At 43.4% G+C, this 72,089-nt stretch overlaps 1 protein-coding gene and 1 pseudogene across 3 annotated transcripts; one reads left to right on the top strand and one right to left on the bottom strand.

Moving 5' to 3' along the window:
• The first annotated feature begins 5,791 nt into the window (after window positions 1-5,791).
• cp (ceruloplasmin) lies at window positions 5,792-29,691 on the top strand. Of its 3 annotated transcripts, XM_086046781.1 has the most exons (24): window positions 5,792-6,001; window positions 7,235-7,479; window positions 7,559-7,771; window positions 7,892-8,065; window positions 8,142-8,233; window positions 9,290-9,452; window positions 13,136-13,274; window positions 13,371-13,510; window positions 13,881-14,021; window positions 14,120-14,164; window positions 14,259-14,473; window positions 15,814-15,964; window positions 16,164-16,376; window positions 19,194-19,398; window positions 25,782-25,921; window positions 26,076-26,204; window positions 27,465-27,571; window positions 27,638-27,693; window positions 28,333-28,404; window positions 28,738-28,829; window positions 28,968-29,107; window positions 29,194-29,250; window positions 29,424-29,529; window positions 29,596-29,691. In XM_086046781.1, exons 1-24 carry the CDS (start codon window positions 5,844-5,846, stop codon window positions 29,619-29,621), a joined length of 3,219 nt encoding a protein of 1,072 aa, XP_085902907.1. In that variant the 5' UTR covers window positions 5,792-5,843; the 3' UTR covers window positions 29,622-29,691. The 3 variants fall into 3 exon arrangements, with proteins under 3 accessions (XP_085902907.1, XP_085902906.1, XP_085902908.1); XM_086046780.1 differs by having other exon boundaries at window positions 13,136-13,510; XM_086046782.1 differs by lacking the exons at window positions 27,465-27,571; window positions 27,638-27,693; window positions 28,333-28,404; ... (3 more) ...; window positions 29,424-29,529; window positions 29,596-29,691 and adding an exon at window positions 27,137-27,405.
• A 20,969-nt stretch (window positions 29,692-50,660) lies between these two features.
• LOC147138046 (uncharacterized) lies at window positions 50,661-52,414 on the bottom strand (annotated as a pseudogene).
• Window positions 52,415-72,089: the final 19,675 nt, after the last annotated feature.

Genomic DNA, 72,089 nt, shown 5'->3' with positions numbered 1-72,089 from the left:
TCAAAACTAACCACAACACTTGACTAAAATTGAACTACTAGAATTACCAAACGTGAGCCTGGACTCGTAGGCCAAATCTGCGTTTGCATATTCATTGACCATTTAACCACCGAATCCCAAATTCGTTTGTATGGCTTATTAATTGTACTTTTGCTGAAAAACACATAATAATAGTCCAAAATTGTCCAAATGACCGAAGTCCAATGTGTAGAGGTGGGCATTTTACCAAATTTTGCTGGTCCATCATTCGTTATCTGTCAGCGGCCAAGACATCCGTCCGTCAGTCGTCAGTCTGTCATTTTTCGCGACAAACTGAATTGTGATCATCAGTCAGTACATTATTTAAGTCCGTCAGAAGTCTGTTGGTCCGTCAGTTGGTACCCCCAAAAAGATCAGAAAAAGGGGCGTTGGTCAGTGATGGACTGACGGACGCGGTTAGGCAAGCCAAGGCAAGTTTATTTTTATAGCATATTTCATGCACAAGACAATTCAAAGTGCTTTACATAAAACATCAAAAGCATTAGAGAAAGAGAACGGTTAGTGACGCTTACACTGACAGATGAAAACCCACTTATGTCATTTGTCATTCTGTCATTTTTATTTTCATTCGTCAACCGTCAGCAAAATGTGGGTCGGACTGACGACTGGTCATGCCCACCGCTACCAATTTGATCATATTGATAAACGGCGTTCCCAAACTGGCAGACATTATTGCAATCATGTAGTCCTGCACCTGATCTTATATTGTGCAATACTCAACATTCCCCACTACTGTATTATTATTTTTATCCAATGCTGTTCCTTATATTTCACTGCAGCACTGTCACTTACAGTATTTTTTCCTCTGTACTATGTACAGGCTAAAATGAGTGTTTCTTCATACTTTATATGTAGATGTATGTTGGTGTGTATATACACATGATTACTGCGTATATTTACATAGGTTTGATTCTGAATGTTTGCTCTTAATGTTATACATTAACGGCTACATTATGCTGCCGTCTCTGTGTGACCGATATCTTTGCTGCTGTAACGCTGAAAATTTCCCCACTGTGGGATCAATAAAGGCCTTCTTCGACGAGGCGCAGCCTCATCAACCTATGGAAAGGGTTTCCTTTTAAATAACTTAAAATACCTTACTTTAACCTCCAGATTCCGTTGCCGTACACTGGCCAACAGCAGAACCCAGTTTTTTTTCTGCTTTTGGTTAAGTTTTAAATCCATCTGTGTTCTGCTGTACCAGCTAGGTAGCGCTAAGCTAAGCTAACCGTTTATCCCGTCCAACATCCAACTTTGCAAACTTCCTTTGTGCTAGCAGGGCATGAGAGGCCCACAGAGAAGTGACGACAAAGGCCTTGATACATTGCCTAAATAGGCTTTTTTTGACTGATTGCTTTACGAATTCATATAATGCTCATTAGCCGACTAAACATTCCCATTCACGCAGTGCTTTTAATGTGGAAAAACTTAGTGCTGCTACTGCCCTTATTCGACTGTTGCCAGGTAAGATAGGCGGTGGATAACACCAGATCATCCATTCATCCATCCAGCCATTATCCAATCCGCGTATCCTCACAAGGGTTGCGGGCGTGCTGGAGCCTATCCCAGCTGACTTCGGGCAGTTGGCGGGGTCACCAGATCATTAAATTAATTAATTAATTAATTGATGAATATATAATACATTCATAATAAATAAATAGTATTAATTAATAATTGTTTAGATTTGTTTTTTGTTTTCCCTTTTTCATCAATATCAAATTTAGAATGTATTTAATAAAAAATATTGATTTAAATATAATTAAAATTGAAATATCAAAATTTGTATCAACCTCACGAAAAAAATCTAATATATGTGTACTGAAGGGTCTGCAATTTATGTGGGATTTTATGATAATTTCCCATATTTCATATTGTGTTCATATAAATAGGTTCTGGTTTGTTACGCCTGTTTGTATACTAGGTTCTAGTTTGTTCTGCGCATGGTTAAGTGATTATGTTTAAGTGTTACGTCATACGACTGTACTGTACAGTATTCGTACTGTAAAAGGTTGGACATTTTTCCCCACCGTACGGAGCACCACGAGAAGCCGAGTGAGTCGAAGGAAACTAACAGTCAGCGAGGTTACTAGCTGCCAAGTGCCTCCACCTTTAGCTAAAAAACTTGAGGAGTTGTTCACCACAGCGGAGAGAACGCATTCGCTGTTAAATTTGTTTGTCATTAATAATCACTTGTTAATAAATTCTAATTGTTGATTTGGTTCCCTCTCGCTCTCTCTTCACCTCATTTGAATTTAGTACAAGTAATTAAGTAGTTAAGGCATCCGCCAAACCCCTAAAGCGAAATTCCTCTAAGCTCCAGCACAATATGGTTATTTATTTAGTTATCAATAATACTTAACATAATTACTTAACATATAGCACAGTGGTATTTCAGGAGGGAGTAATTTCATAAACTTTGCTTCTGCCATGTCATTTTTAACCTACCGTATAGACATTTTTTGTTGGTTTGTATTGTTGTCTGTATTCTTACATCTTGTGGTGTATGATGGATGAAATAGAGTTCACATTGAAATAATAAATTAATTAATACCTAATTTGGTCGTTTGACCAGCAGTCCAAGATTAACGTGTAGTCCTATGTGTTATCATCACCCATTTCATGACCAGTGTGGGTTCTCTTTTGTCCCTTTTGGAGCCACGGCAACATTATGGGTTAAACTGTTTTCAACCAATAACTTGTTCCAAAGTTTCAACTCGCTCTACTATGGGCGCAATCAGAAATACTCGCCACTGGTTAACTGCTGATTGGGAAACTCAGAGCGAAACTCAAATTTGCCTTTCGTTTTCGATAATGGATCGATTATTCGTCACTTAATTGCACAAAAAGTTGTTTGGGAAGACATTTTTCACCTCTGCTGAAATTGGAGGTAGGCTTGCGAAGTGTAGTCCCTCTGTGGCACCGTAGTGTGTGTGCGTGCTTCAAATTGCACATGCTTCGAGCTTAGGCCGTTGCATCCTTTTAGTTCACCACCAGATGGCACTAAATTCTACACACTCTACCTTTAAAGCACTACATACATGCGCAAACACTTTTAGGTTTGGGGTTTCGAAGAGTGCGCATCACACGATGCTGTGCACGCCCCACATACATACTTCGTCAGACGCGCGTTGCCATCCAAACATTCCTGTACATTCCATACGATTCATTCTCACTCGAATCCGAAAATTCAGATTCAGCTTTTCAGCTTATGGTTTTAACGCCCAATTCACATCTCAGTACTAGTCACAACCAGGGGCGGAGCCATGAGTGGGCACAGGCCCACCCAGATTGACAGACTGCCCATCCAGTGAGATTCATGAAAAAAATAAAAATTGTAAATGATTATTAATTTTTTTATTTTAATTTGCATTTTGTGGTGTTTTTTTAATTTTTATTTTATTGAATAATAAGAAGGTCACTGATTGTGTAATGGTACACACGCCTGAGTTGTGTACGGGCAGCGTGGGATCGGTTCCCGCTCAGTGACGGTGTCTGTGTGTGTGCCCTGCGTCTGGCTGGCGACCAGTTCAGGGTATAGTCCGCCTTTCGCCCATCGTCAGCTGGGATAGACCCCAGCACCTCCCCGCGACCCTGTACAGGATGAGTGGTTTGGAAGAAGATGAATAATAAGAATGGCATAATTGTGGTTGTCTAAGGAAGATCTGAACTTCATATTATGCAGTTACTAATTTTATTTGAATATACGATGTGTCAGGACAGGAGGAATGTGCTCAGTGAGCGAAATATTCAGGCCCACCTTGATTTTTCCAGGCCCACCCATTAGTCACGTTCTGGCTTCGCCACTGGTCACCACCATTTCATGCACAGCCCTAGTAACCACAGACTCCCAATCGTAATATGGTTATCTGTGGCGTACTTGGTTTTCAATGTCCTTGTAAATCAGTTAAAGGAGTGTCGAAATATTGGCAGAGACTAATGTCAATATTGCCATTATTTGCCAGTGACCTGCTGTTCCATGCGAAGTAGTTGTTGTACTGTTTCTGTAGAAGTTGAAGGATTTGGTGTCAGGCATATGATGTTTCCATGGTGGACATAAGAGTGGATCCAAATTCAGGGGTGCAGCAAAGGAAATATATAATTTTTTTTTTTTTTTTTTCAAAAAGAGAAATTAAAAAAAATATATATATTTTTTTTTTCAAAAACACAAACAAGGCACATATAAGAATCAAAATACTAAATTAACAAAGTCCACAAAAACAAGATTTAAAGTAACAAAGCAACATAAGGAAAGAAAACACTCACCAATACAGACTAGAGGGACACAAGACCGACGTAGGCTATGTGACATAAGACAAGTTAGACAACAATAAACCGACAAAGACTGAAAGACAGAACTTAACTACATGCATTTTTGCAACAGCCTTGTTTTTGTTGAGTGGAAAATGTCTGCTCTGATGGACTGTCTGATTTTATGGCTGGAGGACATGCAATGCAGAGGAGCTCGTCAACATGGAGCCGATGTCCCAGAAGAAATGTGGAGATCGAGGAATGACGGTTAGCGCTCAAAAGTAAAGTGAAGCAAGAGAGATGACTAAATGGAACTGGAGAATTGAATGATTCTGTATTTACTCACCAACGGACGAACTTTGGGATGTTGGTAAACTACATTGCTTGTTTACTTTCAAACTTAGCTTGTCGCAAATGTGAGTCTATGAACCCAGTACCCTCATACTGGTTTGTGGAAATGTTAATCTTCCTCACCTGTCATTTCTAGCAGATTAAAACGTACATCAAGAGGGAATAAAACTCAGCACCCCCTGTACACCAAGTGGCAATGTGAAGGGAACCTTTGTGTATTTTTAATAATAATAATATTTTCATTTACTGTATTTTTGATTGCATTATTCTTATTTTATATTTCGTTTACAGCACTCAGCTGCAGTGTTTGTGAAAGCACTATTTAAATAAAGTTGAATTGAAAAAAATCAGAGAGCTAAGTAATAACAAATTGACGAGACAAGGCGTCAATGACAAGACATGAGACAAGACATGAGTGGCCAGAGGGAGGTAATTAGTAGATGCAAGGAACAGGGCTGTCAAGAAGCTGAAGACAAAAGCCTTATGGGCAGACACACAGTAAGAGGAATGCCTGGAAACAAGACAACATGAAACAACTAAATCCAATCAAAATGATGCAGTGAACAACAAAAATAGAGTATATGACTTTTGGTTAAAATATAATCATGAAAAGCAACATCGAAGAGATCAAAACATCCATCAATCCATTCATTATCTATACCGCTTATCCTGTCAAGGGTCGCGGGGAGTGCTGGAGCCTATCCCAGCTGTCTTCGGGCAGTAGGCAGGGGACACCCTGATTTGGTTGCCAGTCAATCGCAGGGCACACAAAGACAAACAAACATTTGCACTCACAATCACACCTAGGGGCAATTCAGAGTGTCCAATCAACCGACCAAGCATGTTTTTGGAATGTGGGAAGAAACCGAAGTACCTGGAGAAAAAACACACGGGCACGGGGGGAACATGCAAACTCCACACAGGGAGGCCGGGGCTGGGATCAAACCCACGATCTCTGAACTGTGAGGCAGGCGCGCTAACCAGTCGACCACCGTGCCGCCGAGATCATAACATTTTCAGGTTAAATATTATTCAGGTCTTGTGCAAGTTGGACGGGGGGTCATGGTGGTTGTTGGTCAGTGAACCCTCTTAGCATTATTGACTGTTACCAGCAGTCGGACGGTTGATCAAGTATAAAGACAGATTGGCCAAAATGCCAATGAGACAGATTGACACACTGTCATGCGTGGAAGTACTCTGTCAAAATGCCACAGTCGCTGTTGCTTTTATTTCTGCTGTGCTGTGCACCAGTATGCATATCTGGAATGAGGAGAGAATATTTTCTCAGGATAGAGGAAGTTAATTGGAATTACGCACCGAGCGGGATGAACCTCATACAGAACCACACAATCCAAGAAGATGAGTAAGGCTTGACTTTTTCCCATGATGTATTTTTAACTGGTACCGCTGCCTCAATCTGGAAACTCTGTGATTAGACGGTGGACCTAGTTGTGGATGATTGAAGTCATGACCATTGAAAGTGTAGTGGTTTACGTCGGTGATTTAATGGGCGTGAGATCAATTCCCACTTGATGTATTTGTGGTTGTCAATAGTATTTGACTACCTGACCGGGAGCGTGTGCTGGCCTACATGTATAGCAGGGGTGTCAAACTCATTTTTGTCACAGGACACATTGTAGTTTTTGGTATGACTAGTTTTGAAATCAAAAGCCAGTAAATAGTTTGCTCAACTAATTTTCAATTTATTTGAAAGGAGGGATTGGTAACAAGTGCTTGCAATATCTCATATGTAGTGTAAAAAGTGAAGCCAATTTGAAAGAAACATGTCAAGTCAACACACATGATTTGCCTTCGCGGGCCACATAAAATGATGTCGTGGGCCAGATCTGGCCCCCGGGCCTTGAGTTTGAAATGGGTGATGTATAGGATGTATTAACTGCATTTCCAGTAAATATGGCACAGTACTGAGCAGACAATTGCACCCCCCTCCACCCGCCCCTGTTCACAAATATTTTAACATGACCAATCAAAACATTCGACCAAAACACCAACAAATGTCAGTCAATAGCAGAGGTTAATTACACTCTGTGTACTTATTTACACGTATTTAATTTAGAGTTATGTTACTATATGAGTATAGTTTGTGCCAGCATGGTGAGCCAGTGGTGAGCATAACTGTCTTGTAAATCTTAGGTTTTAGGGTTCGAATGTCGGCTCTGGTCCTCCTGAGTGGAGTTTGCCAGTTCTACCTTTATTGTTGTTTGGCTTTTCTTGAAGTACTCAGGCTTGGTCCCACATTGCACAAATATGTTGGTTAGGCTAATTGAAGACCCGAGCTTACCCATAGATGAATGTGAATAATTGTGCGTCAGATAAGACTCCAGCTCACCAATGAACCAAATTAGTCGAAGCATTCTAGCAAATGATGAATGGGTCGTGAAGTCTCCACTTGATGAACTTGGAATGGACAAGGACCACTGTACAGTCATAAGTAGTCACTATTACAATGATTTGTTTTTGTTTACGTTGCTGTGAACGATTTTGACCTGCAAAAGGAGACCATGTTACCTCACGTTTTGCAGCTTGGTTGACTGAATGGATATGATTTTCTCTATGTGCTTGGATGTCTCTGCAGAGATGCTGCAGTCTTTCTTCAGAAAGGCCCACAGCGAATCGGTTCAACCTACAAGAAGGCTGTTTATAAGCAGTACAGTGATGCAACATACACAACAGAGGTGCTGAAACAAGCCTGGTTGGGCTACCTGGGACCCCTGCTGATGGCTGAAGAGGGAGACACTTTGATTGTCCACCTAAGAAACACAGCGTCCAGACCGTACAGCATCCATCCGCATGGACTGAACTACAGCAAAGGCAGTGAGGGTGAGAAATGAATGTCTTGTTGTCAAATTGAGTTGAGGCATAAAATTGTGGGATCTTGTCTTTGTGGGGTTTTTTTTAGGCGCATTGTACCCTGATAGTACCCCACCTGAGATGAAGGGAGATGACTCAGTGGCTCCTGGTGCAACAGTAACCTATGAGTGGACACTGCGACATTCCCACAGCCCAAAACCAACAGAGAGCAACTGCCTAACCAGATTCTATCACTCCCATGTGTCCACTCCAAAAGATATAAACTCAGGATTGATTGGACCCCTCATTCTCTGTAAGACAGGTACTTGATAAATGTAGAGAATTTGGGGGGGGTGAGTGTCCTTTCTTTGTAGCGAAGATACAAAAACATGAGGAAATATTATTTATATAATTGAGTTAATTTTTACCTCTCTTTTTGTAGGAAGTCTGGACATACATGGTGACAGTTCAGCAGACTACCTGTATGCTCTCATATTCTTGGTGTCAGATGAAAACTTCAGCTGGTATCTAGATGACAACATCAGGACACATATAGCAAACCCTGCCAGAGGCCTGAAAGAGGATGAAGAGTTTATCGAGAGTAACAAGATGCATGGTGAGAAAAGAGGGTCCAATATTGTATGGATTCCACGTACCGTAGCTGTTCTCAAAATGTATAAATTGGGTTGCAGGTATAAATGGGTTTCTCTACGGTAACCTACCTGGACTGAGTATGTGCCAAGGGAACAAGATCCACTGGCATATGATTGGCTTAGGAAATGAGGTAACTCACCAATGATTTTAGGATGGGGATGATTTGAAAATATGCCCTTGTGGTCCACGGTGCAAAAAAAGATTGGGCATGGAACGTTGCCCTAGAGAAGTGTGCTAAACTAGCTGATCACACATCTGACACTGCAAGTCAGAGATGGCCAATTAATTTTTCAAACGGGCCATGCAACTCAATTGTGTTGAATAAGAATTTTAATGTCTTTTTTATAAAACAGTAAATTGTTTTGTTTATAATATTTTTTATGAAAGAGTACGTAGTTTTGTTGTAATAAGCTGCCATTTTGTAGCCTGTTTATGTTGTCATAATTAGGAAATAAAAAGTGAAAACCCTGAAAAAAGTTAATTCAGTTATATTAAAAAGACATATCTACACAAACATTGCCAGGATGTGCTACAAGTCATCCATGAGGTCAGTGGGCCAACAGCAACCTCTGGTGCTCATTTGAAGACCACGCCAACATTTTAATATGCACCCCTGATTATGATTGTGATGGCTATTGTTCTGGATATTTGTCAATTTTATTTAATGAAATCCTGAGTGTGGATGGTATGATAAAAAATGACACACATGCAGGGCCACCTTTCACTGAGGTGTTTTGTCACCCTGGCCACCCCACTGAAAAATATCTGGCTACACTCTTGCCTACGGACAATTTGGAGTCTTCAGCTAACCTAGATGTTTTTGGAGTGTGGGAGGAAACGGAGTACCGGCAGAAAACCCATGCAGGCACAGTGAGAGCATGCAAACTCCACACAGGAATGTTGGGGAACGGGTTTGAACTCACAACCACTGTGAAGCACATGTTAACCAGTCAGTCATTGTGCCACCTTGCTGCAAATCATCAGACAAATTAAAATTTGAGGTACACATGAATTTAATTGGCTGTAAATTTATACAATTATTACTTTTCCCACTGTTGATTTGTACTTATAAGTAAGAAGAAAGAAGATGATGACATTCAATCCTCCCCACACTGGGGACAGATCAGGACTATATGAAGCTTACGGAACAAATACATATTTAACTGACATCTTCTTCACCTGCCAGGTTGACATGCATTCAGTTCATTTCCACGGGCAGATCCTGACAAGCGAAAATCACCACACAGACACAGTCAGCCTTTTCCCCGGCTCGAGCACCACAGCTGAGATGATGGCAGACAACCCTGGACACTGGCTGCTGACGTGCACTGTTAACGATCATCTGATGGGTAGGCTCTCTCTTTCTCCTTGTTCCTGATTGGCAGATCCTCTGCATATACTCAGTTTTGTCACAGTTACCTTGAAAAAGTAGTCACTTTAGTGCTTACTTGATTTTAAAAGTAACTAAGTTAGATTGCTAGTTACATTAATAGTTGCATTCAGCAGTTGTCGTCAACCATCCTTAACATAAAAATGACACCCGCTTTTACCACTTAATTGGAAGTGCATTTTTAACAGTGACATCGATGACTGAAGTTTGTTTTTATTAAAAATAAAATAAAGACCGTTTTTTGACTTAACATAATTATTTGTATTTTTAAAGCATGTCTTTTCTGGATTTCACATAACATAAATGGGCTACTTGTCCTTTATATAAAATGAAATAACTTTACTGAACATATTTTTTCAAAAACGAAATATAAAATAAAAGCAATCTTTTTTGATGAACTTGGAATGGACAATTTCTTTACCTGACATATTTAACTATTGATATTGTAATGGCAAATCTTAGTATTTAAATTGCACATTGTTTATAAATTAACCATTAAGTTTGTGGACATCCTGCAGTCACACAATCTGACGGGACTTTCTCTATAAGCTTTAATGCTTACTGTGATCCACTTTTTTTTTAATGTAATGTTTTTTTTGAAGCTAGACAACACTTTGTTGACAGCACAGTGTGCAGCAAACCCTAATATTTTTCTTTTTAGCGGACACAAACTCCAAAATAGCGACTTTTATTTCCATCTTGAAAACGCAAATCCCTCCCTTTAACAAGTGTTGTTTATGTGGTATGGTATGGACATGGGAGTTGTCAAGGCGCTGAAAACATGTCATGTGCATATATGATGTCACTCCCTGAGACACAAATGTGAAAGTTGAAGGCTCCCACAATGCCTCACTTCCAGCTGTAAGTACGAGTTCACTTTTCTGTTCCATAATGTATAGATGTTTGTTGAGTGCCTTCAGTGAATAATAGGACGTTGGGAATCAGGTGTGCTCCTGTATTTTGTTAATTCTTTACTTTTTTTTTTTACTGCATGCATAATACGTGTATGTTGCTTATTGCTGGGACCCAGAGGCGATTAAATTGCTTTTGGTGGTAAAAGGTGTTTACCAGCTGGAATTCTGGCAATCAGCTTTATCAAAGTAAAAAAAATATGACATAGTAACGTTATGCGAGTTTGATGAGTAACTTTAGCCTGATTAATTGGCTGGGAAAAGTAACACGTTAGATTAGCCGTTACTGGAAACCATCACAGATCAAAGAGGGTTGAAACCAGAGCTGGGCTTCGTCCCTCCGTCCCCCGGAGCTGGGCACTTGACTCTTTTTTGACGGTGCGACCCTCCCCCCTTGACCTGGGTAACCTTCCGGCCTCGACCCCCCGTCCTTATGCCTAAAAATTTCCCCCCCACCCCCCCCAAAAAAAAACAACGCGCATGATGCCGCCGCGGGAGAGATGCTAACGGAAGAGGTTTATTTAATTTACTATTCATACCTGCTATGTACGTGCTTCAAACACGCCACTAGTACTTACCCTACTGCGTGTGCTTACTTCCATTGCGAGCCCTGGGGTTGGTTTTGTCATATTGTGTAATTATTTGGGTCCAACAGACCACAAGTCTGCAAGCATTCAACAAGTTACTTATTTATTTTCCACACTTCCCGTCCTTCACACTTCCCGGCCTTCAAAATAAAAGCATACCAGCAAACTACTACACAGCAGGTTTGCTCCGGCGTATTTCCGGAAGTAGGGAAGACGCCAGAAGAAGTGTATAAACTCCACCTTCATGTGCTAGCGTCATCCTTGACTGCTGCGTGCAGCTTGACTATACTCGTGGACACAAGTTGTTTTGAAGTCAGGGTGCGTCGCTTCAAAAAGACATTGACAACAATGGATATCTTGCCTGCTACAACCATAAAAGGGACCGAAATGACTAGAAGATGCATTTAATTTTATTGCGAAAACGATCTGGAAGGTAGCAGCTAAGGCGGAACGTGGGTGAGTAGCTTCTTTACACACACATACGTGACATACACCCACGCCGCTGCCAAACTAGTTTGCTTTGCAGCGGCAACGAGCTGCGTGGTGCATCCTCTCCTCTGCGGGAAACTGTACGTCATCGCACCATGTGACATAATGGACCGATCAGAGCAGCAACAATTCCTGATGTGTGCTGTCCCCAACAGCACAATGCGTCGGTCATGTGAATCAATGCGGCAGTTGTCGCTTGCACCGATGCGGGAGTAGAAAGATGCCTAAAAAGAAGCCTTTCACCGAGTAGGCTGAGATTAAATATGGCCGCCTCGCAATCAAGTCACAGGCATGAGGGGCGATTAGTGGGCCAGACTAAAATCCACTTCCGGCCATGCGTAGTCCGCCCTTTTTTACAATTTGTCAGTCCCCACCCCTCGCACCAAAAATGGGCATCCGGCCGGACCGGAGGGTCCGACCGGTCCGGCCCCGGGACGGACTGCCCAGCTCTGCCGTCCCCGAGCTCCCTTCGTGCATATTTAATCGACCCGCGTGGTTCCAGTCGGTCGGAGCCAGCCAAACATCGTCGAGAACGGACTTCACTGGTACCACGTCACACGCGAAGGCCACACTCCTGGCATGCAGCCGAGTTAGGAAAAAATAACAAATAAAAGTGTTGTGTACCTTGCGGTACAGATGCGATTACATGTGCCCCATATTATTTTTATTTCACCAATCACCACGGTGGGCGTGTGGGTGTCAGTTATTTTTGTTTGATATTTTTACTTCGTTTGGCACCGTCTCTGCTCATACCTTAGTGTAACGTGAAAATTATGTTCTCGATGCCAATTCGCTGTCGCTGACAAGGGATGGGCCGTGACCACGTGGGTTGATTAAATATGCAGGATGGGAAAGGAAGGACAATGCCCAGCTCTGGTTGAATCAATTGTTGAAATAAATATATAAATGAATTCGGCATAAGTATTGAATCTACGTTGAAACCTAAAGTAGGAATTATACAGAAAGCCCAAGGTTGATAAAATGTTGAGTCAATGTTTGCTTTTCAACCGCAAATCACACAATATGAATATTGATTCAACCATCATCTAAACCAGAATCTACATGCACATTTTAAAAATTAAAAATCAACCTTCTTAACCAAATTCAACATTGATTTAACATCTTTTGCTATCTGTGAGGCAGCACTGTGGTCGACTGGTTAGCCCGTCCGCCTCACAGTTCAGACGTCGTAGGTTTGATTCCAGCTCCGGCCTTCGTGTGTGGAGTTTGCATGTTCTCCCCGTGCCTGTGTGGGTTTTTTCCGGGTGCTCCGGTTTCCCCCCACACTCCAAAAACATGCATGCTAGGTTAATTGGACACTCTAAATTGCCCCTAGGTGTGATTGTGAGTGTGAATGTTTGTTTGTCTCTGTATGTCCTGTGATTGGCTGCAACCAATTCGGTGTGTCACCCGCCTACTGCCCATTGACAGCTGTGATAGGCTCCAGCACTCCCGCGACCCTTGTGAGGATAAGCGGTATAGGTAATGAATGGATGGATGCTATCTGGGATGCCCATTTTGGAGTAACATGTCACGGTAACAGTGATAGGTAACAAGTTAGCATTAGCGGCATCACTGCGATATACTGTAGGCCTACTATTTCAGTCACCAATTGTATTGCTCATCTGACTATTATGGCTTTTGTTTTTATGAAGGTGGCATGCAGGCTATATTTGAGATCAGAAAGTGTTTTCCAAATGTCCACAAACCTCATCCATATGGTCAGCTCAGAGAGTTCTTCATTGCTGCGGAAGAAGAAGTCTGGGACTATGCTCCAATATTGCCAACCGACAGGTTCATCAAAACACATGCGAACACGTACACGTACACACATGGACACACACACACACGCATGCACGGTAATGCTGGAGCTTGTGTGTCTTTGCGCAGTGAGGCAGACATGTTTGTGACCAGAGGTGGGAATCGTATTGGAAGTCGCTACAAGAAGGTTCGCTATGTGGAATACACTGACAGCTCCTTTCTGACCAAGATGCTACGTAGCCCAGAGGAGCGACACCTTGGAATTCTGGGTAATATTGGCTGGTTTGTATTACCAGATGGACCACGACAAAGAATGCATACTTTATATGAGCTAAATGATTCGGTTTTTACAGCAAACAAACTCAATAGTAGACTCATAAAATTTTCACCGATCTTGACTGCCTAAAAACGCAATGAAGCAATGAACGGTTTTAATGCCACATACACACAGTATTTGGATTGGAATATCCATTATGCGACCGTAGACTTTACAAACACACTGCATGACGTACGGATTACATACTTAACGCACTCTTAAAACTGTACTGTTCACAATTTTTTTTTCATAAATTTAGCCCTGTGCTAATGCCACCTTGACAAGATTCCATTTGAAATATTCCAATTTTGTGTCTCCCTCAGGTCCTGTGCTGCGAGCTGAAGAGAAAGACACCATCAAGGTGGTCTTCAAGAATAAGGCCAGTCGGCCTTACTCGATACAGCCGCATGGCGTACAGTACAGTATTGAACAAGATGGGACGCTCTATCACAATGAATTAGAAGGTTTAAACACTGTTACTGCATGGTGGAGCTAGCATTTCATGTGAATATTAACTAACTTCTGCCCATGGTACTGTTTTTCGTCTTCTCCATTCATTTAGAGTCCTACGCTGCAAAAAAATTAAGAGAATTAAAACATGAAAAGAGTAAGTGATGTGATCGTCCATAAACTTGACAAATGCCCTTTTGTGTTTACATTTTGTGAGCTGTAACCAACACACTACATTTGTGTATGATTAGGGATAGTGACGCCTCCTCCAGCTGCTCTGGTTGCACCAGGGACAACGCACACATATGAGTGGCTTGTGCCTGTGGGTGCTGGACCGGTCCAAGGGGAGGCTGACTGTCTGACCTACCTGTACTACTCAGGCGTAGACCCTGTAAAAGACACTAACTCCGGACTGGTCGGACCAATGCTTGTCTGTCGACCTAATTCACTTAAAAAGGGGATACAGGTAAAAAAGGAATCAAAGTGTACATTTTGGTTGATTTATTATTGTTTTACAATAAGGGTATCCTGTGAAGAGTCTGTAAAGGGTTTTGCGAGAGTGAAAAGGAAAAGGTTTATACACGGTAGTGAGACAAGTTATGTTGTCTCACGGTAGTTATGTTGTCATATGGTAGTGAGACAAGTTATGTTGTCTCACTACTGGAGAAATCATCTTTTGATCCGTTTGTAATTTATGTGTATGACTATGTCTTTGGAAATGTTTGTTGCGCTGTAATTTGGTGTAGTGTTTTTTGTGATATTATATATAAACAAACAAATATGTAGGTGAATACTGCTATTAGTGCGTCCACAAACATCTGTGTACATTACTGAAGTGCAATAGTATCTTACTACTTGAGACATCAGATGGCTCTAGCACCTAGCACTTTAACATTCAAGCACTAAAGCACTTTAACATGTATGAAACCTAGCACTGTAGCACTTTACAAATCATACTCATACTCGGTCTTATTCAATGTATTTATGGCTGTCCATTATTGTATTTTTTTTCTTCTCTGAAATTGTACTGTATTTTAAACTTGTAGGATGTTATTACATCAACCTGCCACAGGGACAACAGATGCAAATTAGCCACTGGCTATAATCTGTTTTATTTACGGCAAATTATTTAATTTATATGCACTGTCCCTGTATACTTTAAAAAAAAAATAAAATAAAAATACAAATACTGTAGCGATAAACAGAAGACAGGAGACAGAAATGGAGGTGGCAGAGTTAAATATGCTGAGATTCCCTTTTGGAATGATGCTGATGGAGCATGGACTGTAAGAGTTGGAGACAAGTCAGTTTGAGAGTGTTAGGACATGTATAGAGGAGAGACAGTCCATTCAGAATATCAGTAGAATGATGCTGGAAATGGAGCAACCAAGTAGGAGGCAAAGAGCAAGACCAAAGAAGAAATTCAGGAATGTGGTGAGGGAAGACTTGCAGACAGCTGGAGTTCGAGCAGAAGATGAAGAGGACAGGGAGAAATGGAAGAGGATGTTTAACTGGTGTGCACCCAGCACTGAATATTGCTCGCTGAAAGAGAAAGAAGATTAAGGGTTTGTGAAGAACATGTTTTATAATATAGTCATCCATTGTTTATAACGTTATGGTATTCCCACCCCTAGGTATTATGGTATGGCAAATCACATTTATCGGTGCATCTGATTGTTATTACTACTCTGTCATTGCTACTCTACTTATAAAGCATTTTGATTGATTGATGATTGAATAGAGTATTTTTTTTTGTGGATGGAATGCCCTATTATCAGCTTTCTTTCTCTTCTCTCCACCTTGTAGAAGAACTATAAGAAAGAGTTTCACCTGCTGGCCACAGTGTTTGATGAAAACCTGAGCTGGTATCTAGATGATACCATTCGTGCTTTCGCCATAGCTCCAACCACAATTAACAAGGAGGATGAGGGCTTCATCGAGAGCAACAAGATGCATTGTAGGCAATCATTATTATACTGAACTTAAATTTTCTTTTTTACCATTAGCTCAATGTGAATTATTAACATACATGAACCAAATGTCTTAGCCTTCAACTGCTGAACACCACACTAAAATGTTAACTTTTTCATTATTATTTCATCAATTTTAGTCACACATGCATGTTTTTAACCTTTTTGGAATTCTGTGTTTTTCAGCCATCAATGGGTATGTGTATAGGAACCTCCAAGGCCTGACTATGTGTAAGGGGGATAAAGTCACATGGCACCTGTCAGGACTGGGCTCAGAGACGGATATCAACAGTCTTTACTTCCAGGGAAATCGCTTCATCTTTCGCCAGAACAGACTGGATGCCATTTCTGTTTTTCCACACATCTCACGCACCGTGACGATGGAGCCCGACAGTATTGGTGCGTGTCTCATCATTGTACCAAGAAAAATTGTGAGAATTAACATCTGTGTGAGCCAATCAGCCAAAGGTTTTTAAGTTAGTCCATGTGTGGCACAGTAAATGTTGTGGCGGTTCATCAATAGAGGGCACTAGGGGATGCCCATATATATATATATTAGTGCTGTCAATCGCTTAAAATATGTAATTGTAGTTAATCGCAATTTTCATAGTTAACTCATAATTAATCGCACATTTTATTTATTGTAAAAAAAAATCCTTTGATATTTCTGTCCCATTATTTTCTTGAATTTTGATAACCTTAACACGAATAAGAGGATTTATTTTCTTATACAAATACTTTATTAAAGGGAAGTCAACCCAAACATATTTTTTTTCAAGAATATGGTCTATGCAAGCCCACTTGTTGAAACAAGGCATTCTGATAATTATTGCGTTTGTGGAATATCCAGCTGTTTTTAGCCATCACTGGGGACGGCCATTTTGTCACGTCTTTCAACTGAAAATGATATCACAGTTGCTCAGGGCTCAGGTAACAACCAATCCCAGCTCATCTGTTTTCTGAAACTGAGCTATGATTGGTCGTTATCTGAGCCCTCAGGGGATCTGTGATGTCATTTTCAGTCGACAGAAGTGATAAAATGGCCAACCCCAGAGATGGCTAGAGTTTGCTGCTTGACTCATATTCCACAAACACAATATTAATCAGAATGCCTTGTTTCAACTAGGGGGCCAGCATAGAACATATTCTTGAAAAAAAAAAATGTTTGGGTTGACCTCCCCTTCAATTGAATAAACACGCATTGGATTGAACTCACACAAACAGCCCCTCAGCCCTTTCAAAAACAAACACACCTACACACGCACGCATACACATAATCATTTACATTGGTTGTTCCGACAGATATATTTATTTCTTCTTGAGGGCAACTTGTTGGTCAAGCGGCGCTTGGATTTAGAACTACGAGAGCAGTCATTTTTGCGGATGTCACTTTTATTGTGCTCTGGCAATGACTTCATCGACTAAAAAGATTAGATCGCTGCTCGAGTGTCTAATAAAGGTATTTTGTTTATTAAAATTCTGTTGTGGGTATATTTTAATGTAAATTGTGTGAGTTAAATCAATGAGAAACAGTTAGTGGACTGCTGAGATTGTCCCGTGTGGCTCGTGGTCGCGCACAGCTGATTTGGAGCAAACGGCATATTATTTTGTATTTATTATTTTTCTAAATTGCGGCAATATTGTTTTTTGAGTATATAATTATCTATATTGTGCTTAAGTATTTATTCCTTTTTGAGTTTGGTACGGCGCACTTGAGAGAGGTGAATTCGAGCGAGGCTGTTCATTTCTGAATAAAGGCGCAACAAAACACTGTCCTGCCGTGTCGGTTGTCTTTAGCAAGGAAGACGCCAGAAGAAATACATAAAGTCAAAGCTATATTGTAACCCGCCATACCACGGCCTTCGAAGATAAGGAAGAACCTTTAAGGGTTACACTACCATCAATTAATGAATTGATGTAATTAATAATCAAATTATACAATATATTGTTAAACTAAGTAATTAACCAGATTAATTAATATAATAATTAATCTGATTTAAATTAGTCTAATTAATTATTTGATTAAACAATTATTTTATTAATTAATTGTAAATTAATCTAATTCATTAATCAAATTAATTACCTTAATTAATTACATTAATGTCATTCTTCAATTTGTAAATGAAAATTTTTAATCTCACTTGAAAATTGGTGAGAAAAGCCCCAAAGTAAGATATACAGTATAATGTAATAGGTATGTTTGTATGTTTATCAGTGGATAGCTTGTGTTAAATTAACCCATTTGCCACGTTAAGCAAACTGTTCAGCGCATTTATCAGCCAAGTGCCTGGCTTCTGTTTTCACGAAGATCAGTGTAAAACGAGTTGAAGTTTCACTTTACCATCAATGAAGTGTCCAGTCACCCCCAAATAACCATCGTTGCCAGTTAAAGTTCAGTAAACGTCAAGTTTGCTTTTCGTTTCACTGTCATACATCTTGCTGTTTTGTTGTTAATGTTGTGGGGGTGTCCTGGTAGACACACCTTTGCAAAATCACATGTACATTGAGGACAATGCCTCTGAATTGGTAGACCGGGGTGGTGGTTCCCCCTTCTAAGAACGGGGACCGGAGGGTGTGTTCCAACTACAGGGGGAACACTCCTAAGCCTCCCTGGTAAGGTCTATTCAGGGGTGCCCGACAGGAGGGTCGGTCCTCAACCTCAGCCCATCTACGCCCTCAGCAGGGTACTCGAGGGCGCATGGGAGTTGGCACAACTAGTCTATCTGTGCTTTGTGGACTTGGAGAAGGTATTCGAGCATGTACCTCGGGAGATCCTGTGGAGGATGCTTTGGGAGTATGAGGTATCAAGACGCCCACAGTACGGGATGTTCATGTTGGAATGAAAATCAGCACCTCCAAATGTGAGACCATGGTCCTGAGTTGAATGGTGGAATGCCCTGTCCAGGTTGGGGATGAGATCCACGGACACGTCCCACTGGGAGGGAGTCCCGGGTACAACTCTGGCTGGAGAGACTATGTCTCCCAGCTGACTTACGAATGCCTTTTGATTCTACTGGAAGAGTTGGAAATGGCTGGGGAGAACGAAGTCTAGGCTTCCCCGCTAAAGCTGCTGCTCATGTGACCCGGCACTGGATAAAGCGGAAGATGATGGAATGATGGCTGGATATCTTGCTCAATACTGTACATGTACTCAACTAAACTAAAAAAAAGACGAATTAGATATTGCATTTATTCATCTCTGTGTGCATTTTCCAGGTCAATTTGAAGTGGCATCACCCACGGTCAACCAGTACCGTGGAGGAATGAGAGCCAACTACACTGTACAGAAATGCAGCTTTTTGCAGCGTCAGGGTGAGACAATGTTCCACTTTAAAACCTACTACGTTGCCGCCATGGAGATGGACTGGGACTACTCACCAAATCGTACTTGGGAGGCTGAAATGTTTCGAGGTCAGCAAAGGTAACAACAACTTTACTTGTAGTCAAGCGTAAACATTTTTGTCTTGAGAACTGAACCACTGAGAACTAGAGTGAACTAATAAAATATTTTGTCTTTTTCCAGTTCCATTAAGTTTTATAGCTGCAATAAAATCTGTAGAATTTACTGTATATCTCTCCTCCCTAAACCTTGGCATAGTAGAATGCTTTGTGTGTCCCAATGAGGCCTAAGTGTCTGGGGTTTTATGCACCTGGCAAGGTTACTAATGGTAAATAGGTCATAGGTGACATACAAACCACAGATCAAATGACCTCCTATGAGCAAATTCGGACACCATTTTCCCTCTCCTGTATGCAGTTAGCTGGGCCTCCATCTGGAGCTAGGCCTGGAGGTCGGGCTCGTTGACGAGTGACTGATGGCCGAGCCTGTACCCATGGGGCCCTAGCCAGGTACAGCTCGAAGAGGCAATGTCGGTCCCCCTTCCCATAGGCTCATCACCTGTGGGAGGGGCCAAAGGAGTCTAGAGGAACTCCAGCTGGGTGGCGGTCAAAGGCCTTGACGCAGTGTTCCAGACTAACTTTGTTTTACTTAGAGTACAGTGGCCCTGAATCTGACATTTTTTGGGGTGCAAGTAGAACATTTAAGAATACTGGGAACGTCTGACAGAGATCCCTGTCAGAAGGAGTTTCAACTCTCACTTCCGGCTTTACTTGGACCACGTCCCGAGAGAATTGAGACAGATGACTGAATCTGTGACTATAAGGTAGTCAGTGACTGTCATAGTGGCAATGCCTAAACCCATGTGGACACCAGCGGTGAGTGATGCCGTCAAGCTGAAGGAGCCCTATTTGGTCTTTTTGGCCTGTGGGACCCCGGAGGCAGCTGCTGGGTCAAGATGAATGCTACACCTCTGCATCATGGCGTGTACATCAGGAACAGTACCCCTGGATTGGCAGACCGGGGGTAGCGGTTGCCATGTCGTGTATATGCTGTCGGCATTCAAGCCCTTTGAGACTTTCCTGTGATTAAGGGCTATATAAATAAATTTGACTTGACTTTTTGAGAAGGGGGACAACAGGGGTTGTTCCAACTACAGGGATCACACTTCTCCAACTCCCTGGTAAGGTCTATTCGGGGGCGTTAGATTGTACAGTACAGTGGTACCTCTACTTACGAACGTCTCTTCATACGAAATTTTCAAGTTACGAAACTCCTCAACAGGAAAATATTGCCTCTTGTTACGAAAGAAATTTCAAGATAAGAAAGGTAAAAATACAGTATGGGCTGCCACTCACAGCTCTGGAGTTTCCTGAAGGCAACATACTCATAGCTGCTCTGCCATTGGCTAGCCTAGCATCTTCCTGGCATCCCATTGGCTAAGAGGGACCTTGATCGTATGTGCCTGTGTGTGCAGATAGACAGGTAGATAGATAGATAGGTAGATAGATATGTCTATGCAGTGTCCTCGTCATTCGCCCCTCAGGCCATGAGGTGTTCTGATAGTTTTACGTGAATTAGAAACAAGGAAAAGAAACAAAGGAGAAAATCGTTTTTTGTCCATACAAACAAAGCAAGAGATAATAGAAAAGTATGAAAAGGGGATGCGTTTGGTCGATCTCGCCAAAGAATATGACAGTAATGTATCGACAGTCGCCACATTATTAAATCAGTTCTTTACAAAATGCCAGGCAAAAACCACCTCTGAGAGAGAACATAAACTAAAGAGGGCAAAAAGCGATGAGGACAGCAATTAAAAAGGTAAACGACCATCATTTTTATTTTTTGTACTCTATTCTTTGTTTTTTTTACATTAAGCACAACTCTCTTTTATTGTGCAATAATCTAATTGTAACATGTATTTGTTACATGTTTTTATGCATTTTTATGCTTTATAAAACATTTCTGAATATTGGGGGGCTTGGAACGGATTTTACTGACAAAATTTTCTACTAAAGAAATTTCTTCCAAAACCAATTAATTTCGTAAGTAGAGGTACCACTCTACATCAGAAAGTCGAATCTCAGATTCAGGAGGAGCAGTGAGGTTTTTGTTCTGTCCATGGAACAGTGGACCAGCAATACACCCTCGGGAAGTTTCTGGAGGGTGCATGGGAGATTGCCCAACCAGTCTACATATGCTTTGTGGACATGGAGAAGGAATTTTACCGTGTCGGGGAGTCCTGTGGAGGGGGACGAGAGGCCCTAATATTGGCTCACGTCAACGTCGACAGTGTGTTCATGTTCCACCGAGAGTCTGAATATAGAGATCTCAATACCACAATGAAGGAGTTGCGCTCCCTGAGCTTCCTAGTCCTACCAATAATCAGGAAGACGTAGTGTTGAGTAAAAAATGTAATCTATGTCAGACAAAGATTCGTCTGCCATGCCGCGTTGGAGGTCTGTCTTCAGAAAAAGGAAATACTGACTTGAAGGTACTGGTCTGACATTCTTGTTTAACTTACTGTAAATGCATCAGTAGTTGAAACCGGCGATAACCGCCTGGATATATACACAAGTCCTCTCTGTTTCACCGGGGATCTTTGCCGCCTTATGAGCGACAGTTGAGGGGGGAGAAAGGGAGGGGGACGTATTGAGGTCTTTTTCTAAGGGGGGCGTGTCCCCCCATCCCCTAGTACCATTTGCGCTTATGCATCAAATCTATTTATTTATTTTAACTTATCTTGCTTTTAATCATTTCAATCTAATTTTCTACATGATTTAGATTTTTGTAATTCTTAAAATGACACTTGGATGATCTTAACATTGGCACTTATATAATAGGTTTGCATATAAAAATGACATCAATACTAAAATGCCCCCCTCAAAAGACTCTGTAGTGATTTAAGGGCTTTTTTTATGATTAAATTTACGACAAATTAGCCCGTCCCCTTTAGGAGCTCGGCTTATTATTTTTCGACCTCATCGATCCCCGGGGGTGTCTTGAACGTGCGCATCCGATTCCACAGCCGAGTGTGGCCGCATTGGAACGCACCATTTCGGCTGTTACGTTCCATTGGACGGCGTGTTGTCGGTCGAAAAACTGTGGCCAATCCTCATCCAAATAAATGTACACGTCTACTCATTCCCACTTCAGTCTCTGTAAATATCCTGACTGGTGTTAAATGCCTCGCTCGTCGAATATAGGTCACACAGGGACGGCGGCATAATGTACCCATTAATGTATAACATTAACGGCAAACATTCAGGGTCAAACCTATGTAAATATACGCAGTAACTATGTGTATATACACATGTACACTCAGACACACCAACATACATCTACATAAAAAGTATGAGGAACACTCATTTTAGCCTGTACATGGTACAGAGGAAAAATACTCTAAGTAAGTGACAGTGCTGCAGTGAAATGTAAGGAACAGCATTGGATAAAAATACATCGTAGTCGTCAGAGAACTTCTGCAGGTGACAGGTAGGGGTGCTGTAGTTGAAGTCCGAGGTGTAGAGGGTGAGCAGGATGGGAGCCAAAACAGTTCCCTACGGGGCCCCCGTGCTACAGAGGAGCACGTCAGACACACAGTCCTGTGTCCTCACATACTGTGGCCGGTTTGTGAGGTAGTCCTGGATCCATGTGGTGAGGTGGTGGGCCACTCCCGCCCGCTCCAGCTTGTCTCCCAATAGGTTGGGCTGGATGGTGTTGAAAGCACTGGAGAAATCAAAGAACATGATCCTCACAGTGCTCCCCGCCTTCTCCAGGTGGAAGAGTGAAGTGTGGAGGAGGTAGATGATGGCATCATCCACACTGATGCCAGGCTGATATGTGAACTGGAGTGGATCTATTGAGGAGCTCACAAGAGGGCGCAGGTGGATGAGGACCAGTCTCTCCAGGGTCTTCATCAGGTGAGACATCAGCGCCACTGGTCTGAAGCTGTTGTGCTCCTTCGGGTGGGGAGTCTTTAGCACTGAGACCAGGCAGGATGTTTTCCACAGCTGGGGGACTCTGCCCAGCTTCAGGCTCAGGTTGAACATGTGCTGGACAATTCCACACAGCTGGTCTGTGCAGGATTTGAGGAGCTGGGGGCTGATACCATCTGGACCCGCTGCCTTCCTCGCCTTCATCTTCTTCAGCTGGTTCTTCACCTGAGATGTTGTGAAGGCCAACGCTGGGCAGGAGGGATTGGTGGCTGTCTGGTGTAGCTGGGAGCTGAAGACTGTGGAGAAGAGGGGAGGGGGTGACACACCCAGCAGGAGGAGTAGGTGGAGGCTGCAGCAGGAGAGACTGAGTGGGGGCAGGCATCTGATCAAACCTATTGAAAAAGGGGTTCAGCTCATTTGCCCACTGCAGGCCCCCCCCCCAGGTCTTGGGTTGTCCGTGGCCTGAGATGGTCTTCAGGCCCCTCCAGACTCCCCTGGCATTATTCTGCAGCAGCTGCTCCTCCATCCTCTTCCTGTAGGACTTTTTCCCCTCTCTGATCCTCCTCCTCAGCTAGCGCTGCACAATCTTCCGCTCCTCTTTGTTGCCTGACGCAAAAGCCCTCTTCTTCTCCTTCAGGAGAGCTTTTATGTTTGGTGTGATCCAGGGTTTGTTGTTGGAGAAACACCTTATTGTCCTAGTGGGTATGGTGTTCTCCATGCAGAAATTTATATAGTCTGTGACAGTGTCCGTTAGACTACTAATGTCTTCCCTGTGAGCATCGCTGAATACTTCCCACACAGTTCTGCTGAAGCAGTCCTTTAAGGCCTCCTCGGCCTCTCCAGACCATCTCTGAACCGTGCGGTTCACAGCTGGCTGCCTGCGGACCAGAGGTTTTTACACAGGCTGGAGAGCCACCAGGTTGTTATCAGCTTTGCCCAGCGGTTTTATTGTCTCTGGTGTGGCAGGTGACATACTGTGTGAATGAAGGCAGAGAGGAGGAAGGGGAGGCATGATTGAAGTCACCAGAGATGAGTATCAGGGCATTTTGGTGCTGTGTTTGTAGCCTGCTCATTGCTGCAGTCAAGACATCACAGGCTGTGTCACCGTTGGCAGCGGGGGGGACGTAGACGGTCACCGCGATCACATGACTAAACTCTTGCGGGAAGTAGAATGGCCTCATGCCAACAGCTAGTAGCTCAATATCCCTGCTGCAAAGCTGCTCCTTAATCGGGGTGTGCCCAGGATTACACCATCTATCGTTCACAAACACAGCCAGCCCTCCTCCTTTCCTCTTACCACTCTCCAGCGTCCTGTCTGCGCGTATGATTTGGAAGCCGTCCAATTCCACGACCGCGTTCGGCGTTAGCGCTGTTAGCCACGACTCCGTGAATAGCATCAGGCTAGCCTCCTAGAAGTCCCTCTCATGCCGGGTAAGCGCCGCTAGCTCGTCCATCTTGTTGAGGAGGGATCTAACATTCCCCATGATAACAGACAGGAGGTAGGGATGGTATCGTCTCCTCCTTTTCCGGTGTTTAACCCCCGCACGAGATCCTCGTCTCTTCCTCCTCAGCTCACGGGGGATATCGGGTCTCGCCCCGGGAGCCGGCGCGGGATTAGCACATAGTGCAAACAGCTGATTCCGGCTGTAAATAATGGGGGCGCGGCTGAGGTAGAGTAATAGTAAGGTACAAAAACACACGAAAAGGCTCACCGGTGAGCAGGAGCTGCTGTAGCGGGCTGCCACTTGCGTGGCGCCGGATACCATCCACCAACCATGGACCTTATAAGCAATGAAAGTACAATGATTTCCAATGGATTAGATTGGATGGTTTGTACTAGGTTCCTCCAGTGACTCCGACCGAACAAGGATAGAATGGTAGGGGGCGCGGCCATTCTCCTCATTAACAAGGGGCGTTATTCATGAAGTCACTCATTTCCTAATTTCTCCCAAATTGATTGATAAAATAGTAAATAACTATTTTCATTTTCCTGATCAAAAAATATATAAAATGAACTTGTTAGTGAAAACATGGCTATCCCGGCCCAACCATCCCTTTTAATGTTTTTTTTCCTCTTTCTGTAATAATGCTTTTGATGTTTTTATGTAAAGCACTTTGAATTGTCTTGTGCATGAAATGTGCTATACAAATAAACTTGCCTTGCCTTGCCTATTTAATGAAAAATGATAACATTCACTTTACTAAAATGCAGATCCAAGCTAATGCAGTAATGACTTTCTGGGTCTTCTATCAATCCATTTCTTTTCTGGACGTTTTTGCTGAGTGAAACAATGGACTGCCCTCTATATTTCAAAATCGGAAGTATACCTCTCACGTATCACCATGACAATTTATTGAAAAAGTAACAAACAACTGAAGGGCAAAACATCCACGTAAATACTGTTTGTTGATCATTTGAATAGAATATATATTCAGTACAAATGTTATTTATTAATAAAATGTGCAAAACGTAAGGAGTATATAAGGAGTATATAGTAAGGCTCAAAATAAAACCCGCATCTACTCCTGCAGTCCAGCATCTGTCTTTCTTGACCAAGAAGGTGGCTTCATTGGCTCACGATACAAGAAGGTCGTTTATCGACAGTTCAGCGATGACAAGTTCTCCAAGCAGGTGGAAAGAGGTGCCGACATGGAACATCTTGGTATTATGGGTAGGCTATTATCCTGTAACGTAATGTTTCTAGATTCACATTGCATTAAACTGTGAAAAGTAGGAATTGCACAGAATATCACTCATCATCAACTTGTACAACTTGTTTGTCTCCAAAATGTTCACTCTGGTAACCAAATCTACTTGTCTCTTAGGTCCAATGATCCATGCTGACGTTGGTGACAAAGTAAAGGTGGTTTTCAAGAACATGGCATCCAGATCGTATTCTATCCATGCCCATGGAGTCAAGACAGAAAACACAAATGTTTACCATACTAGTCCCGGTAAGCAAACCCCTCATGATGACTGCACAACAAAATACATACACACATTGATTTGGCTGCCTTTGCCTTTGTTGAGTTGAAATGGAATAGGAAATAGAATTTGATTTGGCATACTGTATTAACAATTTCATCGTCACATTTTTTAAATTTTTTTTTTAGTAAATGAACAGTGGTGGGCAATTTCCAAAATTTTGCCTGTCTGTCATTCTTCATCCGTCAGCGGCCAGGTCATCTGTCATTGTTAGTCTGGCATTTTTTCAAGCTGAACCAAATTGTAATCATCAGTCCCTCATCTTATTTTAATTGTGCATCACTTCCATCAGTAAATTTCACCGGTTCGCCAGTCCATCTATTTTCACTCCTGTAGCCCCCCCCAAAAAAAACACATCATAATTAAACAGATTAAAAATCCAATATGATTAAAATGGTACATGGAGTGCACCATATATCCATGTATCTACATGTATATCATACGGTTCCTCCCCACAGAGCTTTACACTCAAGCACACCTACACGCACGCACACACGCACAGAACTCACATATGTTTCACATCTGTCTGTACTTGAGCCGGTTAGTCACGATTACACTGACGGAAGAAAACCCACCTCCATCAGTCCGTCGTTTCCTTTTTAATTTTCCCATCATTTTAAATTTCCCATCATTCATCAGCAGAACGGGTGTCCATCAGTGACTGAAGGAATGCCCACCTCTGTAAATGAACATGCAGATGACACCCAGCTCTACCTCTCTGCCAAACCCACTGCCACTCTTCCTCTCTTTCTGACTGCTTCTCTGAATTTAAACATTGGTTCTGATCCAACTTTCTACAACTCAACAGTGATAAAACTGAAATCCTACCAAGTCCACTCTGGCCAAAACACACAGTTTTTCCATTACACTTGACAATTCCTCTGTTTCCCTCTACTCTCAGGTTACAAGTCTGGGTGTCATCCTCGACAGTACACTTCAGTCGCTCTGCCCCAGTCTTTTGGAACTCACGACCACCCTCTTTAAAACTTGACTCAAAACACACCTATTCCAGACTGTTCTTCACTTTAATGTTATTTATCATTTGCCATTATTTTTATTGTGCTGCTTCTTTTAATTAAGATGTACGGTAACCTTGAGTGCCCTAAGAGGCGCCTATAAATAAAAGGAATTATTATTATTATTATTATTAAATCTTCACTTGTAAATTCTAGTTAATTTTAATGCCACCTTGATGACATAAGGTGTCAAATGCTGTGCGTGTTTTACAGGTGAGACTCACACCTATGAGTGGTATATTACAAAGAATACAGGACCGACCACTGAGCAAGAGGAGTGCTCTGTGTCAGCATACTACTCCACAGTGGACGTTGCCAAGGTGTGCTAATGACAGCACACGCACACATTCACGCACACATTGACGTTTTACCTCCCTGTCTGCCAGGACCTGTACAGTGGTCTAATTGGTCCCTTGGTCATCTGTCGACGTAGTTGGGCCAGGTAAGGATTTCTGCATATTGATTTTTTGGCATTGGTGGTAACACTTCGATAATAACTTATCTTACATGATGCGTTTGTGTGATGTCAAAATTTAAAATTACTGGACCTGTGATTTGTAATGTTTCTTGGGGAATATCATTAAAAGGGAAGTCAACCCAAAAAGATTTTTTTCCAGAATATGTCATATGCAGGCCCACTAGTTGAAATGTTGCATTCTGATTAATATTGCGTTTGTGGAACATAAATTAAGCAGCAAAATGCACTCACTTTTAGCCATCTCAGGTGGCGGCTATTTTGTCACTTCTGTTGACTGAAGATGACATAGAAGTTGCTCAGGGCTCAGATAACAACCAATCACAGCTCAACTGTTTTCTGAAGCTGAGCCATGATTGGTCGTTTTCTGAGCCCTAAGCAACTTCGATGTCGTCTTCAGTTGACAGAAATGACAAAATGGCCGGCCCCTGAGCTAGCAAAAAAACTGGTGGATTTCCCATATTCCACAAATGCAATATTAATCAGAATGCCATGTTTGGACTAGTGGGCCTACATAGAACATATTGTGGGAAAAAATATGTTTGGGTTGACTTCCCCTTTAAATAACACTTCATGCTAACATGTACGTCGCACTGTCGCTTCAAGGAGTTTGGGCCTGAAGAAGGAAATAGAAGAGTTTGCATTGCTGATGCTGGTATTTGATGAGAATGAGAGTTGGTGAGTATACTTACAAAACAATCTAATAAATTAGTTGAATTAGCACATCAAATAACAGTCTCCTAAAAAAGTGGTTCAACACCACTGTGCTGTGAGAGATCATCAAATTACACTTAACTCTTGTGAAAAATATTATGTATTTACTACTAATTATGTATCTTTGTTCATCTATCTATGCCAGCAACACATAGTGACAGCCAGAATGAATATGCTCTATGACTAAATGGCAGAAATAAATGTGTTATATGTTATAATATGTTTCATGTTTTTTTTCCACTTTCAATACTTATTTATCTCAAAACATTGGCTTAATGGGTAGTGTTTATATACCAGGTATTTGGATGAAAACATCAGGACCCACATCAGGAACCCACGACCAAATTTGAAGGATGACCAAGACTTCATAGAGAGCAACAAGATGCATGGTCAGCAAAGCACATCAAGCACATAATTAGCTTTAAAAGCAATTCTGTGTTACGTACGTCCTCTAAATACAGTAGCACCTGCAATTTAAGGGATTTAATTTCCAAACTGTTCGTTTTGTATTCTGTGCATAAATGTAGCCATTAATGGTTTTGTATACGCCAACCTGAACGGCTTGAACATGGAGGTGGGAGATAAGGTCTACTGGTACCTGATGGGTATGGGCAATGAGGTGGACATACATGGTGTACACTGGCATGGGCACAGTGTGGAATATAAGGTACTTGCAAAACACACATTGCATTGCCATATGGTGGAATTACTAGATTGAAAACTAAAATCTCCAATATTCTTTTTTTTCGCCAGCTGGGTGGAGGCCCGCACACTACTGATGTGTTTCAGCTTTTTCCAGCCACCTTCCAGGTAGAGCTGTCATTCATATTGTTGGCTGAAGCAACATTCTCCTAAAGCTTGAATACTGTACTCTAAATATGTGTTGTTGCAGTAAGTCTAGTTTACTTTAAGATCAAATCCGTTCTAACCTACACATTTAGATGTTTTTTTTCCCTTCTTCTTCTTTCCTTTATCCTGTATAGACGGTAAAAATGCGTCCTCAGTATCCTGGAACTTGGATGCTTCACTGTCATGTAACTGACCATATTAAAGCTGGCACAATAGCTATGTATACTGTGAGAGAAAAAGGTGAGTACACAGTGACAGTAAGGGTATTGCATATGTGCTAGCATGTAACTGTATTTTTGTTTGCAGTGAACAAGAGGGGATTCACTGGTTAAAACGTTGGAGAAACCAGAGCACAACACATCTTCAAATACATGTTCATTAAAAATATAATAATAATACAAACAGTCTATATGTTTCAATTATTACACGATTCACGACATCTTTATGAAATTTTGAATGCAATAAAGTAGTTTCATAATGATTTTATGTCGACTGTAGTGACTGTAACTTTGCAGCAGGGGGCAGTCTAACTACAACAACTCAACCTGCAACATTTCGACGCACATGAATTTGAGATTAAATGTTGAGTTGAAGTCGTTGTCCCTCACAAACAAGCAAACTGAATTTGAAATGTCAGCCTTATTTGCAGCATATCAGTAAAAAAAAGAGCCAGGTGAGTGGTAGGATTAGTGTTAGTTTTACCTGCTTTCCCAGTGGGCATCTGATGTCAATTAAAAATCAACATGATATAATTTGAATGATTTTGATGTCATATTGTCATATTGACATAAACTGCATGATTTTGATGTCATATTGATTTTGAATTGACATCAGATGCCCACTAGGAACTCTGAGGCATTAAACAGCTTCCTTAAATCAACATTTTTTTTCTTTGTCAATACTTAAAGTGCATAGACAATGCATCAAACGCGTTATCATTTAGTCAGCACATCTCATATACAATAGCTATACATAGCAAATGATCATAGTAAATTAAACTGATCACTATAGCAGTACAGTAAATGTAACTATTTTATTATTGGTGTACCTACAAATAATACATTCAACTCCTCATCTTCCTGAAGCATGTGACCTGTGGAGTAATAAGTAATAAGTAGTAAGTAACACAATTGAAACGGTACAGAGTCACAACCTCTTCCTGTTTGGCATAATTATACCTTGCAGAAACACCCCCACATCTTGTACTACAGTCTCAGTCATCCATGTCAGGCAGCACAGGTATGGCTGACACAGGGGTCGATTCTAGGATCAGAAGTTTAGAGGTGCTGACAGTTTCTGCCGCAGAGTAAATCTGATTGTGAGGCGTTTAACTTGGTACGACGGCCGAGGGACTTCATGTTTTATCTGTAAACAAACGCGTATTATAAAACAGGTAGGCTATACCATGGCAGGCATTGGGTAAAGGTATTAGCTCTAGAAAAGTTGAGGCGGCGCGTGGGCATTGTTCCATATGATGTCCTTCCACTTGCTTTTGCATGTGTAGGTCACGTCCCCCAAACTCCACTGCACCAGCCGGGCCTTATTAACTATAAACAAGTAATAGTTAGCGTGGGCGTGCTGGAGCCTATCCCAGCTGTCTTTGGGCAGTAGGCGGGGGACACCCTGAACTGGTTGCCAGCCAATCGCAGGGCACACAGAGACAAATATCCACACTCACAATCACACCTAGGGGCAATTTAGAGTATCCAATCAACTTACAATGCATGTTTTTGGAATGTGGGAGGAAACCGGAGTGCCCGGAGAAAACCCACGCAGGCACGGGGAGAACATGCAAACTCCACACAGGGAGGCCGGAGCCGGGATCGAACCCATGACCTCTGAACTGTGAGGTGGACGTGCTAACCAGTCGACCACCGTGCCGCCTTAATATATATGTTTCTATATGTGTATATGTGTTGCGGTTGATCAGATTTTTTGATCGGCAATAAAAGCCTTGGGTCAAATATTCAATTCACATAATTTTTCACAAAAATCTGTGGCCGATCGATTGGAACATCCCTAATATATATTTATATGACCAATGCCAAGTCAGTCACATTGAAATCACAGGCAATTTTCTCATCTGAATAGGTTGTCTGTAACATTGTTTCAGTGAATATATATATATAGGGGTAGATATCCATCCATTATCTGTACCGCTAATCCTTGTGCGGGCGTGCCGGAGCCTATCCCAGCCATCATCGGGCAGTTTTACTATAGGTTCACTTGCATTTTATGAATTATTAAATATATCTTAGTTGTGCCTACTAGTACTATCAAAATGAGACAAGAAATAAACCTAAGTAGGAACACCACCTCAACATGGTGTATGTGGCTGTGAGTGCTAGCAGAATATCCATCCATCCATTGTCGATACCGCCTATCCTCACAAGGATCGCGGGGTGTGCTGGAGCCTATCCCAGCTGTCTTCGGGCAGTAGGCAGGGGACACCCTAAATTGGTTGCCATCTAATCACAGGGCACACCGAGACAAACATCCGCACTCACAATCACACCTAGGGGCAATTTAGAGACCAAATTTGTGTTGGTTTGGGTTTATTTTTGGTTTCATGTTTTTCTCAGTGTTTCTGTGTCTGTCTCGTCAGTGATTATTGTGTCCACCTGTGTGCATTCCACTCCCTAGGGTTAGCCAATCAACTCCCTCCTACCTCATGTGTCTTGCCCAGGTGTTTCTTGTTGTCTCGTCAGTATGCTCGTATTTAAGTTCCTAGTTTTTGTTCAATCCTTGTCGGGTCATTGTTGATGTCTATGTCGATGCTGTCAGTCTGTCTGTGACTTTGTGAAGCCTCATTGATTTGTTTTGTTCACATCAAGTCTAACTTCCCCGCTCACCCGCTCATGTCGATCTTTGCTACCCCTGTCAAGTCCTGCCACGCTACCCCTGTCAAATCCTGCCACGCTACCCCGGTCACATCCAGCCCTGCATCTCAGGTCACATCCAGCCTTGCGTCTCCAGTCATGTTCTCTGTCACGTGTCATTAAAATACCTGCACCTACCCCCTGTCTCATTGTCCTGCATTTGGGTCCACCTCGCCACTTCATCGATCGTGACCACAAGACTTATTAGAATCCAAAATTGCTATCTGCCTTGGGCTATGTTCACACTGAAGCTAAATTCAGATTTTTTTAGCCATATGTGACACGTATGGGATTTTATTCTTACAGTGTGAACAGTGCAATTCTGATTTTTTCACATCCGATCTGGGCCTCTTTTGTATGTGGATGTAAACTGGATATGGGTGCGATGCGTCTGCAGTAGGAACGCTCAGCCACCCGCACACATCCGACCTTTTCTCCGCACGGTCAGGGGAGAGATTACTGACACCCCCGTGAATCTGCGAAGTTGTTTTGAGTAACAGTTGTTGTCTTCACATTTGACTTTAATTTAATCCCACCTGAAACATGAAGCATTAAGTTGACATTTGTAGTAATAATTCAGTCACGAAGAGAAAGAAGTTATTACGCACGGCATGACCTCCTCGAACTCTTCATTTAGTGGAGACATCTACTAAAGGTGCCGTTTACTAAAGATGCCGTCTCCAATAAATGAGTTCGAGGAGTGTCGCTTCATATCCCTAAATATTGTACATCCTCCCGCCTTGCTACTCTGGCAATATGAGATGAAAATGAGCCCCTAAACACGGGTCCATATTTACTTCTGTAAACACTTCATGTTAGACTTGGCCTCTTTGGCGTATATGATTAGATAGGTGACTTGAGCCGGCCGTTATTTTGCTGTGACCTTTCTCTTGCTTGGCTTCCCTTTTCTATGACACTCTTGGCACACTTAGAAGAAGAGGTGGGTAGTCATGAGTTACATTTACTCTGTTACATTTATTTGAGTAAGTTTTGGGAAATGTTATACTTATAGGGGTGGTTTTAAATCACTATACTTTTTACCTTTACTTGAGTAGATTTGTGAAGAAGAAACTGTACTCGTCACGTGATCATATTCAGCTTCAGCTGTGGGAAAGAGTTGCTTTCGGATGAAACGGTTCGAAAATGTCACACAGCAATGCACACAAAAGAGGAGATTCTTTGGGAAATATGTTTGTTTTTGCATGTTTTGTCACAAACACACAGACTGAAACGCACGCGCGCACACACACCCACACACACCCACGCACACGCACCCCCCCCCCCCCCCCCCCCACACACACACACACACACACACAGTTTACACGAATTCATGGGCTACTTTGTTGTTCTGCCTGCAGAGTCTGTTAAAAAACGTACCGGGGCTGAAATTTTGTGCTACTAGTACTTAATTTATTTCTTTTATTTATACTATTATTTAAGTACTTGACTTTGCCTTAAGATTATTTTAAGCTATTCTTTAATTAACTGTAATTCATTTTATTGATTGGATGGACTTTAATTTGCCTGAAGATGATTATTTTATATTTTCGTCAAAAAGTATATAATTCCCCTTTCGTCAAACTTTTTTGACAGGTCTGTAGTCCGCAAGTAAGCCGGATGTGACGTCATTTTGTAGTCCATAAGCCCCGCCCCGTTTACGGTATCATATTTGATGATGTCATGTTGTAGTCCATAAAACTCACCCCTAACCCCAGCCCCATTGTAGTCCATAAGCCCCACCCCTAACCACGTCCCCATGTAGTCCATAAGTCCCACACCTAACCGCGCGCTTTGATGACATCATGTTGTAGTCCATATACCCCATCCCTAGCCCCGCATCGTTTCCTGTCCGCCATTTTGGCACTTCCTAGTCTCCGCCCCTTTAACACGTAATTTATGATTAACGCCCTCTTCCGGTATGCCCAAATATGGGCATTAAGCTTCTGCCTCGTTCAAGGCATGTACAGACATGTTTTGAACAGTGATGTCACCCATGAGCAAGTCCAGGCCTGTCCTGGCTGCCGCCATCTTTTCCGGCATGCCCAAATATGGGCATGGATGAGTTTTTGCCCGGTCTGCTTCGGTAGCTAGAGGGGCAACTGGATATTTCTTGACGCCTCAACGTGTGGTGAAATGCTGTGGCAAGAATAGGAGAGACACACGTTGAGCTGCTGTTGTCATCGCAGAAGGAACATTTATTATTCCTCTCTTCAGGGCATACTTCAGGTTTCAATAACAGAATAAAAATCAAAATTCCAGTCTTGTTTTACAAAGCATTGCTGTAACCTGAGTCCTAAAAATATTAAGTCTAATATAATTAAATTCAATAAAACAAAGCCTCTCTGTAAAGTTTCTTCATAACTATTTCCACATGAAATAACGTCAAGCAAACATTTTTGCTATTTCACATTTGAAAGTTCAACAAATGAATTACATTTTTAATCCGTTAAAAACCCACAGGAAATGTATTTTTTTAATACAGCTGATTATGTTCTACATCCTGTTGTTCTATCATCAGTACAAAATAATTGCATTTATTACAGAAATACATTTATTTGTACCCTTTCTCCAACAACAGTCTCACAAGAAAAAAAGTGCAATACTCCTTAACCGACGCTTTCCCCCCACTGAAGCTTTCTACAAACCGTCCATAGCTCAATGCACAAAATTACTACATGAAAATATTACTAGTCGTGGCATTAAACCTTATGCTTCTATCTGCTATAAAAACGGACCAGGAAATAAACATGCATGAGAAAATATTCCCGAAGTATAAGTGAATTAATTTCAACAGACAGTTCCGTAGTTTCTTCATTTCTCTCTCACTACTCCACGGGCCGAGGCCACTAGCTTTAGCATGGTTAGCATCATCTTATGCTCACATTTACACACTCACGCCTAAAAACGATCTTTATCACCACTCGTACAACCGTAAAGTGCTCAATACTAACGTTTTAACACTGTTGAAGACTGATTTCTATGACTTTTTAGTGTATTTACTAACCTGTGGCAAGAATAGGAGAGACACATGTTGAGCTGCTGTTGTCATCGCAGAAGGAACATTTATTATTCCTCTGTGCTCAACCGCTACTCTATGCCACTAGTGCCGCTGCACCTCCTGGTGGATGGCTGTGGATTAGCTACCTAGAAATGAGTGAGAAACTATAGAATCTAAACTAGGAAAAATAAATACAAATAACAAAATAAATTGTAGGGGTCTCTGTTTTTTAAACATCTGATTTCAACTCTCTACAAGATCACACTTAAGTAACGAGGGACATGTACAAACATGTCCTGGCAGCCGCCATGTTTTCCGGCATGCCCAAATATGGGTATGAATGACATCATACTTCCGCCTGTAACATGAAACTCATTGTATAGCCTGGGGTAGATATCCAGGCATGTACAGACATGTTTTTAGGCTGCCGCCATCTTTTCCGGCATGCCCAAATAAGGACATTGTGCTTCCACCTCATTCAAGACATGTACAGACATGTCCTGGCTGCCGCCATCTTTTCCAATATGCCCAAATATGGGCATGGATGGTAATGGGCCGTCACTTATATAGCGCTTTTCTACCTTGGGTACTCAAAGCGCTTTACACTGTACCTCATCTACCTACTGATGACGCAGCTTCAGGAGCAACTGGGGCCTCAGTATCTTGCTCAAGGATACTTCGACATGGTCACAATGGCATTTGTCACCTATTGACAAAACTGTACATCTGCATGTGTTATACTGTAGAATAATTTCCTCATTTAAAAAAAAATAGGCGGTACTTGTTCACAACAATGTTGTAGTAATTTCACCCTACTACAATTACATAGACGGGAACAAATGGGCTTCTGACAATCTATAATTTTTTTGTTTCCCGTCTATCGTTTATCGCCTACAAAATGGGCGTCAGTCGCATAGGCAGAATGCCCAGCTCTGCTCTTACTGATACTGCTTATTGATCCGGTGCCTTAGCGGTACTCTTATGTGCAATTTTTTTGTTTAGAAAAACACCAGAACAAAAATATTAGAACTCATACTTTTTTTTTTTAAATAAAATATACTTGTCTTGCAACTACAACATTAATGTAAAAAAAAATAAAAATAAAAAAAATAAATAATTAATTAACAAGAGCTCGGCAGTATGTCCCGGGGGTACGTCCTGGACAGATGGACATTTTTGGGGTGGAGGGCGGGCGGTGACACGTTTGAAAAAAAAGAGGCGGACTAAGCAAGTGTAACAGAGTTACTTTGGTACTGGAGTGATTCCACTTGTTGAGACATAATAGCTCAACAGCGCCCCTCTCTGTCATGCGGTGGATATAAATGGCTGGGTGTGACGCAATTGCCGCCAGTCCATTTGTGTCGCTGCTGAGGTGAGTTGGGTGCCGCTGTGCATTTGTTAGTAGACAATTAGCCACAAATGCTAATTTAACAATTTACTCCTTAGCGTGCCGATAAGGCTGTCTGGGACTGACCAGTGCACGTTGTGTGTTTATACATGTACACTTTTATTGTATTTCTTTTATTTTACATTTTGCATTTATGTAGCCAGTCCATTTGTGTCGCTGCCGAGCGTGCCGATAAGGCTGTCTTGGTATGGGTCTGACTAGTGCACGTCGTGTGTTTATACAGAAGGAAGTAAAAGAGTCGAGCAACCATCACGTCTCCTGTCACTTATTCCAGCATAACACAACGCAGAGAGCAGGAGATTTGGGATCCATCTTCAACAAAAAGGGTTACACAAGGGCGGAGGTGGATTTTAATCCGGCCCACTAATCAGCACTCATGCGTGTGACATGGTCGTGAGGCAGCCAAATTTCATCTCAGCCTACTCGGCGAAAGGCTTCTTTATACTCCCGCGTTAGCGTGGGCGACAATTGCCGCAGGCGATAACTGTTGCATTGCATCACGGGACCTACACAGAGTGCATGTGTCGCCAACATGCCGCGCACGCGTCAGAAATTGTTGCTGCGTATACGCCGCCGCACACATTCTCTCTCGCGCATTGGTCTGTTACGTCACATGTTGCGATGACGTACGGTTTCCCCCGGATCAGCCAGGCAATTTATTTGGTGCCAAGGAGGAGAGGATCCACCACGCAGGTTGTTGCTGCTGCGAAGCAAACGAGTTTGGCAGCGCTGCGGGTGTTGTCACATATGTGTGTGTAAAAACGCTACACACGCACGTACCACCTTCGCTGCCACCTTCCAGATCGGTTTCGCAATACAATTAAATGCATCGTCTAGTCATCTAGGTCCCTTTGTTGTAGCAGGCACGATATCCATTGTTGTCGCTGTCTTTTTGATCGCTGCTCGACCGTAAAAATGCTGACCAGAATTGGCCATAAAAGGCAGAGGAAATTCCGCCCTGCTGTGTCCTTTTTAGTAGCTGTAGCGAGGCCCCCCGACTTGGAATCAAACTGTAACACATTTTCAAAACAACGCGTGTGGGTTGTGCGCAAGTGTAAAGGCAAACTGCGTGCAGCACTGCTGCAGTGACGTGCGACATTTGCAAGTACATCAAGGTCGTGTTCATGCACTTCTTCTGGCGTCTTCCCTGCTTAAACAATCGACACAGCAGGACAATGTTTCGTTGCATCTTCATTGAAATTGAACAACCTCGCTCTAATTCACCTCTCTCTCTTTCTTCTTCACTCCAGAAATGCACGGTAGCAAACCAACCCCAAAAGGAACAAATACTTAAGCAGGATAAAAATAAATTAGGGCTTTCTAACGATCAAACATTTTACTCGAGTTAATTACATCTTAAAAAGTAATTGATCGTATTTGTCATATAATGATGCTAAATTTGTTTTTGCACATTTGTTGGGGATTTACGGTAATTCAGTCTCGCAATTGTCTCGTGCGGCTCTCGCGAGGGGAGTTCATGAGGAAGAGCGTGTTTGGCTGATATCGCCATTAAACGACGGGTGAAAATAGAAGGAGCCTACTTTGCCTCCATTTACATGGTGTCAGAAGTGGGATATTCGCAATCGCGAAGTTTAATCCTCTGACAAGTTTCCCCTTCGATAAGCCAAGTGAATGGCCAGAAGCAGCGTTTTGTGAGATTTAGGATTGCTACAAAACTCGACCGAGAAGACGGTGCGGTGCAGGTGAGCAGCCTGATATACGCCAAGGGTAACGAGTCAGAGAACATCTACAGATCATTTACCTTCGTTGAAGATGGACACAGAAATCACTTTGAACGTGTGCTGGGCCAGTTCGATGACTATTTTGTGCCGCGAAGGAATGTGATACATGAGCGCGCATGCTTCCACCAGCACACATAACGGCCGGGTGAGAAGGCGGAGACTTTCATTAGGGCTTTGTACGAACTGTCGGAACATTGTGCTTCGGCGCGACCCGAGAGGAGAATATTCGCGAAAGGATCGTCGTGCGAATATTGGACAAAGAAGTTTCACGTAAACTGCAGCTGACGAATGACCTAACGCTGGCTCTGATTGAGACAGTCGGGCACTGTGAAGAGGTGGCAACCCAAGTCAGCACGCTAGGAGAAAAAGCCGGGATGGTACGTGAAGTGACAAATAAGTTCAACAGGCGCACCAAGCAACACGGCAAGCAAAGAGAGGGACAATGTGGAAAATGTGGGAAGACAAAGCATAACAAGAATGAAAATTGCCCTGCTAAGAAATCCACATGTAACTCGTGCAACAAAGTAGGACACTGGAGCAGAGTGTGTAGTAATAAGAAAGTAGTGAGTGAGGTCACAGAACAGGCAGAGCAGCAGCAGCAACAGCAGCCCTATTTCCTTGGGGCAGTGACAAAAACAGATGGGTCTGCAGAGCAATGGGCCATCAAGTTGTTGCTGGGTTCTACACCAGTAGAATTTAAGATTGACACCGGGGCAGACGTGAACGTCACCCGCGAACAGGCCTACCACTCTCTCATTCCCAAAACACAACTCCAGCCAGCTGACATTCCACGTGATAGCCCAGGAGGTGAATTGCAATGTTTAGGTCAGATTCAAAGCACAGTAACCTATAAAGGTAAAACCTATCCCCTCACAGTTTATGTTATCCGTGGGCGCACGGTGAATAACCTCCTCAGCCAGCCAATGTCTGTGAAAATGAACCTCGTCAGGAGAGTGGACGAGATAATGGCCAACAAAGGTCACCTAGGAGCATATGGTGAGCATGGAACCTTAAAGACTGAACCAGTGAGAATGCAATTAAAAGACAATGCCCAGCCATATGCTGTACACACAGCGCAACGCGTTCCTCTCCCCATGCTGCAAAGAGTGAAAGAGGAGTTACAGAGGATGGAGCAAAACTGAGGGTTACGCAGCCCACGGACTGGTGTGCACCTATGGTGCCAGTTAGGGATGGGAATTTCGACTAATTTGCCCACCGACTAGTCTCAAATTTTACTTGCAACTAGTTGACTAGTCTATAAGGAAGAGAACTTGAATTTTAATACATATTGAATTCAAAATCTAAAATGCAAATGTTGTGTGTATTTAGGGGCTATTTTAGCCCAAACATTCAGGACAGTTTGTTCATTTAAATTCTATTGATGTAACAACAACTGACTGAATGAAGGTGAACAATTGAAAGAGAAATACATTTCTGATACATTTTCCGATGCAATGCATGGCATTTATTATGAATAATGTAATGAGTAATGGTACCGACTCCCAGTCCAGCAGGGTCTCATTCGCTAGCACCATGTTAGCTGCATTATCATGCACACAGGCGACGACTTTATTTTGTAGTGCCCAAGTACCCATCACACTCCGCAGGAGAGAAGCCAGGTTTTCAACTGTGTGTCTTTCCTCTAAGGCTAGGTTCACACCGCAGGCAAATGCGACCCAGATCAGATTTTTTTGCCCATATACGACCTGTATCTGATTTTTTTATGACAGTCTTAATGGCTCAATTCCGATTTTTTTCAAATGCGACCTGGGTCGCTTTCATATGTGGTCCTAGATTGGATACGTATCCGATCTTTTCCAATGTGTTCGCGGTCTGAACGGCCAGGTTGCATATACTGTATACAACATTGACGAGCCCAAGATGCGCTACGCGCAGGCGGAGGGTAAGTGCTGGCAGCAGGGGGATCGAATCTGCAAAGTTGTTTTGAGTAACACTATTGACTTTATATTTTACTTTAATTTAATCCCACTTGGGCGGCACGGTGGTCGACTGGTTAGCACGTCCGCCTCACAGTTCAGAGGTCGTGGGTTCGATCCCGGCTCCGGCCACCCTGTGTGGAGTTTGCATGTTCTCCCCGTGCCTGCGTGGGTTTCCTCCGGGTACTCCGGTTTCCTCCCACATTCCAAAAACATGCATGGTAAGTTGATTGGACTCTCTAAATTGCCCCTAGGTGTGATTGTGAGTGCGGATGTTTGTCTCTGTGTGCCCTGCGATTGGCTGGCAACCAATTCAGGGTGTCCCCTGCCTACTGCCCAAAGACAGCTGGGATAGGCTCCAGCACGCCCGCGACCCTTGTGAGGATAAGCGGTATGGATAATGAATGAATGAATGAATAATCCCACTTGAAACGTGAAGCATAAAGTGGACATTCATGGCGATCGTATTAATTCAGCCACGGCTCAGATAGATTGATTTATTACGCACGGTTATGACGTCACGTCATCGTTAGTGATGTCTCCATGAAATGAGATAATAAAGCCTCGCCTCATAATTTCCCCCAAATACTGTATTTATTTCTACCTGCTATCTAATCGCCTGACTGTGTAAATGCCCTGACACGCTGGACCACATTTACTTCCGCAAACACGTCGGGTGTAACGTCGTCTCTTCTTCTGCACAGGCAGGCCACTTTGACGACGCATGTGTTCATACAGCAGACAAGACAGAGGGCGCATTTTTAATGTAATATGAACGCTTACACAAAAAAATAGGATTTTTCAGGGGGATAGGGAGCAATTCTCTCTCTTGGTGCTCTCAGCATGTTTACAGTGGCCGAGGCAGAGGCGTGTGGAACAAGATGCGTGATACTTAATGCTGCATTTAACCGACTAGTAAAATACAAAATGTTTAATAAATCGTAGACGGTTAAACGGTTAAACGACTAGTCGCGCACATCCCTAGTGCCAGTCCTGAAGAAGAGCACAGGAAAAGCCCGCATTTATGTCGACCTCAAAAGGCTGAATGAGGCTGTTAAAGAGAATGCTACATTTTGCCTACGGCCAAAGAAATCATAGCTAAACTGAGCGGAGCTACAGTCTTTTCTTCCTTGGATGCAGCCAGCGGGTTCTTTCAGATACCCCTTCATCCAGACTGCTGTAAACTCACAACATTCATCACCCCCTTCGGCCGCTTCAACTTCAAACGGCTCCCGTTTGGAATTACAAGCGCACCAGAGCTCTTCCAGAGGAAGATGGAGACTCTTCAGGGCCTTGAAGGGGTCGAGGGCTTCATGGACTGGTGTACGGGGCCACAGAGGAGGAGCATGACTACCGCTTGGAGAAGGTAATGCAACGCATACAGACTGCTGGCTTGAAGCTCAACAAGGAGAAGTGTTCAATTAAACAGGGTCAGATGCGCTTCCTTGGCCACCTCATCGACAAATCTGGCATCCGGCCAGATCCTGAGAAGGTGGAGGCTATATGGCAGCTGTCGCCACCAGCTGATGTGAAAAAGCAGAAAAGGATACTCGGAATGGTGAATTACCTGGGAAGGTATATTACGAACCTTTAAACAGTTAGCCAGCCAATGCATGAGCTCTTAATGAATGATGCTGTATGGACATGGAGTCAAGATCAACAGGAAGCTTTTGAGAACATTAAGGACTTACTAACAACTGCACCGGTACTTACCTACTACGTTGTGAGCAAACCAACGGTGACCTTGGAGGAGAGTAGCTATGGATCTGTGTGAATTCAAGCAACACAACTACCTTGTAATCTCGGATTACTATTCAAGGTTCATCGAAATATTGCACCTGCCATCTAAGATGACTACACAAATAATCCAAAACTTGAAAACAGTTTTTGTTAGATTTGGTATTCCAAATGAGATTGTAAGTGACAATGGTCCCCAGTTTACAAGCACTGAGTTCCAGGAGTTCGCAAGGCTAGCTATAAACATCAAAGCTAAGGCCGCTTATTTGCAGAAAATTAAAGAAACGAAAGGGCTACACGAATTTCACCATCCATTCTTCCATCCTTTGTAATGCTACTGGTTCTCCTTACTCAACTTGTGTCATCATTTTAAAAATTGAAATTAAACTCGGCTACGCGATTCAGTTCGATTTGCAACGCTGCCGGAATGCTGATTGGTCGAAATTGAAATGTTGCATTCTGCCAAAACCCAGTCTAAGGTTTGTAAAAGAGCTACAATTTGCAGCACATTTCTAACAGGGATGTACGGTGACTTGACAAAAGCTTTCACATTGCATACAATAGAGTACGCAAAAGAATGGCATAGACAGATTTTAAAATTATATTTCATGTATCATATTTAAGATGACATCATAACACATCCAATCCAATTATATGAATGATGTTCTCTATTAAATAGTTAACTCTGGCGGTAGGCCTATCAAGATGTTAATCATCCCACTTTGAATGTGTTATGAACCTGTCAAGTATGTACTGATAAGAATTTTTCAACGGGACGAGGAATGATGCCACTGAAGCAGGACATTTACCGGTACATTTCGAAACAAAAACAAATATAAAGGTCAAGGAAAGTTATCTTGGATTGTGATTCTCTGACTCTTCTCTAGCAAATACAAGCCAGACATGTCAAGGGTGCATATTGAATTACGGTGCACAAGTGCAGCTATTAAGCTCTGAGCTGTTTATCAGATTGTTATGTTGTTCTTGTTGTCTGAAAATAACAAAATTGTTAGATACATCACTTGATATTGAATATGTTATCAGGGCAGAGCAAGAGTTGATGAACACCCTAAGCTCCACTCTGACTACTGCAGATCGTCCATGTTCTTGATAGTTCACATAAATATTTTCATGTTTCACAAGCGTCTCCAGGGAAAGAATAACTTCCAGCATTCTTGCTAAGATTGCGGGGAAAATAATGATATTCATATTAATTTCTTGGCCAGGAGTGTTGCAAAATAAGGTGAAATTCAAGATAACTGCTGTGCATGCCAAATAACAAATGCAATGCAAATACTGTATCTTGCTTGATGATAAAAGAATTTATCCTTGAGCTTGCTGCATGTTATGAAGATTGTCCAATGGACGTTTATCTCTGCAGCTGTAAACTCTAGTCGGTAGTGGGTTGCCATCAATCTCGTTCATTCCAAAACTCAAACAATATTAAATGCAGACTTTGAAATATTTCTACTTTAAACTATAACCTCCACTAGCAGAGTGCTCTTTATCAATCCAAAACAAAGACAACTGAGGTGTGCCAACTGAGTAATAAAACTCATTTCATGCATCTCCAGTTTGCTATCCAGCCGGCACATCCAGTAGACATTATTCATGATTAGTTAAGATGCCCCACATGCCCTCCAGAGTTATCAGTCAGCAGGCCACCTCTGGCCCCGAATTCCAAGCAGCTGAGTATCGTCTGCACCTCTCAGCAGCTATTAGCTGTCAGGATTTATTTCCTGAGAAGTCCAACACCTCCGTAGGGAGGAAATTAGCAACTTGGACTGTCACTCACTTATTCCACCCTGACAACCACATGCGTACATTACAATCTACAGGGAAATAGCACCCTGACAACAAAATACAAGACCACCTGCTGTTGTGGACGGCATTATTCACTAAACCCCCACCAATCTGAAATTGAATCCTCACAGGTGTCATCCACTGCAAGCCACGGAGCCTCCTAGTCGTATTTGTTACTGGTATGAATATACAGTTATTCCAGAATGACATACACTTAGTTTTAAAAGGGTCAAATGTCTTGGTATGCTAATTCAATCAGTACTTAATTATATAGCATTTTTGACACGTATAAAAAGAAGGTAGTCAGAATCATTTAATATTTGGGATTTACATGATATACAAGGAATGAAATACTCTCAGATCGCAACCAGCTTATTCTTAAAAAAAAAAGAAAAAAAAGGAAATTACTATTAAAAAATAGTATTTAAAAAAAAGATTGTATCTCTGCTGTGACAGCCGCATAAATGGACAGATCTCCGTCATTACAAACTAGTCAACAGTATACGATTTAAACTTAAAATAAAAATGGAAGTATGTTGTGCTACATAAAAATATCTGCCAAAATGTTACATGAACATGCTGGAAAAAAATGAAAATATAAAGAAATATTGTTGTTTTAAGTAAGCTAGAAGTTTAGAGTAGAAAAATTATAAATTAAAAAAGTTTCTTTGAAACGTTCTTATTTTATCAGAGCTGGCATCTTTTCTTGGCAACTTATTCATTTATGTTCGGGGTAAGGTCTTGTCATTCTCAGGATGAACTGCAGGTGTTCATCAGCTAGGTGACGTATACAGTATGTGATGTTGTGTTACAGTTTTTCTCCATTGATTTGCCTCATTTCTTCAAACAGAAATTACATTTCTCAAAATAACATGTACGAATCCCCCAAACCACCTTGCAGTTGTTCACAACAAAAGGTCATTTTTCATTGATTTTGTCAAATTGCAAATGTCTTTGCAAATGGTTATGTACAAGTAGCCGACAGTCAGCACAATGAACATTTATCATTTTTATCACATTTTCCAAACAAATAGATCTTGCTGATCAAATCTTATTATTTGATTCTCAGTCTAATGGTTGTCCTCTCCAAAACATTTGAGCATGATTTCATTGTGTAAGTCATCATATGCCCAACAGTCTGTTCAATTGTCAAAATTAGTCAAGAACATAATACCATGAACCTCATGTATGACATTCTTGGAACATTTGATTGATTTCCATTTTCATGGAATGGAGTTACTAAAACCGTACTCTGCTTTCCTCAATCAGAAAGTTGGAAATTGTTCATTCATTCATTCATTATCCATACCGCTTATCCTCACAAGGGTTGCGGGCGTGCTGGAGCCTATCCCAGCTGTCTTTGGGCAGTAGGCGGGGGACACCCTGAATTGGTTGCCAGCCAATCGCAGGGCACACAGAGACAAACATCCGCACTCACAATCACACCTAGGGGCAATTTAGAGTATCCAATCAACTTACCATGCATGTTTTTGGAATGTGGGAGGAAACCGGAGTGCCCGGAGGAAACCCACGCAGGCACGGGGAGAACATGCAAACTCCACACAGGGAGGCCGGAGCCGGGATCGAACCCACGACCTCTGAACTGTGAGGCGGACGTGCTAACCAGTCGACCACCGTGCCGCCGTTGGAAATTATAAAACTCTAAATTTACGTAACACAACTGCAGGGTCTTTTTGCACTACAGTACATAATATAATACTAGAATATAATTTTTTTAATTACAGACTGGAATGCTTCGCGTGTGTTACATGGAAAAAGAGTTTTAAAAGGCCCAACTTATCTGTGTGACCATGATGTGATTTGTGATTGTATTTGTGAGTCGGGCGGATTTGGGGGGGGGGGGGGGGGGGGGGGGGCATCATCCACTTCAACCTTCTCCTAGTGGTGTAGCTTCAGCTGCTCCAGCACTTGGCATCAGGACAACCAGGCAGAAGTCATCAAGCTCCTTTGCATGTGGCGTTTTTGGTGTGATATTGGTCGTCTTCCACAGAACCAGAACCCTCCCTAGTTGCAGACTTAAGTTTAAGCTTAACCCTACCACTCTCAGTCAGTTGTGATAAGCTCCAGCACACCCACAACACCCATGAGGAGAAACTGTTCTAATAATTGATGGATGGACAATAATAATAATAATAAATTATATTGTACGGTTTAGTGCTGGGTAATGTGACGATATATATTGTAAAGTCGACACAAATTAGTCTATCGTGTCATTTATCCTCTATCGTGTCTATCGTCAGTTGTCATCTGGAGCAAATTGAACGTAAGATCGTTCGAAAAAGGTTGATTAAAAGCTTTCAATTGTCTATATATGAGGAAATTAATCATATAGTATATAGTCATCCCACATTACACGCGTACAGTGAAAAATCAAATCTAAGAGTCAATGAAAATTAATAAATAATGAGGTGGGTGAATGCAGATAACGAATACTACTGCTTTGGAAAAGAATAATCTAACAACAACAGATCCATCAATATCAATAACTATTTTTTAAAAAAAGGCCCTCAAGGCATGCTTGTTAAGCCTTCAAACTACACCAACACAACAGTTTGCATTTTGATTTGCACCAAAACATAAAGAATAACAAAATTGAGAAGCAACGATTTTTAGGGCTTTTCTTTAATTGAAAGGCGGAGACCGGCCCTAAAAGCTTCGCTGGGCATCTTATGTCACCTGCAGCCAGGTAGTCGGCAGGTTGAGGTGAGATGCCGCAACAGCTCGCTAGCGATAGCAAGTTTAACAACAAGCTTCGACTACTTCCTACTAAACACATTGCAGCTTCGCTCCTAACTCATTCATCCTTTTCTTTTCCCCTCCATGCAGACCAAACGTGTGCAGTGCACACCGTTCCCGCCGGAGCGTTCCCAATGCAAGTAAGTGGCGCGTTTGAAGCGCTCGGAGGCAATTTTTACCATCTGCCCATTTCACCGAGTAGGTTCAGATGAACCTTTGGCCGCCTCGCGACCACGTCACATGGGTGATTAGTGGGCCGGACTAAAATCCACCTCTGCCCTTGTTTAGTCCGTCCCTTTGTTAAAACTTGTCACCCCCCGTCCTCCGTCCCAAAAATTGGCATCTGTCCGGGATGGACCGTTCCGCCCCGGGGACGGAATGCCCAGCACTGTGAAAACAGTGCATTAATTACGATCAATTAATTACAGTCAAAGTTAAAGCGTAATTGTTTTTTTTTTAATCGCATTAATCTAATTTTTAATCTCTAACTTTACTGTTTTTGTATGATGATAGAACTTTATTTATGTTGCGGATTTTATAACAGCTACAGCTGTAACAAAGAACTTTACATTGCAATAACAAAATATTGTTAAAATTCATTGAAGTTGAACAACCTCACTCTAATTCACCTCTCTCTCTCTCTTTCTTCTTTGCTCCGGAAATGCGCCGTAGCAAACCAACTCAAAAAGGAATAAATACTTAAGCAGGATTAAGATAAATACTGTATATACTCACAACACAATATCGCAGTATGTTAGAAAAATAATAAATACAAAAATAGTATATGCGATCCCAAAATTAATAATTAATAAAACAGCCTGTGGATAATGACTCTTTCAGTGACACACTGCTCTACCAACCTGATGAGCATCCCAAAAGCCCTTCTCATCATTTACCAGAAGTAAGTGTAGTCTTACACTATTCAAACAGCTTCAATGAACTGGGAGCGGCCATTGCTGATGCTGATATCATGAGCAAAACCTTGAAATTTAAACATCTACTCCATGACAACTCTGTTGAAAGAGGTAGTGGCTCTGGTGTAACACGGGATGTCTATAGTAGCTTCTGGTCAGAGTTATGAATGGTGCACTGTGGGAACAACTTTTAAAGTGCCTTTTCTCAGACGCGATTTCTCTGAAGTAAGATGGAAAGCAGTTGGATGGATCCTTCTAAAAGGATTTCAAAAGGATGACTTTACCTCACGTGCAAGTGTTTCATTTTACGTTCCCCCTCTGTATAAGAGTAAAAATAAAAATTGGCTATGCTGTTCTTTGGGAAAATATTCTTCTGTATTGAGGTAACCTTTACTCATTAATGTTGGAAAAAAGTGTTTCTCAAAATGCATCTTAAATATAAAGAACAAGACACATTTGTCAGAGATTTGTTTTATTTTTGGTTTTATAAAAAACACAAATATGCTATGTTAACGACCCTTTTATTAATCTTTGAGGAGTTAACAAGATGTCTGAAGTCTGTTTACATGCCATGTACAATAAAGTGATTCCTTGACAGCAACATGTCAATGTAAGCTTGAGTTGTCTTCATTGTATCATTCTGTCTGCATATTGATTCATAAATTATATTTATGATAGATCTAGTATAACAATAGGTGCCTGTTTTCACAACATATTGTATGCTGTATGCATTCCACTCAGTTAGTATTGTGAATTCACATTGTGTTGTTTACTGTAATTTACAATGCAAAAACACTGAGAAACTATCTACAAATTTGGAGGTATGGCATTTCTTAGTCGCGAATACAGTTCTAGAGCACTGTAAGCATCCACAGCCATATAAGCCAATCAGGATAATGCAAAGTGCAAACAAAGTCTCATCACATGGGTATTGGCCTTTTGGAGTGCTCTCCTCCTTGCACAATGCAACTTCTTCAGGAAGAACTGATCGAAGTTTGTCTTCTGCCCCGCAAAGTTGTGGCAAGTAGTACAAGAGAATGGGGCGTCCTCAATGCAAGCCATTGATTGGTCTTGATGTTATTCGGTGTGCATTCCATGTCAGTATAAGGTTACATGAATTCAGTAGACAATTCAGAGACATCATCATCATGAACACACACATCCCGGTAGTATGTGTGTGGTATGTATATATATGTGTGTAACGACGTAATGTAACTTGTTAATCCGATTTTTTTTCAATATTATTACAGTTGCTGAGTCAGGTGACGCGTTATAAATTTCGGGAGTATAATACATATGTTGACATCTGTATTTTACATTTAACAAGTAGGTCTGTTTTCATCATCACTTGATCATAAGCTGCTACTTCCAGCATTACTTAAATAAGAGGTTCCTGTCGCACTTGGAGCTTCACGTGACAATGTGAGTGCGCAAGTCATTTCACTGCCATGCAATTCAAATGTCTTTATACCATTTACGGTACCCAAGAGGGCTGAGAAGTTATTGTTTGTGACAATAATCACTGTCAGGGTTTCATAAAATAAAATGCAAATCATAGACACAAAATACAAGCAAGAACAAACTGAAGTAAAACGAAGCGAATGAACTGCAAAAAAATAAGTCACTGTGCTTTTTAGATATGATTTAATGAACTTAGTGCCATCAATTACCATATGTAAAACGTAGTGATTCTGATTGGCTGTTCACAATCAAAATGCAAATCATCTGCCGGTGACAAATGACGTCACGCTACGGCACCATCAATCGGACAAACTACAATAGACGCCATTATTAGAGTCTGATGCGCTCGTTTCTTATTTACCTTTTTTTTTTCAAATCACCTCGAAGCTTTGTCTCCATGTAGTAAAGGAAAATTAGAACTAACTGAACCTTCAATTATTATAAATAGAACAAATAATAATGAAAAAGGAAAAAACATTTAGTCAGGTCAGGTCCGCTGATAGTGTAGTGGTACACACGCCTGAGTTGTGTGCGGGCAGCGTGGGATCGATTCCCGCTCAGTGACAGTGTCTATGTGTGCCCTGCGACTGGCTGGCGACCAGTTCGGGGTGTAGTCTGCCTTCGCCCATTGACGGCTGGGATAGGCTCCAGCAACTCCCCGCGACCCTATATAGGATAAGCGGTTTGGAAGATGACATGACATGACATGACATTTAGTCAGGTCAATTTTGACTTCAATACATATTTTTGCTTTTATTACATGCCCTGTCTGTGTGTTTCTATCTATCTATCTATCTATCTATCTTGTTAGACCAATTATCGATTATATGTTATGCATCACTATTATTTGTCACTTGTATAGCGCTTTGCTACCTTTGGTACTCAAAGCGCTTCGCACTGAACCTCATCTACCTCCTGATGACGCAGCATCGGGAGCAACTGGGGGTTCAGTATCTTGCTCAAGGATACTTCAACATGGTCAAAATGGCTGGGGATTGAACCCACAACCTGCCGGTTGGGAAAGGACCACTCTACCACTGAGCCATGCCGCCCCCAGTGTGTAAATTAATTTGAGAATAATGATCATTTCATTTGTGGTTTACAGTCTGTGATTATTTATTTACTGGACAAAATACCAGTTCCAATATTTATATTTAAAAAAGAAATCTTATTGATACAAATATTGATCAAAGGTAGTGATGTCCCACCACACCATAGAGTCGAAACGTTTAATATTATAGACAACACTATAGTTAAATATGCTCATAAGTTAACTCTACCAGCTAGAGTATGGCAGCAAATTTTGCATTATCCTTTTAAGGTCTTGAAATCATTATTATATAAATTAATCCGATTTTTAAATAAGTAACTTAAAAGTAACTTGAACTTGAGTAACGCATTACTCTACAAATAGAGTAATATTGTAAAGAAACTTATTACTTTCACATGCAAGTAACTAGTAATATATAATATATTACATTTTGGAAGTAACTTGCCCAACACTGTTTTTATATATATATATATATACCTCCCGTGAGCCGTCACCTTATCGTGGTGGAGGGGTTTGCGCGCCCCAATGATCCTAGGAGCTAAGTTGTCTGGGGCTTCATGCCCCTGGTAGGGTCACCCATGGCAAACAGGTCCTAGGTGAGGGACCAGACTAAGCACGGCTCAAAATGATCCCTTATGAAGAAAAAAAATTAATGGACCACGTTTTCCCTCGCCCGGACGCGGGTCACCGGGGCCCCCTTCTGGAGCTAGGCCTGGAGGTGGGGCTCGGTGGCGAGCGCCTGGTGGCCGGGTTTGCACCCATGGGTCCCGGCCGAGCTCGGCCCGAAAAGGACACGTGGGTCCCCCTTCCCATGGGCTCACCACTGGTGGGAGGGGCCAAAGGGGTCGGGTGCCGTGTGAGCTGGGCAGCGGCAGCAGACAAGGACCTTGGCGGTCCGATCCCCGGCAACAAAAGCTAGCTCTTAGGACATGGAATGTCACCTCTCTGGCAGGGAAGGAGCCTGAGCTGGTGTGTGAGGCTGAGAGGTTCCGACTAGATATAGTCAGGCTCACCTCCACGCACAGCTTGGGTTCTGGTCCCAGTCCTCTCGAGAGGGGTTGGACACTCTTCAACTCTGGAGTTGCCCAGGGTGAGAGGCGCCGAGCAGGTATGGGCATACTTATTGCCACCCGGCTTGGCGCCTGTACATTGGGGTTTACCCCAGTGGATGAGAGGGTAGCCTCCCTCCGCCTGAGGGTGGGGGGACGGGTCCTGACTGTTGTTTGTGCTTATGCACCAAACGGCAGTGCAGGGTACCCACCCTTTTTGGAGTCCTTGGAGGGTGTGCTGGAGGGCGCTCCACCTGGGGACTCCATCGTTCTGCTGGGGGACTTCAATGCTCACGTGGGCAATGACAGTGAGACCTGGAGAGGTGTGATTGGGAGGAACGGCCCCCCCGATCTGAACCCGAGCGGTGTTCGGTTACTGGATTTCTGTGCCCATCACGGATTGTCCATAACGAACACCATGTTCAAACATAAGGGTGTCCATATGTGCACTTGGCACCAGGATACCCTAGGCCGCAGTTCGATGATCGACTTTGTAGTCGTATCATCGGACTTGCGGCCGCATGTTTTGGACACTCGGGTGAAGAGAGGGGCGGAGCTGTCAACTGATCACCATCTGGTGGTGAGTTGGCTCCGATGGTGGGGGAAGATGCCGGTCCGACCTGGCAGACCCAAACGTATTGTGAGGGTTTGCTGGGAACGTCTGGCAGAATCCCCTGTCAGAAGGAGTTTCAACTCCCACCTCCGGCAGAACTTTTCCCACGTCCCGGGGGAGGCGGGGGACATCGAGTCTGAGTGGACCATGTTTCGTGCCTCCATTGTTGAGGCGGCCGATCGGAGCTGTGGCCGCAAGGTGGTCGGTGCCTGTCGTGGCGGCAATCCCCGAACCCGCTGGTGGACACCAGCGGTAAGGGATGCTGTCCAGCTGAAGAAGGAGTCCTATCGGGCCTTTTTGGCCTGCGGGACCCCGGAGGCAGCTGACAGGTACCGGCTGGCCAAGCGGAATGCAGCTCTGGCGGTTGCTGAGGCAAAAACCCGGGTGTGGGAGGAGTTCGGGGAGGCCATGGAAAATGACTTCCGGACGGCTTCGAGGAAATTCTGGTCCACCATCCGACATCTCAGGAGGGGGAAGCAGTGCACCATTAACACTGTTTATAGTGGAGATGGGGTGCTGCTGACCTCAACTCGGGACGTTGTGGGTCGGTGGGGAGAGTACTTCGAAGACCTCCTCAATTCCACCAACACGCCTTCCACTGAGGAAGCAGAGCCTGGAGACTCTGAGGTGGGATCTCCTATCTCTGGGGTTGAAGTAACCGAGGTAGTCAAAAAGCTCCTCGGTGGCAAAGCCCCAGGGGTGGATGAGATCCGCCCGGAGTTCATAAAGGCTCTGGATGTTGAGGGGCTGTCATGGTTGACACGTCTCTACAACATCGCATGGACATCGGGGACAGTGCCTCTGGATTGGCAGACCGGGGTGGTGGTCCCCCTTTTTAAGAAGGGGGACCGGAGGGTGTGCTCCAATTACAGAGGGATCACACTCCTCAGCCTCCCCGGCAAGGTCTATTCAGGGGTGCTGGAGAGGAGGGTCCGTCGGAAGGTCGAATCCCGGATTCAGGAGGAGCAATGTGGTTTTCGTCCCGGCCGTGGAACAGTGGACCAGCTCTACACCCTCAGCAGGGTCCTCGAGGGTGCATGGGTGTTCGCCCAACCAGTCTACATGTGTTTTGTGGACTTGGAGAAGGCGTTCGACCGTGTCCCTCGGGGAGTTCTGTGGGGGGTGCTTCGGGAGTACGGGGTACCGAGCCCCCTGATAAGGGCTGTCCGGTCCCTGTACTACCGATGTCAGAGTTTGGTCCGCATTGCCGGCAGTAAGTCGGATTCGTTTCCTGTGGGGGTTGGACTCCGCCAAGGCTGCCCTTTGTCACCGATTCTGTTCATAACCTTTATGGACAGAATTTCTAGGCGTAGCCGAGGTGTCGAGGGGGTCCGGTTTGGTGGCCTCAGTATTGCATCTCTGCTTTTTGCAGATGATGTGGTACTGTTGGCTTCTTCAAGCCGCGATCTCCAACTCTCGCTGGAGCGGTTCGCAGCCGAGTGTGAAACGGTTGGAATGAAGATCAGCACCTCCAAATCTGAGACCATGGTCCTCAGTCGGAAAAGGGTGGCATGCCCTCTTCGGGTCAGGGATTGGATTCTGCCCCAAGTGGAGGAGTTCAAGTATCTTGGGGTCTTGTTCACGAGTGAGGGTAAGATGGAACGGGAGATCGACAGGCGGATCGGTGCAGCGTCTGCTGTGATGCGGACCCTGTATCGGTCTGTCGTGGTGAAGAAGGAGCTCAGCCGAAAGGCGAAGCTCTCAATTTACCGGTCGATCTACGTTCCTACTCTCACCTATGGTCATGACCCACAGCTCATGACCGAAAGAACAAGATCTCGGATACAAGCGGCCGAAATGGGTTTCCTTCGCAGGGTGTCCGGGCTCTCCCTTAGAGACAGGGTGAGAAGTTCGGCCATCCGGGAGGGACTCAGAGTCGAGCCGCTGCTCCTCCACGTTGAGAGGAGCCAGTTGAGGTGGCTCGGGCATCTGATTAGGATGCCTCCTGGGCGCCTCCCTGGTGAGGTGTTCCGGGCATGTCCCACCGACAGGAGACCCCGAGGACGACCCAGAACACGCTGGAGAGACTATGTCTCCCGGCTTGCCTGGGAACGCCTTGGGATCCTTCCGGAAAAGCTGGAAGATGTTGCTGGGGAGAGGGAAGTCTGGGCTTCCCTGGTGAAGCTGCTGCCTCCGCGACCCGACTTCGGATAAGCGGGAGATAATGGATGGATGGATGGATATATATATATATATATATATATATATATATATATATATATATAATTAGATAGATAGATATAGACACCCACACACCCACACACTCCCACCTTCCTTCCACTGTACCTGTATGAGGTTGAGGAAGCAGAACTGTATCAGGTTTTTGTCCAAGAAGTTACCTGTGAAATGTCCATCATCTGTTTGTGAAAAATGTCCATTCAAAACTGGACACATTGTTACGCAGGATCGCCCACCACGACTCTATCCTTTGATTTGCTGTACTGCATCCATTAATGGAGCTTCCCTCTCCAGCATGATGGTCCCTGTCATTTCTTCGCAGGAACATCTGCCTTTATCTAACATGACCATTTTCTGTACCAGGGTCAGCTCTTACACGTTGTGGACAGCCTCCAACACACATTACTGTATTTAGGAAGTAATCAGCAATACCGTTGGATCACTGTTAGTTGTACATGCCTCCATCCACATGATGTGATAGCTAAATCCATCAATACAGCCATTTATTTATCATCATGATGATTTTAAATCTAATCATGATGACTTTTAATCTCATCATGATGATTAAAGTCATCATGATGAATTTTAATATCATCATGATAACTTTTAATATCATCATGATGACTTTAAATCTCAGCATGATGACTTTAAATCTCGTCGTGTTTTTTTTTTTCTCGCAGGGTGGTACTAATACGCCGTCGTATCGGCTTGAGCGACAACTGCTGTTATAGGGATTGTGGCATTGCCCCCGCCCCTCTTTGTAATGGTATGCCCCAGTTGCAGGTGGGAGGCGCGGGTTACGTGACACGGAGACGGATGCACCATGCAGCTCGTTCCTGCAAAGTAAGCATAAGCAAGCTACTCACCCATGTTCCCCCTTAGCCGCCAACTTCCAGATAGTTTTCACAATAAAATTAAATGCATTAGATGCAAAACAACTTGTGTCCACGAGTATATTGCTGACTCAACTCAACTGACGAGGGCACATCAAGGTGGAGTTCATGCACTTCTTCTGGCGTTCACTACTTACGGAGATACGACATAGCAACTTGCTGTGTATAGGGGTTTGCTGGAATGCTTTTATTTTGAAGGCTGGGAAGGAGAGGAAGTGGAAAATAAATAAGTAACTTGTTGACTGCCATTGCTGGAGGTCTGGACCCAAATAATTATACAATACGAAAAAAAACAACCCCGGGGCTCGCAATGGAAGTACACGTGCAGTTTGGTAAGTAGCAAAGTACTGTAGCGAACTGAGTTATCTTTGTTGTGGTTGAATTCATGTTTTGCAGAATTATGTTGTTTCCGAGCCTGTTGAATGAGTCGCGCGGCTTGCTGGATGGGAGGGGGTGCGGGCGAGAGAGGAGGAGCGGAGGATGAAGGAGAGAGAGTGTGTGACTGGTTGGATTGAATGGTTGTTGTACTTGTGTTGGCCTCGGCTGCGGCCCACAGTAGCCGGTTTGAATGAATAAAAACGCGTTCATTGAACTACGACTGATGGCGTATCATTGGGAGACGCTACAGTACTATGTGGCGCATTTTGAAGCGTGTTTGAAGTGTTTCCACAGTGGGTTTGAATGGTAAATTAGCCAGCTAATGATCCCGAAAAAGCCTCTGCCTTTAGTGTGCCTCCCACAGCGATGTCAATCACGGCCGCTTTTTTTTTTTTTTTTTTTTGGGTAGGGGGGCGGAACGGGGCGGGGGCCGACAATGTTTATGAATATGGCCAGAGGGTCGCGGCCGGACGGGTACCACGCAAGTCAAGGTTGGAGGGTCGCGGCCGAAACGGCAAAAAATGGTAAAGTGCCCAGCTCTGCATATACATACATACATATATATATATATATATATATATATATATATATATATATATATATTAACATTTCCATTTCCAAGCAAAAAGTATTGGTATCATATCAGTATCGGCTGATACTACCCTGTATTTACTTGGTATCGGATTGATACCAAAATTCACAGTATCGCCCACCCCTACCACAAATGGAGTTGGAACCCTTTAAATATCCTTAGCCCCTCCCTCCAGGCAAACAATTTAAGATAATATGGGGTATTAATAATAATATTCCAGTATCAGTGTCAATTAACTAAACAGTAACCAAAATTCACATAAATGCTATCTACAATGTATATCAACGGTCTTCACATCACAGCTTTCAATTTATTCATACATAATACGAAATAATACAAATAAATGGCTAAAATGGTTCAGCCCCTAGTCAGGTGAGCTCCTACTCCGCCACCGATCGCCATTTAAGGCACAATCAGGAAGCGCCTGGGTTTGTATGGAGTAAGGTAGCTGTCAAAAAGGCATATCGGTGATTAACGATTCGTATCCGTAATAGTAATAATTTGTGAGTACAAATTAAAATTGTGAGGGTTTGACTTATTTTCTTGTGAGTATGAATAAAAACTAAGTGGCATTGTTTTGTGAAGACAACTCTCGCTTCTACGACTACGAATCTTCACTATGCATGAATTGCCAGCTAAGGATCCGAATCACTTTGTGAGAGGACGAATCTGCACAACAATGCAAATTAGGATGACGTCACGCAGGCCACAGGCAGGTCCCAGGGGGAGCTAATCGATCCGCGATTCCGCCCCCCCACGCATGCATAGATAAGAAAATAAAGACGGCAAACGTGAGCGGATCGGACGGCGCTTCCAGCAGCACAGGAGACGCATCTTCACAGCAGGTAAAGTCAGCAACGTGTATATTCAATTTAATAATATGTATTTCATAAGGCCGTTCTATCTCAAATAATAGCTTTGGACTCACAGGTTTATGGCGATGGATTGGAATCTAATTATGCGTTTCACTGTTTGCATTAGTACGTGGCTAATGTAGCTCTGTTTTCAACGTATGTCACCATACTGTAGTTTAGTCACGTGTAGCCACAATTCAGAACGTCGACAAAAATGTATGTATTGTATGAATACTATAATAATAATTCATAGCTCTTGCTAAACTGGTCGCCCCGTTTTTATTGATGACTTAATTTAAGTATTCTCACAGAACTAAAAAAAACAAGGACATTGTAGTGTTTAATGCAAAAGAAAAAATGTTGTACATAGTGTCTTGTGAAGACATATCACAGAGGGCTATTTTGTCATACTGCGAACTAGTTTAAACTGAAATGTAATGACACAAGTGAGGTTTATCCGCTTTAACATTTTAATGAGTGTTGTTGTCCTGTTCTTTTCGTACAAATATTACATATTCATAAGTATAGTATACCGTGTTTGTAGACTCTGAGAGTGTGTGTTGTGTATATTTTTATGAGTTGGTAGTGTAATATCTTGAGGTATTAATAAGTATATGCACACACGTCAGTTTCCGTTTCCGGCGCTGCGCGCCGCGGCAGCCCGCTACAGTAGCTCCGGCTCATCGGTGAGCCTTTTCGTGTGTTTTTGTTCTTTAATATTACTCTACCTCATACCTTTTTCATATAGTTGATAGTCGTAACTTGCGTAGCAATGGACACCCAAACTGCGGTATTCTTGCTGTTGCTGATGGCTATTTTTTGCGCGATCGTGTCCGGCGACTTGGCTCGGAGCCGAGCCCCCATTGTTTACAGCCGGAATCAGCTGTTCGCACTCCGTGCTAACCATGCGCCGGCTCCCGGGGCGAGACCCGATATCCCCCGTGAGCTGAGGAGGAAGAGACGGGGATCTCGTGCGGGGGTTAAACGCCGGGAAAGGAGGAGACGATACCATTCCGTCCTCCCGTCTGTTATCATGGGGAATGTTAGATCGCTCCCCAACAAGATGGACGAGCTAGCGGCGCTTACCCGGCATGAGAGGGACTTCCAGGAGGCTAGCCTGATGCTATTCACGGAGTCGTGGCTAACAGCGCTAACGCCGAACGCGGTCGTAGAATTGGACGGCTTCCAAATCATACGCGCGGACAGGACGCTGGAGAGTGGAAAGGGGAAAGGAGGAGGGATGGCTGTGTTTGTGAATGATAGATGGTGTAATCCTGGGCACATCCCGATTAAGGAGCAGCTTTGCAGCAGGGATATTGAGCTGCTAGCTGTCGGCATGAGGCCATTCTATATCCCGCGAGAGTTTAGTCATGTGATCGCGGTGACCGTCTACGTCCCACCAGCTGCCAGCAGCGACACAGCCTGTGATGTCTTGACTGCAGCAGTGAGCAGGCTACAAACACAGCACCCAAATGCCCTGGGACTCATCTCTGGTGACTTCAATCATGCCTCCCCTTCCTCCTCTCTGCCTTCATTCACACAGTATGTCACCTGCCACACCAGAGACAATAAAACACTGGACCTTTTCTATGCCAACACCAAGGAGGCATACACATCACTGCCCCTCCCCCCGCTGGGCAAAGCTGATCACAACCTGGTGGCTCTCCAGTCTGTGTACAAACCTCTGGTCCGCAGGCAGCCAGCTGTGAACCGCACGGTTCAGAGATGGTCTGGAGAGGCCGAGGAGGCCTTAAAGGACTGCTTCAGCACAACTGTGTGGGAAGTACTCAGCGATGCTCACGGGGAAGACATTAGTAGTCTAACGGACACTGTTACAGACTATATATATTTCTGCATGGAGATCACCATACCCACTAGGACAGTAAGGTGTTTCTCCAACAACAAACCCTGGATCACACCAGACATAAAAGCTCTCCTGAAGGAGAAGAGGAGGGCTTTTGCGTCAGGCAACAGAGGAGCGGAGGACTGTGCAGCGCCAGCTGAGGAGGAGGATCAGAGAGGGGAAAAGGTCCTACAGGAAGAGGATGGAGGAGCAGCTGCTGCAGAATGACGCCAGGGGAGTCTGGAGGGGCCTGAAGACCATCTCAGGCCACGGACAACCCAAGACCCGGACTGGGGGGGACCTGCAGTGGGCAAATGAGCTGAATCTCTTTTTCAATAGGTTCGATCAGATGCCTGCCTCCACTCAGTCTCTCCTGCTGCAGTCTCCACCTACTCCTCCTGCTGGGCGTGTCACCCCCTCCCCCCTTTTCTCCAAAGTCTCCAGCTCCCAGCTACACCAGATAGCCACCACTCCCTCCTGCCCAGCCTTGGCCTTCACAACATCTCAGGTGAGGAACCAGCTGAAGAAGATGAAGGCGAGGAAGGCAGCGGGTCCAGATGGTATCAGCCCCCAGCTCTTCAAATCCTGCACAGACCAGCTGTGTGGAATTGTCCAGCACATGTTCAACCTGAGCCTGAAGCTGGGCAGGGTCCCCCAGCTATGTCCTCTGTCCTGGGCTGCTCCCTGGACTCTGTGGACTCGGTGGGGGACAGGAGGATGTTGGCCAAGCTGTCATAAATGCTGGGCAACCTGGACCACCCCCTCCAGGGCACCCTAACAGCACTCCACAGCACCTTCAGTGACAGACTGTTACACCCTCGCTGTGCAAAGGAGAGATTCCGCCGTTCCTTCTTGCCTGCTGCTGTCAGACTCTTTAACAAGAACATTGTGTAGTCCCTACAAACTGACGGACATTAGTGCAATTGTGCAGTCCTGCACCTGAGCTCATATCGTGTAATACCCAATACTCCCCACTACTGTAATACTGTGCAATACTCAACATTCCCCACTACTGTTAGTCTAGTTTTATTTTTATCCAATGCTGTCCCTTACATTTCACTACAGCACTGCAGCACTGTCACTTACTTAGAGTATTTTTTCCTCTGTACTATGTACAGGCCGAAATGAGTGTTCCTCATACTTTTTATGTAGATGTAGGTTGGTGTGTATATACATGTGTATATACACATGTTACTGCGTATATTTACATAGGTTTGATCCTAAATGTTTGCCGTCAATGTTATACATTAATGGCCACATTATGCCGCCGTCCCTGTGTGACCTATATCTTTGCTGCTGTAACAATGAAAATTTCCCCACTGTGGGATCAATAAAGGCATTCTTATCTTATCTTATCTTATCTTCATCGGAGTTGGCTTCAATGCAAGTGACTCAACATTAAAACAGGGCTGACTGGGAGTTCACTCTACGTCTCTCTGTAACTGGCATATCCAAGCCACCAGCACCTAGCACCTTGGTACCTAGTTGTGTAAAAGTTGAGTCTGTATATAACATCTAGTATGCATAATAAGAGCAAATTATGAATCCGCCCCATGAAGCAAATTTGTGATTATCGTGCATTCCTATAAAAATATATGAAATGTCACTGTGTGTTTTATCTGCATCAGATTATAGTTTGTCAGTACACTGAAAAAAAAAGGTTGAATTTACTCCATTTTATTTTGACAAGTGTTTGTATGATATAAAACCATCTGAATCTTATTAACTATTGTCTCTTTTTCTTTTGTAGTTCCTTTATTCTGAGCAAATCAGCCCAGCTGCAGCACTTTGTAAACCACCCCCGAAGTTCACTGCAGTATCATCACTATACCTACCTGTTCACCATACCCCTTTACGTTTTCTCCTGGAATTATTTTAATAGATCTACTGTAAATGTTATGGATGTAATAATTTACTCCAGCTCAGAATCAAGTGTAAATTAGGGCAGTCACAAACGATTATTTTGCTAGACTACAATTAATCGGATCATATGTAAATTGCGGCAGGGGAGCTCCCTTTTTTAGAGTTATATAACAAAGATATATATTGGCAAACAGTTATAATAATTAAAAAAAAAAATCAACATTATGTAATTCTGAGAAAATGTTCAGTAAACATATTGTTGTGTCTGAAAATATGAGGACATGACTTTTTCTGCCAACGGTCTTTATTCCAACTGCCGTAGCAGGTGTACCCGTTCACTGCTGGTACTTTCGACAATGCTGTAACGTGGACAATGCCGTAACATGTAGCAGTACAGCATATGGCCATATGCTACATTCCCCCCCCCCCCCCTTCATGAAATCTAAGAATTTCCCAGACAACATAAAACACACAAAACAAGGACTGGAACAAAGCCCGTCACGATCTGAGCAAACCAGGTAGACTGCCGGTTTACTCGCTTAGCCTTGTGGGTTATTCTGCCACGCAACAGGCTAAGCTCTGGCTCAGACTTTAATGTTAAAAGTCAGTAATGTAATCGTCCAGGTAACGAGGTTTAAGGCGGACACCTCGCCTTGTTCTTGTGGACACCTCACTAGTATTCCAGGGCATGCATTAGGAAAACCATCGTTCCTGTCCAAGTGGTCCAGATCTGCCACAGTCCCTCCATTCAAGGGTGCCAGTGATGCCACTCTTCTGAGGCGGCTGGCATGCCAACGTGACCCGTCAGCCAGACGTAAGGTGGCCAGTCCTAGTTGGGCAGTGATTTGCATTGGTGCCGTCCAGAACGAGCTCAATTTGTGTGAGCGGCTGGGCTGGCGAATACGTACCCAGTCTGACACATTCAGTGTGGGTTGCTTCACCTGGCGTTTCTCATTAAACTGCTGCTTCATTTGCTGCTGTTTATCTGCCACCTTGCTGGCTGCGGAGGGCACCGATTCTGGAGTGGCCCTAGTCGGAGGACGAAGGCGGTCGGGGGCAAGCTGCAATTCACGTCCAAGCATGAGGAGAGCTGGGGAGGCTCCGGTTGTGGCGTGTGGTGTTGCTCTGTAGTGCCGAAGAGAAGGGTAGGCCATCTGCCAGGTGTGCTCTTAGTCCATTTTTTTATGTTTGATTAAACCTCTCTACACCGCCGTTGGCCTGGGGGTGATACATGGCGGTCCTGATAAGCTTTATCCCCCTCCCCTCTGTGAAAGCTGCAAAGTCCGCTGAGATGAACTGCGGCCCGTTATCTGTCGTAATAACATCCGGCACACCCCAATGTGCGAAAAGAGAGGACAGGAAGTCCGTGGTGACTTTGGTTGTGACTGACCCGGCAGGCAGCACCTCGGGCTACTTAGAGTGGAGGTCATACGCCACCAGAAGAAATCGTTGGTGTTGAGGCATGGCATGGACTTCACCACAAATGTCCACTTGGATATGAGCCCAGGGGCTGGCCGGCCATGCCAAAGGCTGCAGAGGAGGAGGTGAAGTTTGGCCAGTTTTGCCACTTGTGAGGCACGCTGAACAGTCCTTGACCATGGCTTCCACATCACCGTCAATGCCACCAGACCAGGCCTCTGCAGCGTTGCTTCACCCTCACAATGCCCAGGTGTCCCTCGTGAACCATGGCTAGGATGCAAGGCCTCAAGGTGTACGAGACCACAGTACAAAGCCCCCTAGCCACGCAGACATCATTCCAGCAGGAAAGCTCACCCTTAACCCGATGGAAGGGTGCAAATTCCTCTGACACCTTTGCGGGCCAGCCCTCCCTGATGAAGGTGCAGAGTTTGGACAGCGTAGGGTCATCTGCGGACGCTGCCTGAAGGTCTTGCAGGGAGACTACAGCTCGCAGAGGTGTATGCAGCATGAGGACCAGACCCTGTTCCAAAGTGTCATGGTTGGTGTCCGGTGCAGAACTGGGAGTGGCACGGGAGAGCAAGTCCGCCACCACGTTGTCCCTGCCTGGTTTGAACTGAGTGGTGAAATTGTATGCTTGCAGTCTCTCAGTCCACCTATGCAGCCGCAGCGGCTTGTGCCCCGACCCAATTGTAGCCAACAAGGCCGTGAGAGCCTTGTGGTCCGTCCGGAGTGTGAAGCGACGTCCATACAGGTACATGTGCCACCTCTCACATGCCCAAACACAAGCTAGGGGCTCCCTCTCATCGACCGAGTACTTTTGCTCAGCCGGAGTGAACGATCCGTGAACGATAATCCGTCGGACTATCACACTCTGTGGAGCAGCGAAATGTCTGGCCAATAAGGCGACACAGTCTTCATATGTCTGTGCTGGTCCGAGAGTACGAAAAATGCGTTTTCCCTCGCTGCCCAAGTTGTGCACTAGCATAGCAAAAATACAGAGAGGACTAGAAAGCAGAAAACAACACATAGGTATAAAAAGTGCAAAAATTTGACTCTAGACAATTTTGTTGTCCACCAGGTAATGCTAGAGCTAGATATGGTGTGTAAAGAATGATGGGTTTTTTTTAAACCTCTAATCAAGGTTAAAATGGGAATGTGCAATGTAGGGCTGCTCGATTAAGCGATTTTGAACCGTAACCGAATTTTCTTGATAAAACGAAGTTAAAAACGTTCAAATCGGCACGTTCGATTTTGTTATTTGTGGGGTATCTAAGCCACCGTAGTTTCCACTGCATTTCTGCTTCCTCCCACGAGCGTGCAGTCCAAAACAATGACAACATCCATGGCTATACCGGCGATTCTGCTATTTGCTCAGGCAAGTGAGTGTTTGGTTAATAAATCGGGCAAATATAGATCTGTAGTGTAGTGTGTGCTCCGCATGTACAGTACAACCCATGAGCAAGTAACTCAACGTCTGAAAGTCATCCCTTTTTTTTCTCCTCTACAACAGACCTCTGGTGCAACCGGACTATGCATCCGCACTTAAGCTTGACAGTGCGTTGTACTATTGAGTGACAGTTTTGCACTAATCATTGATTTAGGTTTAAGTCAGACCAGGGAGAAAGGTGAAAGGCTAGTCACTTGCTGGTTGGCAAAATGACAAAATGTCTACCTTCTCTCATGTTGATGATTTCGTTTCAGATGGTATATGCAATTTCTTCTTTCATGATTGGTTTAATTAAGAACAGATCTGAAATCTATTGTGTAAGCAAAATGCTGTTAATCCCAATGGATTGTTCTGTGTGTATTAAGTTAAATTGACTGGCATTTTGAGTTCAAAGAAAGAAAAATTCAGTTTAAATAAAAGACATTAAAAATACTTCATTTTTCATTATTTTTGATTTTACAAAGAAATCGTAAAATCGTGTTTGAGAGAAAATAATCGGGATTTTCTTATTAGGCAAAATCGAACAGCCCTAGTGCAATGAATGTCAGCATTGTATGGATGGATAAACATAGTTTTTGGGTGGAATAAATAAGTAAAATTGATTGACAAATATGTTAAATAGATATGTAATACATTGATGAATGAAATAATTCACACACAGCCCTATATTAATTACAAGTTCAATCAGATATACATAATTTTCACTGTACAGGCAGTTAATATACTACTTTAAATATAAATATATACAGTAAAAACATTATTCTCTATTTTATGAAGATTAAGTGGCTAAATGTGCGAAACAAATGTTCTACTGAACTGATTAAAGATGAGCAGGCGGGGTACACCCTGAATTGGTTGCCAGCCAATCGCAGGGCACACACGAACAAACAACCATTCGCACTCACAATCATACCCGGGGACAATTTAGAACATTCAGTCAACCTACCATTCATGTTTTTTGAATGTGGGAGGAAACCGGAGTACCCGGAGAAAACCCACGCAGGCACGAGAAGAACATGCAAACTCCACACAGGAAGAACGACCTCTGCACTATGAGGCAGATGTGCCGTCAATTCGGGTTTAAATAGTTAAAAATGATTTCACAGACAAAAATAAATAAACAAACAAAACATACAAGTCACGCAAGGAAGGTTGAAGGCAGGCAGGTCGGCCGTCTCTGCCGATGAGGTGTTCCTTTTTTTTTTTTTCAGGGAGTTGGTAACCCTAATAGATGGATAGATAGATAGATAGATAGATCTATATGTAGATATGCAGTGGATATATATAGGTGTGCGTGTGCGCATGAGCTTTAAGATCTCCAACCAGCACCTTTATTAAATATTGAAACATATGTGCAAGCTTTGCACCCTGTTACCTTTATCGTGTGTCGTCACTGTCCTCAGCTCCGAACCGTAACCGTAATGCACTTCTCTGTCCAGTTAATTCAACTACAGCGGTGAAGCAGACGAATGAACAGGATGTTGTATTGCTTTTTTATTCAACTGGGGCTTTATTCCATCCCATTTCAGCGGCAGTTTTCTATGGAACTTGCATGCTTGTAACTGAGCACACCTACTCCACACCACGGACTCATGTATACTGTAAGTCCGTGCTCCACGCGCACTCGTCCTCACTGCCGCTACTTGTCTTCTCTTCTGGGTTCTCACCACACTGGTGCCCACGTTACACACGCTGGTAATGGTACACTCTGCCTCTCATGGTAAAAAAAAAACAAACAAAAAAACTTTGCCTCTCATTTTTCACATAATACGTCAGTCAAATTGCTAATTGGTCCCATAAAAAAACAATTAAACACAGACATTTTCATGAATTCATAAAACCCCCCTGGCGCCCAGACAAGGTGTACGAAAGTGGACATGTCCGGGCAAAAGAGAACGTTCGGTCACAGAGCGAACAAAATCAAACAGGGGCCTTCAAACAGAAATATTACATTTTTTTAATTTTTTTTTTTAGTTTTTCAAGGGATCCATGTACAAATAAAAGAAAGGTAAATAGTTTGTGCTGGTAGGAATTTCCAAATCACTGTTGTGAGTCCGGTTAGAACTCCAATAATGAGAATCTTGAGTTTTCTGACGTTTAATGAAGTTGAATTCAGTCAACAGTGCTTGATGCTTCAAGTCAAAGTGTGGTTCTACAAACAAATAAAGCAGTATTAATATCTAAATAATGTTAATATTACACAAACATACAACTGAGAACAGCGTCAAGTTGTAAACACGAGACGAAATCGCGGTACTAACTCTCCTTTAAATATTGTATGCGTGTGAATGTAGCAGTGAAACAGGTGTTTATACAACAAAACAATATACTCTTCGTATTATGAACTTACTTGTCTCACGCACAACTTAAAGGCAGGATAAACTGTTGACTAAGCCTTGAACTTAAACTTAATAACAGGCACAAGTCTCGCTACCGTCTCTCTTTCGTCTCTCTATTTTTCTCCTTCCTGCCCGAGTCGGAGCTCCAGGCCCCGCCCCCTTAAAGGAGACAGAACAGCAGTCTTTGAGCACCCTTTTCTACAACAAACCTTCGGCATTGACACTTAAAGTTACTAAGTGACTGTTATCCAGGTATATGCAATACGCATAAATTAGCCAGATGCATCTGAATCCTTTTTATAGACACAAGAGGACCATTTTGCTTAATTATAGGCTCCCTGTACAAGTATTAAAGCTTCACCGTTCCGATTATAAAACCTAATGTTAAGTCATTAGTATCTACTGGTCCTTAGACTCAACCAGGGGAATTGTGTGTAGGCAGAAGCATCCTGGAAAGTTGCATATGCACATTGCAAAAGTAAAAAAAATACATTAAAAAAAGATGGCGGCACGGTGGTCGACTGGTTAGAACGTCCGCCTCACAGTTCAGAGGTCGTGGGTTTCGATCCCGGCCCCGGCCTCCCTGTGTGGAGTTTGCATTTTCTCCCCGTGCCTGCGTGGGTTTTCTCCGGGTACTCCGGTTTCCTCCCACATTCCAAAAACATGCATGGTTAGTTGATTGGATACTCTAAATTGCCCCCAGGTGTGATTGTGAGTGCGGATGTTTGTCTCTGTGTGCCCTGCGATTGGCTAGCAACCAATTCAGGATGTCCCCCGCCTACTGCCTGAAGACAGCTGGGATGGGCTCCAGCACGCCCCGTGGCCCTTGTGAAGATAAGCGGTATCGATAATGGATGGATGGATGGATGGATAAAAGAAAGATACACTGTTTCACTGTAATATTTATGTCACAACTGAAAAGGACATATGGAAAATTTACTTTTTAACTGCTTGGAAACGAATAGTGTGGCTGGTTCATGGGAGTATCTGCTCATCCATCCAGTATTAAACAACCAAGTAAACCTTTTATCTGCCTCTTTCGGAAAATGTTGCCTGTGAAAGATCTTTTCTCAATTTCCACATCACATAGTGTGACAGACCCCACACGTTCCCTGTATACATGACATGACATTGACTAGCTAGGCAGCCATTTTCATGTGGACAGAGAAAATACAGACAAATCCTTATGGACTGTCGCATTATGAGGGTTGTATATGGTTCAATTAGCCAAGGATAGCTTTGTGCAAAATACATTTGCAGTCTGGATGCGGAGGAGTGACCACTTTCTGGTCAGTATCTCAGAGCCTTAAAACTTTTGTTTGTGCTGCTACCGTTTTGCGGTTATTAGAGATTATTTTTTAGGTCATTCAGAGTTCACCCAGGCCCCAACTTCTCCAAATCAACCTAAAATGGTTCCATTCGATTGTGCTACGTTTGTGCTCTTGTGTGCTGTAAAAAATTCCGGTTGTGCTGCAATAGTTTTATAGATATTCATACCTGTCAACTTATACGTTTTCCGCGTATTTTATACGTTTTTTGATCATTTCACATTGTGTACGCCGTATAACAATTTTTGTACGAAAAAAAAATATTAAAAACTCGTTTTTTGAAGAGCGATCTTGTCTTGCCCATTTCCGGAGCGTCCGTTAGCAATTCCGACTGTACACTTCGTCCGACTGTGGCCCCCCGCCCCGAATACAGTAAAGGTTTTTCTGAAATAAAATACACATTTCACACATTTTCCAACTCACGTGACAGAACGTACTGACCAGTCATGGACCCAGCAGACTCAGACACAATCCCTCAAGCCAGAGACATCACCACCTGCTCCCAGTCATTATTTAAGCCCTTGTCAGTTTTTGTCACGTTTTTACGATAATGATCCCTTAATGTCCACTACAGAACACTTTCCACCAATACCCTGGCTTGGGCGCCCGGTCGGCCATTTACATGGGACCCCCGTGGGTTGGCCAGCGAAGGTGTCCAAGTATAGATTCTGGTTCCTCCTATAATTCAGCCTTTTCCAAGTCACATCATTACGAACCTTTACCCAAGCCACTATACTCCCCGCCTTTTTTGGCACCTCGTTCACTGCGTACTTCTTCACCCAGTCCTGTTCATCCCGTTTCTTCTAGTTTACCTTCCTCACTATCTGTACTCCCAACCCCTCGTGTCTCGTGTGCGTCACAACTTCTATGGTGGCAGTCTGATGAGGTAGGGCCCCTTCCCGTCACCTCAGCAAATGCCGGCCCCAGTCCCGATGCCTCGGCAGTGACAGGCCCCAGTCCCGGCACCTCGGCAACTGCAGGCTCCCATGCCGGCTCCTCGGCAGTGCTAGGCCCCCTTCTCGGCACCCTGGCAACTACAGGTACCCATGCCAGTTCCTCTGCACCCGGTGCCTCAGCAGTGCCAGGCCCTCTTCCCTGCACCTTGACAACTACAGGCTCCCATGCCAACTCCACTGCAGTGCCATGCCCCCTTCCTGGCACCTCAGCAAATGCAGGCCCCTGTCCTGGCTCCTCAGCACCACCAGCCTCTGACTCTGTCCCAGCGGCACAAGCTTTGTAGCGTCCTTCTAATTCTGCTCCGGTGGCGCAACCTCTGCGGCTGCCCTTGGATTCTGCGACGGCAGAGCAAGCTCTGCGACCTCCTTCCAATCCTGCTACGGTGGCACAAGGCCTTCAGCTGCCTTCTGACTCTGCTGCGGCTGCGCAACCTCTGCGGCTGCCCTTGGATTCTGCTACAGCAGAGCAAAGCCTCCAGCTGCCCTCTGACTCTGCTCCCGCAGTGCAAACTCTGTGGCTGCACTTGGATTCTGCTATGGCGGCGCAAGCTCGCGGACTCCTTCCAATTATGCTATGGCGGCGCAAGGCCTGAGGCTGCCTTCATCCCCTGTGTGGCCCCCTGGATGCTCACCGGATTGGCCCCACCAAGAACCTCTCTTCTGGCCTCTGGGTCGTCCACATGACGGGCCCCGGCAAGAACCTCTTGTATGGCCTTCGGGAGGGCCACTAGATTGTCCCCGCCACGACCCTCTTGTCTGGCCTCCCAGTCACTCACCAGACTAGTCCTGCTAAAACCTTCTCGTCTGGCCTCCTGGACGCCCACCGGACTGGCCCCGCCAAGAACCTCTTGTCTGGCCTTCGGGAGGGCCACTAGATTGTACCCACCACGATCCTCTCGTCTGGCTTCCGGGTCGCCCACCAGACTGGTCCTGCCAAGACCCTCTGGTCTGTCCTCCTGGACGCCCACCGGACTGGTTCCGCTAGGAACCTGCTGGCTGGCCTTCTCCGATCTGTTTTTGATTTTGATTTGGAATTTAGTTTCATGTTTTCATCATGATTCTTTTGTACGTGTCTGTTTGGTTAGGTTATTGTGTCCATCTGTGCTCGGTTACCAGATCCCTTATAGCACTCAGTCAACTACCCCTAACATTCTGTGTCTTGTCCAGGCATTCCTCGTCTCATCAGTTTATATTTAGTTCCTTGCTTTCCTTCTGTTTTTGTTAGTTTATTGTTTCTGTTGCATTTTCTTTGCTGTCTTAGTCCAAGTCGCAAGCAGGTAATGTCCACTTGTGCTCATTTACCCCGATCCCTTGTGTTACCTCCCTCTGTACATTGTGTGCCTTGTTCAGTGTTGCTCGCTGTGTTGCTCGCTGCTCATTGTCTTGGTTGTATTTGGTTTATTGTTTTTTCTTTAAGTCTTTGTTGGTTCATTGTCTTTGGGTCTAACCGCTGTTTGTTTGCTGTCTTGATCCAAGTACAGCTGGTTGCCACATGTTTGTTTAGTTACTTCTTGTTGTTTTATACTTAGGTTTAATTGGTGTGTTTCTTTTGGTTTTTTTTTACATTGTTTCTGTTGTTGTTTTAGATTCTGGGGGGGGGGGTGTTGGGGGGGTACTGTTATGACTGGTTGTTTACGTGATGTATCAGTTGCTCTGCAGGTGCTATCTATGGTCCTTTTATGCTTTGTTCATGTCATATAGGCCTGAAAGTCTTAAAGTTTAAAAGTTTGAGTTACATAGCCACACGTTGTCAGTACGTCAAACCTTCTCCGAGTGAGGATGCAAAATCTCTCCCAGGCATGATCTTTGTTGTTACTTTATTTTGTTGATAAAGATTCTTTACTCTTCAACTTCAGTGTCATATCTGCATATGGGTCCAAATCCCGATCCTCACGTGACAAAAAGAATTGCATTCAAGGATCAAAGAAAGTTATTAGAAAAGTTTTTGAATCAAAATATACTTTTAATTTTCTTCTATATTAATTCCAAGATTTTACTTGAGTAAATATCAGTTCCAAGCCTTGTAAAAAAATGTAGTTGAAAAGTACAATGAATCATGACTGATTATGGAAAATTTTGCGATTAATTCGTTTAAAATTTTAATCGCTTGACAGCATTATACATATATATATATATATATATATATATATATTAGAGATGATCAGGCTTTATCACACCGATACCGATCATGCATGAGTGAGATCGGCCGATACCGATCACATGGAATATCTGTATATTTTTCCATTTATTTATGGTGTCTGCTATTATGCAATATTATCTGAAGAAACAAACAAAAAAAACAGCCATATTATTGTCGGAATTTTGACAACAATCTATATATATTTTCAAAAGCATGAAGAAATACAAAACCGTTGCTGGCACAATACAACAATTACTCAGTCACAAAGATAACTGATAAACTTACATTTATCAGCTTTTAGTAACACAGTTTTTAACAGATCAAAATAATCAGCAGTCTCAAAATATAATTCAGAATATAATCAAAGTAGAAAAAATAGTCACATGCAGGCTTCACTTGAATAAACTATTCAATGAGCTCCTGAAATGAAATGACTCGGGAACTTTGTTGTCTTGTGCATAGACAAACTATCTTGTGTCACTGTTAATCTTTTAATCTCCCTGTGGCAATAATGCCACTTATGCTGCGCTGTGTCCGCCTTGACTTTATTCAATGCACTGAGCCTCGTAAACTCACCATAGGCTCCCAATTGCTTGTTCTTCAAATGTCGTATTAGGTTGGTTGTGTTGAAACCTTTGGCCATGCTCCCCGCGCGAGGTACCTTTAAATGGCATATACAGTATTACAAGACGCAAACTCCACACACACAGCAGACAATGCTATGTTCACACCAACTGTGGTGGTCGGAATATTCGATCAAAGTCTTTTATTGCCGATCAAAACATCCGATCACCCGCAGCTCATATTAAGCAGCCTTGTGTTGCGTCCCTCCCCTTTGCTTACAGCGGAGGCGCGGCTGAGTTAGGGAGCCTTTCAATTGGAGTCAATGTAGCTCGCGCAGGCGGGCGCGGTTGTGTGCAGGGCGGCGCGAGTGATGCTTTTGGACGGAGCGACGTCGTCGCGTATCAAACAAATAAACATTTTTTGCCATTTCGTCTCGTGGCAGCCAAGCATGAGCTGCGGGTTATCGGAAGTTTTGATCGGCAATAAAAGGCTTTGATCGAATATTCCGATCACGTAATTTTTCACGAAAATCGGCCGATCATGATCGGTGCCCGATCGATCGGAGCATCCCTAATATATATATTTTATTTATACAGCACTTTTCACACAGAAATGCGACTCAAAGTGCTGTGCAATACAAACATCAAAATCCAACATAAAAAGAAGATATGCCCCCTTCCTGCTAACATACACCAAGACAGATATCCACAAGCACACTTGCACTCACACACACATACAAAACACACATATAACCTGATAAACTATGTTAAAAAAGACATGGCATGGCACAGAGAAACCAAATGAGGAAAGAGTACCTGAAGGGTCCACGCTGAGAGGAATGACAGCCCATGGCCACGGTTAGCGTCACCGTCACAGAGACCCCCGGCCCAGATTAACCAGGACAGACCCTACACATGGTACAGAGGGCCCCGGTCACCCGGGCCTAAGGAGCCTCCAGGAGGATGCTCTCCGCGGGAAGCGGAGGCACCCCATGAGGAAACACAGGAGCTAAAAGCTAAAAATAACAGAAAACTAGGAAGCTAAAGGACAAAACAATAAAAGAAACTAAAAAATATAAAACAAAAAGCGTGGATAAAAAGCGTAAGAGTAATTATTTAAAAGCGAAACTGAAAAGGTATGTCTTAAGCCTCCACTTGAAAATATCAGCAGTCTCTGTAGACCTGACATCCTCTGGCAGGCTGTTCCATAGCTGTGGACCAAAACGGCTGAATGCAGCCTTGCTGTGCGTTTTGGTTCTCACCCAAGAAATAATTAAGGACCTCAGGATCCGCAAGGGTTGATATGATCAAAGCAGATCAGATAAATCAGATGGCCCGAGACCGTTAAGACATTTATAAACAAATAAAAGTACCTTAAAATCGATCCTGAAACACACGGGGAGCCAATGCAGCGATTTTAAAACTGGTGTAATGTGCCCCCGCCCTCTGGTCCTCGTCAGCACCCGTGCGGCTGAATTCTGGAGTAACTGTAAGGTGGAAACACTCATTTTGGGAAGGCCAGAGAGCAGGGCATTACAATTATCTAAACGACAGGAAATAAAAGCATGCATCAGCACCTCCGTGTTAGCTTGAGAGAGAAACGGGCAGACTCTGGCAATATTCTTAAAATAATAAAAAACAATCTTTCTTAAATTTTA

The sequence above is a fragment of the Filicampus tigris genome, chromosome 12 (assembly GCF_054856515.1).
Source record: "Filicampus tigris isolate MCC_2025a chromosome 12, RoL_Ftig_1.0, whole genome shotgun sequence".
In the NCBI taxonomy this organism is placed as follows: Eukaryota; Metazoa; Chordata; class Actinopteri; order Syngnathiformes; family Syngnathidae; genus Filicampus; species Filicampus tigris.
This window is presented reverse-complemented; position numbering and strand designations above follow the sequence as displayed.

Excerpts from the sequence above, each read along its gene's own strand:
- cp (XM_086046780.1), top strand. The coding sequence starts at position 5,844 with ATGCCACAGTCGCTGTTGCTTTTATTTCTGCTGTGCTGTGCACCAGTA. Across the intron at positions 8,234-9,289 it reads TGATTGGCTTAGGAAATGAG|GTTGACATGCATTCAGTTCA; the intron begins GTAACTCACCAA and ends TTCACCTGCCAG. Across the intron at positions 25,922-26,075 it reads GGAACATCTTGGTATTATGG|GTCCAATGATCCATGCTGAC; the intron begins GTAGGCTATTAT and ends CTTGTCTCTTAG.